We start from the raw sequence: 72,089 nt of genomic DNA, 5'->3' as shown, positions 1-72,089 counted from the left end.
TCTTTCTCAAGAAAGGTTCCGTTCTTAGCAACAAAGATTTTGCCTTCGGATCTGTGATAGAAAGTGTACCCTATAGTTTCCTTAGGGTATCCTATGAAGACGCATTTCTCCGCTTTGGGTTCTAGCTTGTCCGGTTGTAACCATTTTACATAGGCTTCGCAACCCCAAACTTTAAGGAACGACAGCTTAGGTTTCTTATTAAACCATAATTCATACGGTGTCGTTTCAACGGATTTTGATGGTGCTCTATTTAAAGTGAATGCGGCTATCTCTAATGCATAACTCCAAAATGATAACGGCAAATCAGTAAGAGACATCATAGAACGAACCATATCTAAGAGAGTTCGATTACGACGTTCGGACACACCGTTTTGTTGTGGTGTTCCCGGCGGTGTCAATTGTGAAAGTATTCCTCATTTCTTTAAATGCATGCCAAACTCATAACTCAGATATTCACCTCCACGATCAGATCGTAGAAATTTAATCTTCTTGTTACGTTGATTTTCTACTTCACTTTGGAATTCCTTAAACTTCTCGAAAGTTTCGGATTTATGTTTCATGAAATAGATATACCCATATCTACTCAGATCATCTATGAAGGTTAGAACATAACGATAACCACCGCGCGAGGCTACACTCATTGGTCCACACACATCGGTATGTATGATTTCCAATAAGTCTGTAGCCCGCTCCATAATACCAGAGAATGGAGTCTTAGTCATTTTTCCCATTAGACATGCTTCGCATTTATCAAGTGACTCAAAGTCAAGTGATTCAAGTAATCCATCGGTATGGAGTTTCTTCATGCGTTTCACTCCAATATGACCAAGACGACAGTGCCACATATAAGTAGAATTATCATTCAATTTAATTCGCTTAGCATCAATATTATGTATATGTGTATCACTACTATCGAGATCTAACAGAAATAAACCATTCTTTTCATGGTATGAGATTGTTGGCAGGCACCCGAGGATTCGGTTAGCCATGGTTTGTGTAAGGAAGGTTGGAAGGAGTGCCAAATAAATATGCAATAATTCATGCGAGCCGCTCTTAAAAGTCCGGTTGGCGAGGTAGTTAGTGTACCCATTACCATTCGTTGACAACAACAAACACCTCTCAAAATGATTCTACTCCTGATTTCAAAAATGAAAAGCTCTAGCGCATGTTAATCCCTGCTTCCCTCTGCGAAGGGTCAATCTTTTACTTCTATGTTGTGTCTCCATTATTTCTTTGAGCACTTTCTTGAGAGCACAACTGTCATTCTTAGTATAATATGCTTGTCTCAAAATATGATTGATTGTGGTATAACTTTGATGCTTTTATCTTTGACAATCACTACTTCTAGTCTTTCTATGAACTCCAGAGGTGCCCGGGCATTTATGTTTTGCCAATCAAATACAGGCAAGCGAGATACCACTTTATCATACTCTCTTATGAACATTGCAATCTTGCTTATATACATGATTCATGATGCTTATTATTAATTGTTGGTACCTCTCCATGATTGACATAGCTGTTAGATGATCTTATTTGCACGTATCTCATTATGAACTGCTTAAGTATTAGCCATAGCATGAGAATATATACATCATGTGAGCAAATGTGTTTGTGAAAGTTCTTTTATCGCTCAGTTGTTAACTGAATTGCTTGAGGACAAGCAATAAGCTAAGCTTGGGGGGAGTTGATACGTCCAAAACGTATCTACTTTCCCGAACACTTTTGCTATTGTTTTGCCTCTAATTTGTGTATTTTGGATGCAACTAACACGGACTAACGCTGTTTTCAGCAGAACTGTTCTGGTGTCTCGTTTTTGTGCAGAAATCCAACTTTCGGGAAAATCCTCGGAATTTATGCAGAAGGCCCTATTTTCCCAGAATACTGACGGAGCCAGAAGGTCAAGTGAGGTGGAGGCCCGAGGGCCCCACACCATAAGGCGGCGCGGCCTAGGGGGGGCCCGCGTGGCCCTATGGTGTGGCCCCCTCGGCCGGCCTCCGACGCCCTCCTTCGGACTATTTATCGGCCTCGACCTAAAAACGCACGGGGAGAAGTCGAAGTCGCCAGAAACCCTCCAGAACGCCGCCACATCGCGAAACTCCGTCGCGGGAGCCAGAAGTCTCCGTTCTGGCACTCCGCTGGGACGGGGAATTGGAGGAGATCATTGCCGCCATCACCGCCAACGCCTCTACATCAACCAGCCATGTTTCCCCCATCCATGTGTGAGTAATTCCCCCGCTGTAGGCCGAAGGGGATGGTAGGGATTGGATGAGATTGGTCATGTAATAGCATAAGATTGTTAGGGCATAGTGCCTAGTGTCCGTAATTGGTACTTTGATGATATTGTTGCAACTTGTTATGCTTAATGCTTGTCACTAGGGCCCGAGTGCCATGATCTCAGATCTGAACATGTTATTGTTTCATCATGATATTCATTGTTTATTGATCTTACCTGCAAGTTGTATACACATGTCACTGTCCGGAACCGATGGCCCCGAAGTGACAGAAATCGGGACAACCGGAGGGGATGGTAGTGATGTGAGGATCACATGTGTTCACGGAGTGTTAATGCTTTGCTCCGGTACTCTATTAAAAGGAGTACCTTAATATCCAGTAGTTTCCCTTGAGGCCCGGCTGCCACCGGCTGGTAGGACAAAAGATGTTGTGCAAGTTTCTCATTGCGAGCACGCACGACTATATATGGAACACATGCCTATTGATTGCTTTGTACTTGGACACCCTTTTATTATTATCTGCAAATGCCCTCCTATGATTGTTACATGAGTTTCTCTCATCCATGCAACGCCCGTTATCCGTCCCCGTGCCTACAGTATTTTAATCCTGCTGTTTACTAAAATCACTACTGCTGTCTCTGTTACTCTGCTGCTGTTATTTCACTACTGCTACTGCCATAAAACTGTTACTACTGATAAACTCTTGCGAGCAAGTCTGTTTCCAGGTGCAGCTGAATTGACAACTCCGCTGTTAAGGCTTCCAAGTGTTCTTTGTCTCCCCTTGTGTCGAATCAATAAATTGGGTTTTACTTCCCTCGAAGACTGTTGCGATCCCCTATACTTGTGGGTCATCAATTCACACACTGTCACCATTACACCGTGCAGGAGGAATAAAACTACTTTAATAACATCACTAGAGTAGCATGCAGATAAATTGTGATACAAAACACATTGCAATCATAAAGAGATATAAATAAGCACTTCACTATGCCATTCATAACAGTGAATAAGTATTCTGTGAAATATAGCCTAAGAGACCCACACGGTGCACACACTGTCACCTTTACACACGTGGGACAAGGAGTCTCCGGAGATCACGTAAGTAAAATTCACTTGACTAGCATAACGACATCTAGATTACAAGCATCATCATATGAATCTCAATCATGTAAGGCAGCTCATGAGATTATTGTATTGAAGTAAATAGGAGAGAGATTAACCACATAGCTACCGGTACAGCCCCGAGCCTCGATGGAGAACTACTCCCTCCTCATGGGAGACAGCAGCGTTGATGGAGATGGCGGTGGTGTCGATGGAGAAGCCTTCCGGGGGCACTTCCCCGTCCCGGCGGCGTGCCGGAACAGAGACTCCTGTCCCCCAGATCTTGGCTTCGCGATGGCGGCGGCTCTGGAAGGTTTTTGCGGGTTTCGTCGATCGTCATAGGGTTTTCGTGACGGAGGCTTTAAGTAGGCGGAAGGGCAAGGTCGGTGGAGTCCTGGTGGGACCACACCATAGGGCGGCGCGCCCTACCCCCTGGCCGCGCCGGCCACACGTGTGGGCCCACCAGGGCTACCCTCTGGCGGCTCTCGGGTGTTCTGGAAGCTTCGTGGGAAAATAGGCCCCTGGGCGTTGATTTCGTCCAATTCCGAGAATATTTCCTTACTAGGATTTCTGAAACCAAAAACAGCAGAAAACGGGAACTGGCACTTCGGCATCTCGTCAATAGGTTAGTTCCGGAAAACGCATAAATATGACATAAAGTATGCATAAAACATGTAGATATCATCAATAATGTGGCATGGAACATAAGAAATTATCGATACGTCGGAGACGTATCAGCATCCCCAAGCTTAGTTCCTGCTCGTCCCGAGCAGGTAAACGATAACAAAGATAATTTCTGAAGTGACATGCCATCATAACCTTGATCATACTATTGTAAGCATATGTAATGAATGCAGCGATCAAAACAATGTAAATGACATGAGTAAACAATTGAATCATAAAGCAAAGACTTTTCATGAATAGTACTTCAAGACAAGCATCAATAAGTCTTGCATAAGAGTTAACTCATAAAGCAATAAATCAAAGTAAAGGTATTGAAGCAACATAAAGGAAGATGAAGTTTCAGCGGTTGCTTTCAACTTGTAACATGTATATCTCATGGATAGTTGTCAATGCAAAGTAATATAGCAAATGCAATATGCAAGTATGTAGGAATCAATGCACAGTTCACACAAGTGTTTGCTTCTTGAGGTGGAGAGAAATAGGTGAACTGACTCAACAATAAAAGTAAAAGAATGGCCCTTCGCAGAGGGAAGCAGGGATTAAATCATGTGCTAGAGCTTTTCATGTTTTGAAATCATATAGAGCATAAAAGTAAAATTTTGAGAGGTGTTTGTTGTTGTCAACGAATGGTAATGGGTACTCTAACTACCTTATCAACCAGACTTTCAAGAGCGGCTCCCATGAAGGACGTTATCTCTACCAGCAAGGTAGATCATCCCTCTTCTCTTTTGTTTACACATGTATTTTAGTTTCATTATTGATGACACTCCTCCCAACCTTTTGCTTACACAAGCCATGGCTAACCGAATCCTCGGGTGCCTTCCAACATTCACATACCATGAAGGAGTGTCTATTTGCAAAATTAAGTTGCTTACTGATGAATCAGAGCAAAACATGTGAAGAGAATTATTAATGCAAGTTGTAATTAATTGGAGCTGGGAACCCCATTGCCAGCTCTTTTTGCAAAATTATTGGATAAGCGGATGAAGCCACTAGTCCATTGTGAAAGTCTGTCAAAAGTAAATGACAAGATCGAAAGATAAAACACCACATACTTCCTCATGAGCTATAAAACATTAACACAAATTGAGAAGCATTTTGAAGGTTTAAAGGTAGCACATGAAGTATTTACTTGGAATGGCAGAAAATACCATGTAGTAGGTAGGTATGGTGGACACAAATGGCATAGTGGTTGGCTCAAGGATTTTCGATGCATAAGAAGTATTCCCTCTCGATACAAGGTTTAGGCTAGCAAGGTTATTTGAAACAAACACAAGGATGAACCGGTACAGCAAAACTCACATAAAAGACATATTGTAAACATTATAAGACTTTACACCGTCTTCCTTGTTGTTCAAACTCAATACTAGAAATTATCTAGACCTTAGAGAGACCAATTATGCAAACCAAATTTTAGCAAGCTCTATGTATTTCTTCATTAATAGGTGCAAAGTATATGATGCAAGAGCTTAAACATGAGCACAACAATTGCCAAGTATCACATTATCCAAGACATTTTAGCAATTACTACATGTATCATTTTCCGATTCCAACCATATAACAAATTAACGAAGCAGTTTCAACCTTCGCCATGAACATTAAAAGCTAAGAACACATGTGTTCATACGAACCAGCGGAGCGTGTCTCTCTCCCACACAAGCATTTATTCAAATAAAAACAAAAACAAACACAAACAGACGCTCCAAGTAAAGCACATAAGATGTGACCGAATAAAAATATAGTTTCAGGGGAGGAACCTGATAATGTTGTCGATGAAGAAGGGGATGCCTTGGGCATCCCCAAGCTTAGACGCTTGAGTCTTCTTGAAATATGCAGGGATGAACCACCGGGGCATCCCCAAGCTTAGACTTTTCACCCTTCTTGATCGTAGTATATCATCCTCCTCTCTTGACCCTTGAAAACTTCCTTCACACCAAACTTCTCATAAACTTCATTAGAGGGGTTAGTACATAATCAAAAACTCACATGTTCAGAGGTGACACAATCATTCTTAACACTTCTGGACATTGCTCAAAGCTACTGGAAGGTAATGGAACAAAGAAATCCACCCAACACAGCGAAAGAAGCAATGCGAAATAAAAGGCAGAATCTGTCAAAACAGAACAGTCCGTAAAGACGAATTTTTAATAAATACTTCCGTTGCTCAAATCAGAAAACTCAAAACTAATGAAAGTTGCGTACATATCTGAGGAGCACGCACGTAAATTGGCATATTTTTCAGAGTTACCTACAGAGAAAACAGCCCAGATTTGTGACAGATAGAAATCTATTTCTGCGCAGAAATCCAAATCTAGTATCAACCTTCGATTAGAGGCTTCACTTGGCACAACAAATCACAAAACTAATATAAGGAGAGGTTGATACAGTAGTAAACAACTTCCAAGACACAAATATAAAACAAAGTACTGTAGCAAAATAACACATGGGTTATCTCCCAAGAAGTTCTTTCATTATAGCCATTAAGATGGGCTCAGCAGTTTTAATGATGCACTCGCAAGAAATAGTAGTTGAAGCAAAAGAGAGCATCAAGAGGCAAATTCAAAACACATTTAAGTCTAACATGCTTCCTATGCATAGGAATCTTGTAAATAAACAAGTTCATGAAGAGCAAAGTAACAAGCATAGGAAGATAAAACAAGTGTAGCTTCAAAAATTTCAGCACATAGAGAGGTGTTTTAGTAACATGAAAATTTCTACAACCATATTTTCCTCTCTCATAATAATGTCAAGTGGCATCATGAGCAAACTCAATAATATAACTATCAAATGAAACATTCTTATCATGAGTCTCATGCATAAAATTATTACTCTCCACATAAGCATAGTCAATTTTATTAGTAATAGTGGGAGCAAATTCAACAAAGTAGCTATCAAATGTAGGAGGCATATTGTAATCATAGTCAAATTTATCCTCCATAACAGGCGGCAACAAAAGACTAGTATCATTATAATCATCATAAATAGGAGGCAAAGTATCATCAAAGTAAATTTCCTCCTCAATGCTTGGAGGACTAAAAATATCATGCTCATCAAAACCAGCTTCCCCAAGCTTAGAATTTTCCATAGCATTAGCAACAATAGTGTTCAAAGCATTCATATTAATAACATTCCCATTAGCATGCATATAAAGTTCCATGGGTTTTTAATTCTCTCTTCAAACACATCATGTCCTAATTCAAGATAAAGTTCATAAAGATGTCTCATATTTTTGTTGTTTTCCATTATGCCTAACTAGTGTAAACAAGAAACAAAAAGATGCAATTGCAGGATCTAAAGGAAATAGCTTCGAGCACACACACAATGGCGCCAGAAAATGCATTGTTACACGGAACCGGAGTATGAGTGCCTTTTACCTTTCCTCCCCGGCAACGGCGCCAGAAAATAGCTTGATGTCTACGCCCCCTCCTTTTCCTGTAGACAGTGTTGGGCCTCCAAGAGCAGAGGTTTGTAGAACAGCAGCAAGTTTTCCCTTAAGTGGATCACCCAAGGTTTATCGAACTCAGGGAGGAAGAGGTCAAAGATATCCCTCTCATGCAACCCTGCAACCACAAAGCAAGAAGTCTCTTGTGTCCCCAACACACCTAATAGGTGCACTAGTTCGGCGAAGAGATAGTGAAATACAGGTGGTGTAAATAAGCAGTAGCAACGGCACCAGAAAAGTGCTTTGCCCATGACAGTAAACAAGCAGTAGTAACGCAGCAGTAGTAACACAGTAAAACAGTAAACAAGCAGCAATAGCAGTATTTAGGAACAAGGCCTAGGGATCATACTTTCACTAGTGGACACTCTCAACATTGATCACATAACAGAATAGATAAATGCATACTCTACACTCTCTTGTTGGATGATGAACACATTGCGTAGGATTACACGAACCCTCAATGCCGGAGTTAACAAGCTCCACAATTCAATGTTCATATTTAAATAACCTTAGAGTGCACGACAGATCAACACAACTAAACCAAGTACTAACATAGCATGCACACTGTCACCTTCACGCTACGAAAGGAGGCATAGATCACATCAATACTATCATAGCAATAGTTAACTTCATAATCTACGAGAGATCACAATCATAGCCTACGCCAAGTACTACACGGATGCACACACTGTCACCATTACACCGTGCAGGAGGAATAAAACTACTTTAATAACATCACTAGAGTAGCATGCAGATAAATTGTGATACAAAACACATTGCAATCATAAAGAGATATAAATAAGCACTTCACTATGCCATTCATAACAGTGAATAAGTATTCTGTGAAATATAGCCTAAGAGACCCACACGGTGCACACACTGTCACCTTTACACACGTGGGACAAGGAGTCTCCGGAGATCACGTAAGTAAAATTCACTTGACTAGCATAACGACATCTAGATTACAAGCATCATCATATGAATCTCAATCATGTAAGGCAGCTCATGAGATTATTGTATTGAAGTACATAGGAGAGAGATTAACCACATAGCTACCGGTACAGCCACGAGCCTCGATGGAGAACTACTCCCTCCTCATGGGAGACAGCAGCGTTGATGGAGATGGCGGTGGTGTCGATGGAGAAGCCTTCCGGGGGCACTTCCCCGTCCCGGCGGCGTGCCGGAACAGAGACTCCTGTCCCCCAGATCTTGGCTTCGCGATGGCGGCGGCTCTGGAAGGTTTTTGCGGGTTTCGTCGATCGTCAGAGGGTTTTCGCGACGGAGGCTTTAAGTAGGCGGAAGGGCAAGGTCGGTGGAGTCCTGGTGGGACCACACCATAGGGCGGCGCGCCCTACCCCCTGGCCGCGCCGGCCACACGTGTGGTCCCACCAGGGCTACCCTCTGGAGGCTCTCGGGTGTTCTGGAAGCTTCGTGGGAAAATAGGCCCCTGGGCGTTGATTTCGTCCAATTCCGAGAATATTTCCTTACTAGGATTTCTGAAACCAAAAACAGCAGAAAACAGGAACTGGCACTTCGGCATCTCGTCAATAGGTTAGTTCCGGAAAACGCATAAATATGACATAAAGTATGCATAAAACATGTAGATATCATCAATAATGTGGCATGGAACATAAGAAATTATCGATACGTCGGAGACGTATCAGGGGGTGCGACCACAATGGCTTTGGTGTGGCCGGCCCCCTCCCCTTGCTCCTCATTATATTGGTGGAACACCCAAGAGTTGGTCTACAAGTCTTCGAATAAGACCCCAAACCAAAACCTTCCATATGACATGAAACCTACCCAAGCTAGGATTCCCACTTGAGGTGGGATTCCCACCTTTCCTTGGGAGGGGGTGGCCGGCCACCTTGGTGGAGTCCACCTGGGACTCCACCCCTCTAGGGTTGGCCGGCCATGGGTGGTGGAGTCCCTTCGGGACTCCGCCTTCCAAAGTGATTTCTTCCGGACTTTTCTAGAACCTTCTAGAACCTTCCATAAATGCACCGGATCATTTCCAAACTTGGAATATGACTTCCTATATATGAATCTTATTCTCCGGACCATTCCGGGACTCCTCGTGATGTCCAGGATCCCATCCGAGACTTCGAACAATACTTCGAACTCCATTCCATATTCAAGTTCTACTATTACAACATCAAACCTTAAGTGTGTCACCCTACGGTTCGCGAACTATGTGGACATGGTTGAGAACTCTCTCCTACCAATAACCAATAGCGGGATCTGGAGATCCATAATGGCTCCCACATATTCAACGATGACTTTAGTGATCGAATGAACCATTCACATACGATACCAATTCCCTTTGTCACGCGATATTTTACTTTTCCGAGGTTTGATCATCGGTATCACTCTATACCTTGTTCAACCTCGTCTCCTGACAAGTACTCTTTACTCGTACCGTGGTATGTGGTCTCTTATGAACTTATTCATATGCTTGCAAGACATTAGACGACATTCCACCGAGAGGGCCCAGAGTATATCTATCCGTCATCGGGATGGACAAATCCCACTGTTGATCCATATGCCTCAACTCATACTTTCCAGATACTTAATCCCACCTTTATAACCACCCGTTTACGCAGTGGCGTTTGATGTAATCAAAGTACCTTTCAGGTATAAGTGATTTACATGATCTCATGGTCGAAAGGACTAGGTAACTATGTATCAAAAGCTTATAGCAAATAACTTAATGACGTGATCTTATGCTACGCTTAATTGGGTGTGTCCATTACATCATTCATATAATGATATAACCTTGTTATTAATAACATCCAATGTTTATGATTATGAAACTAATCATCTATTAATCAACAAGCTAGTCAAGAGGCTTACTAGGGACTCATTGTTTGTTTACATAACACACATGTATCAATGTTTCGGTTAATACAGTTATAGCATGGTATATAAACATTTTTCATAAACATAAAGATACGGATGAATCCCGGTGATCACATGGGTACGTGAGCACGCGTTAGCTGTTCGACACGTGTCTAACGCCATTAGAAAAACGTTAAGGGGGAGAATCGCATGTACTCCCTTCCCTTCGTCCTGAAAAGAGTTGTGCGGGCTGTATTCATTTTACAAATTGCAAACTAACCCACATAGAATTAATCTAATACAAATCACGCTAGATTCAAGATCTAAAATTCTGGCCACGCCGGCCGCAATCTCTGCCAGCCGCGATCCCATTGAGAGGATGGGATTTACCGAGCGGCGATCCAATTCAGCGATTTCTCTCCCTCACTACAATTTCGCTCATGTCAGACCTGCTTGATAGCATCGATGTGCTGGTTCGATTCGTCGCAGCAGCTCGATTCCGCTCATCACGACTGGCTTCTCGCTTGATCCGCTGCAGTGTTCTCGTATATGAGCCAGGGGAATTAGCCAAAAAGGGGGAAGCAGAGGCTGATTGCTCGGCGGCGGCGGTGATGGCCCCGCGCGACGCCTTCGCGGCGTGCTCGTCGGCGATGCTTCCCCGCAGCATCATCATCCCCGTGCTACGGAGGAACGCCTCACCGTCGCGCTGGTCATCGGCAACCTGGCAGAGCCTTCCCTGGGCTGGTGAAGGACACCACCTCCCTCGCGCTCGTCGGACGCGCGCTTGCGGAGCACTCCCCTCGCTCGCTGGAGGCGCCCTTGCGGGCTATCTGCCGCGTGCTCGGTAGTGGCGGCCTCCCTCAAGGCGGGCCCAACGGCGGCCGCCTCCTCCCTCGACGCGTGGCTCGCCGGAGGCGAGGCTGCCCCAACGGCGGCCACCTCCTCCCTCGACGCGTGGCTCGCCGGAGGCGCCCTTGCGGGCTATCTGTCCCGTGCTCGGTAGCGGCGGCCTCCCTCGAGGCGGGCCCAACGGCGGCCGCCTCCTCCCTCGACGCGTGGCCCGCGCGGCCACCTCGTCCCCCGTCGCCTGAACGACGGCGGCAGCCTCCTCCCTCGACGTGTGGCCGGCGACGACCTCCTCCTTGAACCTCCCGGCGCGGAGCTTTCTGTGTTGGTTTTGGAAGGGATTGAATGGTTGAGACTTGACATCGAAGGGATAAGATGCGCGTGGCTATTAATTCGGCTGTGACTGCTCGGCCAGCTGAAAAGAGATTCCACGCCGTGAGGTCGCTGTTAACGTCTCTGCGGGACAGTACGTATCTAAAAGCAAATCCAATGGTAGCGAGAGGGTGCGTACGTACCCCCCTAAACACCGAATCCACTCTCCATAAAGATATATAATAACCACTTTTATTATTGCCTCTTGGGCATATATCCAACAATATGATCAAGAAGGGTGAAAAGCCTAAGCTTGGGGATGCCCCCGTGGTTCATCCCTGCATATTTCAAGAAGAATCAAGCATCTAAACTTGGGGATGCCCAAGGCATCCCCTTCTTCATCGACAACTTATCAGGTCACCTCTAGTGAAACTATATTTTTATTCCGTCACATCTTATGTGCTTTACTTGGAGCGTCTGTATGTTTTTATTTTTTTGTGTTTGAATAAATTCGGATCCTAACAATCCTTATATGGGAGAAATACACGCTCCGCTGTTTCATATGAACACTGGTGTTCTTAGCTTTACTTTAATGTTCATGGCGAAGGTTGAAAACCGCTTCATTTATTGCTATTTGGTTGGAAACAGAAAATGTTTTATGTGGTAATTGGTATATTGTCTTGAATAATTTGATACTTGGCAATTGTTTTGAATTCTCAAATAGATCATGTTTAAGCTCGTGCATCATGTAGTTTGAACCTATTAGTGGAGAATTACTGTAGAGCTTGTTCAAATTTGGTTTGCATGATTGGTCTCTCTAAAGTCTAGATATTTTCTGGTAAAAGTGTTTGAACAACAAGGAAAACAATGTAGAGTCTTATAATGCTTGCAATATGTTCTTATATAAGTTTTGCCGTACCGGTTCATACTTGTGTTTGATTCAAACAACCTTGCTAGCCAAAGCCTTGTACTGAGAGGGAATGCTTCTCGTGCATCCAAAACCTTGAGCCAAAACTTATGCCATTTGTGTCCACCATAACTACCTACTATGTGGTATTTTTCTGCCATTCCAAGTAAATTGCTTGCGTGCTACCTTTAAAACTTCAATCCTTGTCTTTTCAATATATAGCTCATGGGAAAATAGCTTAAAAACTATTGTGGTAAAGAATATGTCTTATGTATCTTATTTCTTATAAGTTGCTTGTTGAGCGGTAACCATGTTTCTGGGGACGCCATCAACTATTACACTTTTGTTGAATATCATGTGAGTTGCTATGCATGTTCGTCTTGTCTGAAGTAAGGGTGATTTGCCATGAGTTGAATGGTTTGAGTATGCATATTGTTAGAGTAGAACATTGGGCTGCCAACCAAAGCCATGTATCATGGTGGAAGTTTCAGTTTGGACATTAATCCTCAATTTCTTATGAGAATATTATCTGTTGTTGAATGCTTAAGCATTAAAGAGGAGTCCATTATCTGTTTTCTATGTTGTCCCGGTATGGATGTCCTCAAGTTGAGATCTATCAAAAATGAGAAATCAAATGCGATCTATCTCCTTGGACCTTTGTACAGGTGACATAGAGGTACCCCTTTGTGACACTTGGTTGAAACATATGTAATGCAATGATAATCCATGGAAATTCGAGCTAATTAGGACAAGGTGCGAGCACTATTGGTATTCGATGCATGAGGCTTGCAACTTATAAGATGTCTTATGCATAACACATATGAATTATTACTACCGTTGAAAAAAAAATTCCATGTTTTCAAAATAAAAAGCTCTAGCACATGAGTAATCCCTGCTTCCCTCTGCGAAGGGCCTTTCTTTTACTTTATGTTGAGTCAGTTTACCTACTTCTTTCTATCTTAGAAGCAAACACTTGTGTCAACTGTGTGCATTGATTCCTACATACTTGCTTATTTGCACTCATCATATTACTTTGTGTTGACAATTATCCATGAGATATACATGTTCAAGTTGAAAGCAATTGCTGAAACTTATATCTTCCTTTGGGTTGCATCAAACCTTCTATTAAGAATTTTTTGCTTTATGAGTTAACTCTTATGCAAGACTTATTGATGCTTGTCTTGAAAGTACTATTCATGAAAAGTCTTTGCTATATGATTCAGTTGTTTAGTCATTATCTTTACCATTGCGTTGAATCACTTCATTCATCTCATATGCTTTACAATAGTATTGATCAAGATTATGATAGTAGCATGTCACTTCAGAAATTATCCTTGTTATCGTTTACCTACTCGAGGGCGAGTAGGAACTAAGCTTGGGGATGCTTGATACGTCTCAAATGTATCTATAATTTCTTATGTTCCATGCTAGTTTTATGACAATACTCACATGTTTTATATACACATTATATCATTTTGATGCATTTTCCGGCACTAACCTATTAACAAGATGCCGGAGAGCCAGTTCCTGTTTTCTGCTGTTTTTGGTTTCAGAAATCCTACACAGGAAATATTATCGGAATTGGACGAAACAAAAGCCCAGGGTCTTATTTTCCACGGAGCTTTCCAGAAGACCGAAGGAGAGACGGAGTGGGGCCACGAGGTGGCCACCCCACCTGGCGGCGCGGCCAAGGGGGGCACCCCGCCCTATGGGGTGGGCCCCTCGTGCCTCCCCTGACTCTGCCCTTTCGCCTATTTATTCTCTCCGTCGCGAAAACCCTAATACCGAGAGCCACGATACGAGAAAAGTTCCAGAGACGCCGTCGCCGCCAATCCCATCTCGGGGGATTCTGGAGATCACCTCCGGCACCCTGCCGGAGAGGGGAATCATCACCGGAGGGCTCTACACCACCATGCCCGCCTCCGGATTGATGCGTGAGTAGTTCATCCTTGGACTATGGGTCCATAGCAGTAGCTAGATGGTTGTCTTCTCCTCTTGTGCTATCATGTTTAGATCTTGTGAGCTGCCTATCATGATCAAGAACATCTTATTGTAATGCTACATGTTGTGTTTGTTGGGATCCGATGAATATGAAATACTATGTCAAGTTGATTATTGATCTATCATATATGTGTTGTTTATGATCTTTCATGCTCTCCGTTGCTAGTAGAGGCTCTGGCCAAGTTGATACTTGTAACTTCAAGAGGGAGTATTTATGCTCGATAGTGGGTTCATGTCTCCATTGAATCTGGGACAGTGACAAAAAGTTCTAAGGTTATGGATGTGCTGTTGCCACTAGGGATAAAACATCAATGCTTTGTCTAAGGATATTTGTATTGTTTACATTACGCATAGTACTTAATGCAATTGTCTGTTGTTTGCAACTTAATACTAGAAGGGGTGCGGATGCTAACCCGAAGGTCGACTTTTTAGGCATAGATGCATGCTGGATAGCGGTCTATGTTATTTGTCGTAATACCCTAAGTAAAACTCATAGTAGTCATCATGATATGTATGTGCATTGTTATGCCCTCTTTATTTGTTAATTGCCCAACTATAATTTGTTTACCCAGCATGCTATTTATCTTATTGGAGAGACACCACTAGTTAAATGTGGACCCCGGTCCATTCTTTTACATCTGAAATACAATCTACTGCAATCATTGTTCTCTAATGCTCTTTATAAACAAACATCATTCTCCACACCATACGTTTAATCCTTTGTTTACAGTAAGCCGGTGAGATTGACAACCTCACTGTTAATTTGGGGCAAAGTATTTTGATTGTGTTGTGCAGGTTCCACGTTGGCGCCGGAATCACTGGTGTTGCGCCGCACTACACTCCTCCACCAACAACCTTCGCGTGGCCTTCATCTCCTACTGGTTCGATAAACCTTGGTTTCTTACTAAGGGAAAACTTGCTGCTATATTCATCATACCTTCCTCTTGGGGTTTCCAACTGACGAGTGCTTTACCGTCACAGGGAAGCTACCTTCTAGTGCCGTTGCAATCCCTGTAGCACGCCACAAGCATCTTGCAAAATCCCAAATGCTATCTCTACATCTTTCCTAGCCACCGCTTGTGCATTGTGGAATTGGGTTTGCTTCTTACCTCTTGGTTGAATAATCGGCTTCACAAATGGTTGCCACCTTGGATATATGCCGTCGGCGAGGAAGTAGCCATAGTTGTACTTGTGGCCATTTGCTTCAAACTCCACCAATGGACCTTCCCGCATTGCAAGTCTTGTCATTAGTGGTGACCGTTGAAGAACATTGATGTCATTGCAAGACCCGGGCATTCCAAAAAAAGCATGCCATATCCAAGTCTCTTGGTCGGCCACCGCTTCAATGACTATGGTGGCATCCTTCTTGTACCCTTTGAATTGTCCATGCCATGCCGCCGGACAATTCTTCCAACTCCAATGCATACAATCAATGGAACCAAGAATACCGGGAAACCCTCGGTTGGCGTTGATCTCCAAAAGCCTTCCCGTGTCTTGAGCATTGGGGGCTCTCAAGTATGTGGAGCCAAAGATATTGATAATTGCAATGACAAAGAGCTTCACACACAAGATAGAAGTGCTCTCTCTCATGGCCAAATGATCATCAATAAGATCCGCTGGTATACCATATGCCAACATACGCAAGGCGGCAGTCACCTTTTGATATGTGCTATGACCAAGTTGTCTGGCGGCATTCCTCCTTTTCTCAAAGAAGCGATCATACTTGGTCACCTCCGTTGCGATGTGCTTGAACAAGTTGAGACTCATCCGGAAACGCCGCCGAAAATAGCTTTCGGGGAATATCGGATTCTCATTGAAATACGACCGCATCAACTTCTCATGCCCTTTAATCCTTTCTCTCCACAACTTCTGTCTACCGAACAACGATCCACCAAATTTTGGCTTCTTAACGGCGCGGTATGCTAATAGTAGAGATATGTTTTCCTCTTCCTCATGGTCATACTCGTCATCCGATGAATCGTATGATGAACTCTACAAACATACATATGAAATTACTTAACTACAACTAACTATTGTAGCTAATTGGCGAGTAAAAATCATATGCTAATAGAGGCCGGCCGGCGGAGGTGCATACCTTGCGAGCAAATCGGCGAGCACCATGGTCGCGCCATGTTGTTAGCAAGCTCGAAGACGACGACGACATGGCGACGGTGTCGCGGAGGAGAACGCGACGGCGCCGGGAAGGAGGAGGCGGAGGAGGAGCGCCGACTACTGCCCGTCGCTGGCGGCGGCGCGGGCGTCACAGCGCGGCAGAGCGGTCGCCGCTGCCGGGAGGGGGCGCGGGCGAGGTAAAGACCTACATCGACTGAAGCAAATACAACACTTTTTTTCTGCCTCGAAAAATCATTGCCGGCACTTTTGGTACAATTACCGGCACTTTTTTGTGCCTGCAATCTGGCTACGTGATGTAGTGAACAGGTGCGGCAAACGGAGCCGACTGCGCGCTCATACGGTGACGCTGCGGCTGGTAAATGTATACACATATGTGGGTACACCGGTACTGGGTTTGGATTTAGGCTTAAAAGCCCAATTTAAGTTTAAGGGGAGGAGGTTGTACCGGAGCAAACCTGAACATACAAATCATAGTGTCTCGTGAAAAGAAAAACAGAGACACTGACGAGGCCCTTCAGTTCACAAAGCACGGACAGAAATGATGGAACGATCAAATGAAAAGATACAAACAGATCAATTAAAATCACACTTTTACGGCGTCCTCCTAATTTATTGGCGCAGCACGTACGAACGTAGACATGGCCGATCCCTCCGACTGTATGCATCAAGGACGCCTAGTTCATAGGCGGGAACTTGGACCTGATGGCCTCCACCATGCCTCCATCGATCTGGAACGCCCTGGCCAGCACGTCGGTGGGCACCGGCGGCGACGCCCCGAAAAGCGACACGGCGAGAGACTGAGTGCCGGGAAGCTGGCTGTTGAACGCCGAGATCGCAGCGGCCGGCGCGCCGCCGTTGTTCTTTTGGTAGTGGACGAGGCCGCGGGGGAAGACGAAGACCTCGCCCTTGCAGACGGTGCGAGCGAAGAGCTTGCTGGCGGTTGTGACGAAGGCCACGTCGAGGCAGCCATCGAGCACAAAGATGATCTCGGTGGCGCGAGGGTGGGTGTGCGGCGGGTTCACGCCCCACGGCGCGTAGTCAACGCGGGACATGGACACACCCTGCGTGTTGAGCCCCGGGAGCTTCTCCACCTTCGCCGCCGTCACAGCGGAACCAACCGGGTTGCCGGTGTTGCCCGGGAGGGATAGTACGTCGGAGAAGAAGTCGTTCGATGTGACCTTCGGTTCCCAAAGCGGTTTTTCTGACGGTGCCGTGGCCTACCGGTCACGTTTGAACCGTCCGCTTTTTGTTCGTGATTCGCGCTGGTCCAGGATAGCTTCTATTTCTTATTCTGTATTGCGGCGTTCCGGGTATGCGGCCATGCGAATACGTATAAAGACAAGTACCTGGCCGGCTCCGCAATAAATAGACCTGTACATGCCCGGCTCCCAAAATAAAGAGACATGTACCTGGCGGTGGCCCATATGATTTAAAATATACTGATACCCGTATATGTGATGGAACAAGTGCGGGTTTGATATCTGCTACTAGTATTTCGTATTTATGCTCGTCTCTATTATTTGAGCACTATAATTAAAGTTGATGTATGAATTCGTTCATAGGCAAATCCCTTTTTTACTTGGACTACCATTTTCATATGCAGACCCCTTTTCACGTAGTGTTCAAGCTGCACACTATCGCTGGACAAAGTTCATTTCTGATCGCATGGAAAATGTAGCTGTGATCAAAGAAAGATAATCAAAAGCAGTATTACAATCTGTTGGTAAGGGTAATCTAATTCGGGGCCAGCTTGATGCTGAATTCGTGGCACCATCTACTCAGGTAAGCTGAATGTTATGAAGTATCTTGGCCTTCTTTGCTTTAAACTGCACTTCAGTTAAAGTTTCCTACAGTTTAGCCTCAAGCTGGGCTATCTTCGCTCTACTCATATCCACTTGTTCTTCCACGTATTGGATAAACCTGGTATTCTCTGGAACATATGCTGCAGCTTGTTCCAAACGGATCTTGTCGGCTCTCGCAGGTCCTCCCAGATCCAGGTGATATAAGAAATCTGTCCCTACACCCTTGATAAGTATAGATTGGTTAGACGCAACATAGTAATTCAAGCGAAAATATTGAAAATATTATTTGTGGAATTAAAGAAATAATAATAGTATTTTAAAAAACTAGTGTGATTCAAGCAGCACATAGCTCCACTACCTGAGACAAAATTTTCGCTTGCTCCTTCTTTAGAATAGAAATCCCTATGAGAAGTGAATGGGAGCCAGTTGTTCCAGTCTTGTAACTGCAATTAGGTACAAAATTTAGTTCACATAATGTACTTCCTCCATGGAACAACAAATAAAGCAGCAACCACTTCTGGCAAAAATAGTTAACAGAACAGTGTGATGTTAATCAGCTACATTGTCCATCAAAACTAATTCACACAATTTGTATCGAACAATCTGGAATATAAACTAGAAACTGTTGTGTTTAATAAACAAACAAAGAAATTAATTGTGTTTGGTGAAGAAAAAACCATTGTTTCATACAGCAACAATCCTTGCAACTCAACAACCAAGGACTGCCTATGCAAAGGGCTGCAGTTCTAAATTAAGAAATGCAAGAAAAAAATTCTTAAGGTTATACCAAGTTCCTAACCAAATATAATCAGGAGCGCTCTACCAAAAAAGTACCCCAGAATCAAATGAGTAGTTAGCTACAGTATCAATGGCATTTTCTGTACACCTTAATACGGGCATTCGAGTTCAAGGCACCATGACAAGAAGCAGACAATATACAAAAACTGAAAATCAAAATCACTAATATAATTCCTCGTTACGAACGATCTTAAATGTACCTAGCATAGGGTCAAATAACAAAGCATTGATAACACAAAAGATATGAAAAAAATTCCACGGTTGAATTCATTGACAAAAAAACACAAGAACCTGGTTAAATAGTTCTAAGTAGCAAGTATAGCATTAACTTTACCGTTGGGTAGCGGTGATTTGAATGAAAGCAAGCATGTGATGCATAACAGATTAACACAGCGCACACTGACAGTAAACAAAAGAAGTAATATATCCATCCTTAGTAGATGGAAAAATGACCCACATAAGAAATGACCTATAGTAACGCCAACAATGAGCGCTGCCATTGGCTCTGTACAGAGGTATCCTGTAATCCAGTAGCTTGGACAGCAGCCATAGTGCAAATTGCGAAAATGTATTCTGTTTCGGTCAGGATTTTTTTCCTGTATTAGTTTGTTTATGGTCCCGGTCACCATTGTTAGGTTCCCATCAGAAAAAAGAACAGGAACATCTCAAACAGCGCAATAAGTTCAGAGATCTGTGTCCATATTCTGTCTCATATAGAGACCTGGCCAATTTAAGGATCGGCTTACAAAGAGTTGTGTACACACAATTGAGAATTTAAGCTTATATATGATGCTAGACGGAAGTACAGGCGTTCAGATCTCCCTCTTAGGCCAGGCCATGCCTTTTGTACCAGACCAGGAGTGAACAAATTAGTAGCGTAGACAGAAAATTTCCCTCTATTTCCTCACAATGCTCCGTGCTAGAGGCTTGAGCTGAGCAGAGCACTATTCTTTAACCCTGTTCAAACACTAAATAAGCAAAAACTTACCAGATTGAAGCCTAGATCTGAATCGGAAACGATGGATGACCTAGGCGGCCTACCCAACGCCGCCATGAAGCTCCATCACCCCATCGTACTACTCGCCGCCCCAGACCACGCCGACGACTCGTTCAGCACAGCAGGGCAAGCTGTTGCACCCTCGCCGCCGTCAAGCTCCGGCACCCCGTCGTACCACTCACCTCTCGAAGCAAAGGGCGGAGACAGGGAAAAAGGAGGATGGCCGGTCGCCGGTGGCCCGTGGAGTAAATTCGTTTCTGGGCCCGCGTTGGACCCACTACCAATACCCCATGAATACCACTTTAGATCCTATGAATACGGTGACAGGGGTATCGGGAGCGCACCAATCGCGATGGTTTCGAATGGTCGATCCTTGACCGGTAGGCCACGGTGCCGCTAGATTGGCATCTTCGGTTCCCCGGCCTCTTGAACCCGTTCAGACGGAGTGCTGCACGGGATCATTCTCACTCAGTTCATGCATGATGCATATATATACATATCAGCATCACACTTACGGACGAGTATGCATCAATGCATGGAAGATCATCACACTTACGGCCTTCGAGGGACTTGTAGTCGGCGACACATAAGTCCTGGAGCATGTCGGGGTCGCCGGCGAGCAACGGCGCGGCAAGGGCCAGGAGGGCAGCGCAAGCTGCGAGGAGGACAGCGGGGAGCTTGGCCATGGTTTCTAGTTAATCAGGTTCGGAGCTAGCTAGTTTGCTGCGTGAGGAAGCTGTAGGTAGCTAATTAGGTGTCAGGAACTTTCGGTTTGATATGAAAAGGGGAGTTTGGGAGGCGGTATTTATAGATGTAGCGGGAATGCTTGGTTTAGTTAGTTGATACGTGATCGACGATCGGTTGGTCATCATCTGTCCTGTTAACTAGTTACGTGTAAGAAGAAAATCTGTCATCAGTTTGATCGATTGGGTTGGTACAGCTAGCTAAAGCGAGTTGGGCGATGCATATATATTACCTGAGAGGTGCGACAGTGAGCAGTGTGTGACTTCTTTTTTGGGCCAAACATGTTGCTTGTCATGTTAAGCATCGGTCCAAATCATGATCCTATCATCCATGCAATCTAACACGCATATATACAAGTGTACATATACGTACGATGTGAGTAAGTTAATGACACAAAATCTGATTGTTCAACTGTCATGTGGATTTCCCTTTATTAGTTAACAGTATAAAACCTAACCACCTACGGCCTCTCACAGCGTTTTGGCGCGCATTACCGTCGGATCTTGCTATTCAACGCTTCAGATCGCATGACATTGGCCGAAACGTCACTGGAAGCAATTCCCGTCCTCGATTTCCGTCAAGTAGGCCAGCCCACCATTACAGGGCCGCTACTCCTCAGGTTGAGTTGGGTGTTTTGTGATAAGTTGGGCCGTGAGTACATCTGATGGGCCGATACCACTATCATAACGATGCTGACCTCGCTCCTGTTGTTGACCCTCCAGCTTTCCGCATCCGCCCTCGCACTGTGTGCCTCGCCGTCTTTGTCTTGTCCGCCTGCCTCCCGTGTGGAGTGCGCCTCGTGTGGAGCGCGCTTGCCGTCGATGAAGTGGTGTTGCAGAATCCGGCAAGACGAGCGCCGGGGAGGCCCGCTTGTTGCCGAGGTCGCTGACCGCGCACACAATTTGCGGACACCGATTCATTACGACCCCACGTCTCCATGAAACCCTAGCGATGGTGAGCGGTCGGCCAGCCATCCTTGGTATCAATGGTCGACGATAGGGACGGGAAGATGAGATGCCTCACCTCCTCTATGATGTCGCTCATCCCTTGTCCTCCTCAACGCCGGCAAGAGCAACAACGGCATGACCTTACCCGGTACCTTCATCGTCCCTACCACTCAGACTGTTGACCCTGATCCCTACTCTGCTCACGTGCCACTACCTCCTCAAGACCTTCTGGGCGCCACTTTGCCTCCTCTGGACGCTGTGATGACAAACATAGGTTCAAACCCTGTAACACCTCTCCTATATCAGCAACCAATATTTTTATGCAAGGTGGTATCAATCATAACTTGCACCAGATGCTTGATGTTTTCACTCTACTCCTTCAGTTTGGTCATTTATGTATTGCTAGGAGCAGCAACTACCCGTTGTTTATCTGCTGCAACATAGAATCAGGTATTCCGAATTTATGATCTTGGATTATTACATGGTTGTAGTTGTTTAGTTTCAGTTTCTTACATATGCAGGGTTCCTTTCCTGCTAAATATACATTCTGTATGGACATAGATGAACTTGGCTGATTTCATACTTATCTGTATGTATTCTATAAGTACCCGTTATCCCTTTTCCCCGTGACATTCATTCTTTCAGTAATTGAGAACATTGTTGCATTAGCACACAAATATGTATTCAAGGAAGGGTAGTTAACACTTAATACCATAAAGTGAAAACTTTGTCTGTTCACTTAAGATGACCATTTATTTTTCTTAATCATTTACAGGTTATATGCACTTATATCAATTGATTTGAAGCAGACTACCTCCAGGTTTAGCTACCATGCTTAAGGATTCATGATACTATGTTCTTCCGCTGCTCAGATATGTTGGTCGGTGATTTCTCTTCTAAGAGATGATATGAATTTGATAATAGATTCAATAATTCAACAGTTAAATGATGATAATTGTTAGGTTCAACCCAGATTTTTGTTAATTACTATCATATGGAAGGATCTAATATTTGTCATTTTTGTAAAGATCCTCCAAATCGAGAAAAAAGAATTGGTAAATGTCAGCTGCTTCTAGGGTATGGCGGGTGTTCTCCTTTTGAACAAGCTAGCTAATGTGCAGCAGATCGGAAATTAATATATATATATATTGTTACTTAATATCAACATGATCCTCTGGCCTTTTCTAATGTACACCTTGTATTCAACATATGCATCCCATAAAACTGGAATGATACAAACAAATAGTTTATTTTCTCAAGCATGCTACTATTTTATTTTAGAATTTGTAGGTTCAGGAATGCTGAGATGTGTCAATTTATAGCCTATACCGTAATAACATGATATATATATAACAAGGCACCCCCTTTCTCTTATAGAAGATTTTGAGGTAATGATTTATGATGAAGATGAAGCCTACTTGTTTTCTTACCAGTACAAGAAAAATGCAATATTTCAGGAGCAAAGCAGGTTTTACACACGACCATTCTTCTGTAGCCAATTCATGTGGTCCTAGCAGAAATTATCTAGATTACTGGCAGCAAATTGGAATACATACTAATTGTTCATTCGCTGAAATTTCATACGGCATTTGCAGGGAATTGAAGGAAAAGTTCACTCTCATGTGCATCTGATTTGCAACCCCGTTTTGCAACAAGCGTTGTATCAAACAATAACGAAAAATGTGCAAATTCAACATAAATCAGAAGGCTCATGAGAGAATATATGAAGAAGTAGCTCGTAATTTATTCTCCTAAAGGTGAGTTCTTATGCATATTCTGTATAATCATTGCTGTTTGTACCAGCATTCTGTGCACTTCCCCCAACCATATGTTTTCTCCAAGTAATCGCCAACACTGAAAGATGTGAATTTAGGATTTATTTTCATTTGAATAATTGAAAACGAAAGCTGGGATTTGTCCAAAACATTTGCTTTCTTCTTTCCAGTTCTCCGGAAGATATCAACATTTTTTTGTGATAAAATAAAATTGTATGGTAAGCTTGGTGAATGGTCGTTTGGTATTCAATTATTTCTATGATATATAATTGTCAACATGGATGTTTGGGTGTTCCAAAGTAGATCGGGCATTTCAATCGCAGTAAATTAGGTATCCGTATCATGCCCAAGTTTATTGTTACTATATGGATTTTTTATGTAGAAAGTTTCAGCAATCTATTATATACTAAAAGCACAATACAGAGGTTTAAAATAGGGACACCACATTACGCCACATCTTGTGAATTATTCAGATAGTTAGATCTAAAATTTACGGTTAAGATTAAAAGATATTACGTAATATATGCACCTCAAAAAATGATTACGGCTGACACGTACAAGGAAGTCAATAGGTTGAGTCCAATGAACCAGGTGGCCCCTAAAACTTAGCAAATCTAGACACGGCATGCTTAAAAAAAAGTGAAGCACGTATTTTCACCAATGGATCACGTGCTAGACATGGACTACTTATGCATGCTATAATGTCCTTTGTTGCCTCCCATATATTACACAGGCACGCGTATATATATTTGGATTACTCTCATATGTACGGTTAATACATGTGTAGTTTCCCCATGAAAAGGATTATTGCGTATCCTATATATGTATACAAGCGCGTTCGTCTATATATGTATGCGTAGCTTATATATGTATATGTAGCTTATTATATTATTTAGTTCCTCTGTTCATAAAAAATGTTAAATATTTATATAAATTTATATCTAAATTTAGATAAAACTGTGACATCATTTTATGGAGTGAGGTAGTTCTAAAAACAATATACGAGGGTTTGATAATCCAGATTTAAAAATATAAATAAAAACACATAAGCTCTCAGAAAACAAACTATAAATTTTCATTCAAATATTTCTAATTACTTTGCAAAATATAAAATATGTACACAAATTTTGAAAAAGGCTTTACGAGATATTTATTGCAAGAGAAAGTTGTAACATTGAGTGAATCATAATAAAGTCCATGTTAAACACTACTTAAAATGGGGCGTGTAAAAGTGTTCTATTCAAATTTAACTAGCTCTGAAGGGTAATGTACGAAGCAAAAATGTAAGAACTTTAATCATTGATTAACCTTTCAATACAAAGAAAATTCACTACCTTATCGATGTAGTACGTGGTACGGATCAAAAATAGCACACGGTACACAAACACGCATGCCCAGGCCCAACTATAACTGTTGTATAAGCGTGCATGAACGAATCTATAAAAAATTACCCAAATAAAAAGAATTGCTAAGTAAATTGAAAATTATGAGATAAATAACAAGTTCTCAAAAAATAAACTATAAATTTACTTTCAGATATTTCTAATTACAGCGGAAAATATGAAAAGATATACACAATTTTAGAGAAAAATAAATTATAACTTCCCATTGAAGTCGGCACATCTACAAATCAAAAACTTTGTAAATAATAGCAATAATGTATAATTCATTTCTTTACCAATTTCGGTGTTAATACATTCATCAATCACCAGCATTAGTTTTCTACGTAATAACTTTACAATTAATGAAAAATATATATTAAAATATAAATACATATTACAAAAACTCGCAAAACTAGAAAGCATCATTTGACCGATCTAATGGGACATCTTTATAGCTGACTAATACGTAGGTCATCCTAAATAAATAAGTATCACATCCATAGGTACACATCATGTTAAATGTTAGCCTATATTAACCATAATGCATGCAAAGGAAAATAATATGAAGCACAATGATATTGGTGAGGTAACATCAGTTTTACCTCTAGATATATATAGTATCCCATACAAATGAGACATATAACCATTAGTGTGATATTACGAGTATTGAAATGGCACTGCAATGATTCAATATAGAGTAAAGACGATTAAAGATTATAGATGTTACATGCGTATGTGATACTCCCTCCGTCCCAAAATGTAAGCTGTCTAAGGTTTAGCCAAAAGTCAACATGTTCTAAGTTTTACCAAGTTTATACGAAAACTATGAATCTATTGATATTGATTTGGTACTGTGAAATGTTTATATTTTTACGTATAAATTTGGTCAAACGTAAAATATGGTGACTTTTGACTGAAGCTTAGACGCCTTACATTTTGGGACAGAGGGAGTATTTTATTTGAATAGTATATTTGGTAGCTACGAAACCATACAATACCATACCACACTGTTACTAATATTGATATACATGACTATAAATATTTTTAAAGCATATACTTGCGAATTTAAGAGTAAGGATGGTGCCCTCGCATTTACGAGGGCCACATTGCTAGTTTCCATAATAATATTCTGGGTGTGAGCTGAGGTTTATTTAATTCAACATTCACAAGGATTGTATGGTATTTTGTTGGAAAACCAGGAAGCAAAGCTATGCCTGCACTTCGAGTAGTTGGTATCAAAATTGGCAATCCCCTCAGGGGGCCAATCTGTTTTATAATGTCCCGCCTTCTACCGGGGTGGACTGTTCTGTTTACTTCACATTATGTGATGCATGTGATCAAACCCATTATATTTCACTATTCCCTCTTCTTGGACTATTATTTTTTTATTGTACTAGATATGTAAATTATATTGTGTAATCTTATATAATTTATAATTAAGTAGATTATCCCCACTACCACACTATCCACATGCAGCTATACCACACTGTAGAGCTGCAGTCTGCAGTCATATTGACCATTGAGCACAATTTTCTTCCACCATAGTTAGGCATTCTTCATTACTTTTCGATCTTTTCATGTGGCAAACAGTTTGGACAAAGCGCGCAGCTGTGTATCTGTTGATGCTTCCCCTATTGCTCCGTGCTATATTATTGTTGATGCCATCACTGATCGATCCACCCCTATTTGGTACATACTTCTTATGGCTGTTGATTATGGTTTGGCTTCAATCAATACATGTGCAACCCAATATGCATATCCACTTGATCTGAGTTAACAAAGGCTTGCACAGATGTATACTAGACGCAGTGCACTGGATAAAAATCTCATTTCGGATGTTATTTCTTCTCAGGTTTCTCAGATCTTGCTGTCATTACCATACAAAGCAACAAGGTATGCGGCTGTGAAAAAATCCACAAGGTATACCATGTTCTCTCTCTACAGTGTACGTGCAGTAGCCCCCTATCTATTTATGAAATTTCTGATTTTAGTTGTGCCATGAGTATTATAAAACTCAGTTTTCTATGTGTGTACTAGCTAATGAATGTGTTCTTTTTCTATAGCCTTTGTCCTGCTAAACATACCGAGATGTGATCCTCAAAAGGAAAGATATAGAGCTGCAGTGAACATGCTATGCCATCATTTTAACCGCTATGATTTTAGATATAAGGGTGTAAAATTCCACATGTTTGGGTGCTTATGAGATATAAACAACTACCATTGCTAGCTTCACTAATGTGTGCAATTGTTCCCTAAATTAGTTCTGAAATCTGTCATGCATTCATATATTTTTTGTTCTTTATCTTAAGAACTATCTTTCTTTTCCCTTTTTATGGCTTAATTTGGCCCGGACTTAAAACTTGTTTTTTTGCCTTTTGCATGATTTGGATGCTTTACTTTTTATGGACATTGGAAAATGCTTCTTATATCAGTAAAATATCTCAGGTGAATTTGACAACAAATATTCACATGTCAAAAAGTATACTAGAAAGCATCTTATCCAGAGTAAAATACAAGATTGTTCTCTTATTGAAGTCACATTTATAGTCAATTCTCAAAGCAACTTTATTACTTACCAAAATCAAAGTAATCCTCTTCAAAGCTCAGTGTAATCGCCTTTAAAGCAGTTAGAGGAAATGTTGTAGTTTGGTGACATTTGACTTGAGCAAATGCATATATTAGACTATTAGAGACACATGTGTTACTCAATATTCATGTTCGTCATCTTATTATTGTTTATAAGATCAAATTGTGTTGACCTCTCAACCGCAACGTGTGGCGTGCTCTATATCGTCTTATATCTATTAAGAGCGCGTCAATTGCATCCCGCGTCAGACGTCAAGCCATGCTCTACGTGACTTCATTGGGATACCTCTGCACCTTCGCACCAAAGGTGAATGACTAATGTTTTGATCAGTGTTTGCTTGCATGTGCTAGATGCTTTCCCGCAAAAAATAGGTAGCTAGGTGCATGCTTCAGACATGGAAAATTACTGAAGTGACAATTTGCTTTGGACTTTTTCCTTATTCATGGTGCATACGGATGGCTCTTGAGCAGGGACAGCGATCCAACAAGGATGAGCTTCTACTTACGGAATAAGGTGAAACTAGAATTCACAATGTTTTTGAAATTTAGCAAGTTTCTTATTATGCATTACGGCCACATGCTTGAAGAAATTTGACAAGCGCCCGAAGATATTTAAGAATGTAAGAACCTTACTCATTTTTTAAATCTTAATAGTACTTTGACCAGGCTGTTTCTTCATTTTGAATATCTAAACGCTTCCTGATTTAGATATGGTCGAGAATGGGCAACTGAACTTTATGAATTTTACACATTGGAATGCAAATATGCAAGCGTGAGCAACGACTCGACGGGGGCATGTGTTCAAAGGCTGGCACCATTAGCGATAAACACATTGACATTCATAAGCAAGATTCTCCTTTGTGTGTGTGTGTGTGTGTGTGTGTGTTTTGCTTTTGTATGAACAATGGATAACTATCTTTTTTTCCTGTATACAGATATTTCATTTGACCCTTTTCCTAATATCATAAATTGTGTCTTCCAGCAACTTCAAAGATGAATAAGAGCTCTCCTATTGTTTTTCTGCATGTGAAACAATACAGTGAATTGTTTTCAAAAGACTGTAATGTATGATCACATGAAACCATTATCTAATTATTTCATACATTTTCTTTTTGGTTGTTGAAAAATATGGTAAGTTTTTAAAAATAATATGGTAAGTTTATAAACATAACTTCCATTGTTTTGTGAGTCGGTATATTTTCACAATTCTTCTTATATTTACCATAAAAATTGGACGGGCGCAGCAACGCGCGCCATCATGGTCTAGTATATTATATGACTTGCATGCTAGCATGTGGTCGCTTGCACATGTATTTTTTCGTACAGACATTTCGCATAGGCGCAAACTGCATAAGGACAATGCTAGCCGTGTTTTCTTAGCCGGAATGAATGCGAGAAGGCAGACATTTTATTTCGACGGTATTTTACTCATTTTTTAAAGTTCTGTTCATGTCTGATAGCTTCGAGTAACTGTTATTTATTGTATTCTTTTAGGTCTGCAACATTTTCAATGCATTTTCACCATGTCATCCATCTGTTTGTTGGTTTGTGTTTCCCTATATCCCAAAGACTGGGAAAGTTTTTGTGAGTGAAACACAAGGATGACTGAGATTAAACGATACTTGTTCGGGATTCTTGTTAATATGTAGTTGAACCAGGGCTGATTGGTGGAGATTTTAACCTAGTTAGATTTGTTGAAGACAAGAATAATGGTAATATAGATTTCAAATGGGCTAATAAGTTTAATGCCTGGATAGAGATGTGGGCCCTTATGGAGATAGGTGTCTCTGGTAGAAGTTATACTTGGGGGAATAATCAAGAGAATCCTGTTATGTGCAAACTTGACAGGATCTTCTGTTCCACTTCTTTTGATAGTTGCTTCCCTCTAGCTAGTGCTAAAGTTTTATCTAGATCAGGTAGTGATCATACCCCTCTTGTCTGGGATTCTGGTGAGAGCAGAATTCCAAAAAAAGGAAGTTTTAAACTTGAGAAATGGTGGTTAGCTATTCCTGAGTTTGCTGTTTTGGTAAATAGAGCTTGGAACCTAGAGGTTGATAATTACAATGTAGTTGATGTCTGGCAACAAAAACTTAGGCTGTTTAGGAGATTAGCTAAAGGGTGGAGCAGTAATTATGAGGCTGCGGCTAGAAAACAGAAAAAAGAACTTATGAAAGAGTATGATGTGCTTGACATTAAATCTGAAACCTGTGTCCTTTCTCAGTCTAAGAGGGAGAGATGGGATTTCATTCTTAGAGAGTTGAATTCTTTTTGGATCCTTGAGGAGACTAAGGCTAGGCAGAGATCTAGAGATAGGAATATTTTAGAGGGTGATAGAAATACAGCATATTTCCATGCTGTAGCCAATCAGAGAAGGAGGAAGAAATACATTCATGTCTTAGATGGCCCTGATGGCCCTGTAACTGAGTCTAAGGATACTCTCAAAGTAGCTACAGACTTTTATAGAGATCTTTTTAAAAAAGAAAGTAGACCAAACATCAGACTCCAAGACAATTTTTTCTCTGAGGATGAAAAAATATCTGTGGAGGAGAATATAATGTTAGGAAGTGCCTTTACTGAAGAAGAGGTCAAAACTGCAGTTTTTGGTTCTTATGCAGATGGGGCACCTGGGCCTGATGGTGTTCCCTTTATGTTTTATCAGAAGTTTTGGGATGTGATCAAACTTGACTTGATCAATATGTTTAATGCTTGGTTTGAGGATAACTTAGACTGAATTTTGCCATGATCACTCTTGTACCTAAAGAAAATGAGGCTAAATCCATGAAGAAGTTTAGACCTATTAGCCTCCTGAATTGCTCCTTTAAGATCTTTACTAAAGTCCTGACTAATAGACTGGCTAAAATCATTGATATACTTATCTCTTATCATCAATCAGCCTTCATTAGAGGAAGGTTTATTTTAGAAAGTGTTGTCACTGCACATGAAGTTATTCATGAAGTGCACAAGAACAAAGATAAAGGTTTAGTTTTAAAACTTGACTATGAAAAGGCATATGACAAAGTTAACCTAGATTTCTTGTATGAGATTTTGGTTCTCAGAGGCTTTAACCCCACCTTCATCAGGTTTATTAAACAAATTACCCAAGGGGGATCTGTTGGGGTTAAGGTAAATGACATTGAGGGAGATTTTTTCCTGATGGGCAAAGGTTTAAGACAGGGGGACCCCATTGCCCCTCTCTTATTCAATTGCATTGTAGATGTTTTCTCTAGGATGTTAGTTAAAGGGACAGAAGGTGGTTTGATTAGTGGGCTCTGCCCCAATTTCTTACCTGGAGGGATTGTTAGTCTCCAATATGCTGATGATACTCTTTTGTTCCTTAAAAATGACCAGAGAGTTGCTTTAAACTTAAGATGGATTCTTACTTGTTTTGAGCAAATTTCTGGGATGAGAGTTAATTTTCACAAAAGTGAACTTATTCCTATTAATATGGATACTAGTGAAACCCAACCTTTCTTAGATATTTTCCAATGTGTCATGGGAGATTTCCCTGTTAAATATTTAGGTATACCTTTGCATTATGATAGATTGAGAAGAGAGGATCTGCAACCCCTCATTGAGAACATTCTTAAAAGGATCACTCGATGGAGGGGGAAACTTCTATCCTCTGCAGCCAAGAGAATTCTCATTCAGTCCTGTTTAGCTAGCATCCCCATTTATCTTCTTTCCTTCTTTAAATTCCCAAAGTGGGCTCTGCATCTGATTGATTCACAGATGGCCAACTTTATGTGGAATGATGAAGAGGGCAATCATAAAATTCACTTAGCTAATTGGCCTTCCATTTGCATGAAAAAGGAGTTTGGTGGTTTAGGTATTCCAAATCTCCAAGACCTAAATATTTGTTTGATTGGTTCTTGGATTAAAAGATATATTCAGAGTGAGGGGACTCTGTGGAGAAGAGTACTAGATGCTAAGTATAATACTAGAAATCCTAACATTCTATCATGCCATGATATTTAGCCTTCTACTTTCTGGAAAGGTGTTATGTGGGCTACTAAAGCAGTGAAGTTTGGTTATAAATGGCATGTAGGGAATGGTAAATCTATAAAATTCTGGGAAGACATTTGGTTTGGCAATTCCCCTTTGGCTACTCAATTTTGGGATCTTTATTTTGTTTCTAACCAGCAGAACAAAACCATTTCTGATATCGGGATGGCCAGGAGATTAGAGGTACTTTTAGGAGAACCTTCACTGATGACATGATGGTTCAGTGGCTTGAGCTCCTAGAGATTGCTAAGACTATAACTTTTTCCCAAGAGGAAGATCAGCTGATCTGGCAATACACCTCTTCTGGGATTTATTCATCTAGCTCTCTATATGCTATCATTAACTTTAGAGGGGTTACTCCAGTTTATCTACCTGCTGTTTGGAAACTGAAAATTCCTCCTAGGATTCAAATTTTCTTATGGTTGTTTTCTCAGAACAAGATCATGACTAGAGATAATTTGAGGGCTAGAGGTATTCCTAAACCCATGAACTGTGAGATGTGTTCTGAATTTGAATCAGTTCACCATCTTATGTTTGAACGTATAGTGGCTAGATCTGTTTGGAACCTGTTTGAAGAGGTTTTTGAAGTGCATGTTAACAACTTTGAATCAATTGCTTCAAAATGGCTTTGTAACGAAAAGTTCATGCATTTTAATGTAGCTTCTTCAGCTGTTCTGTGGGGTATATGGCTTAATAGAAATAGTCTTGTGTTTAACAAAACCACTTGGATTAATGTGAAACAGGTGTGGCGCAGGGTTCTCTTCCTCCTTCGGGAATGGTTGAAACCTTTCAAAGAACTAGAATCTGGAGGAAGCGGTCGATTCATGGACCTGCTGCCAGCCAGTTTAAGAGCTCCTCTTTGCCTCCCAGTGGGGTGAGATGTCCCTCCTTCGACTGGGTCTCTTCCTGGAACTCAAGTTTTGATGGCAGGGCAACGCTGGCCTACCTCCTGGACAATCCTGGTGACTCCCACAAGATTCATGTGGTCACCTGATCGGCTCGGCTGCTGAGAAAAGTGGTGTAGTCTCAAAAAGAGGGTGCCAGAGGAGAAACGCTGAGGCAAGCTTGGAGAACTGTGCTAGTATGCTCTATCTATCTGTCTGGCTTGTAATGGGATTAGCTATTACGCTTTGTGTTAGGATGTGCACTCTGCTTTTAAACTGTTCCTGGGCTTGCTGGTATTTCGGAGTTTGGTTGGGATGGCAGCCAATCTCCCCAGCATAAAAGCCCTGTTTCTCTTTTCGTCTGTGTGGTAGTTTTAGTTTCTGTAAAAGACTTGGCTTCCTTTTCAATGAAAATGGAGCTGGGGGGAGACCCCTGTTGATCTAAAAAAATATGTAGTTGAACTTTTTTTTTAGTTCAATTGCAATTTATTTTGTGGGCACAGAAGTTGACTCGAACTTCTGAAATTTTCAGCCACATGTGATCTATATACTAGCTGTTGTTGTGCTCCTCTTTCAATAATATGGATTTTAGTTTTATTCATTTTGTTCACATCTTGATATTCAACAAAACCTTAATTCATTTTTAGAAGAAATATAACCTTCCTCTCAAAAATGAATCAAGCTTCGTATCATATATGGTTTATGGGTTGATTATCGATTGTTTATGGAAGTCATAATTTTTGCACATGAGGGAATGCACAATATTATATATGCTCCCATTGTTTTAGCATACTAGTTGATTGTTTGAACTCATTGCTGACTTTCCTGCAACTTTTGTAGGAACTGGCCCACATACCAAATATGTTCTCAAATCTCATACGTCTGAAACTAAAATTTAATCTCATTGTTTCTATTCAAGTGAGAGTTGGACATACTTATACCACTCTTCTACCACTCACTAGAGCGTGAGAATAGTAGTGACTGGTTGTCTAGAAATAAAATGAATAGTAGTGACTCATGCGCAGATGGTGATGAGATCGATTAAATTTTTCACTCCCCACAGCTTTTAGGAACATTGAGGAGCTCCCAAACATTTCAGGGATTGTTTCTAGTATTAATTCAGGAATTTTTCACTTCTCATGACTTAAATATCAGATGAAACCAGTGGTGAAGATGACCGCTAATTAGATTAAAAGTGAATTTGTGAAACATATTACACAATGCCTTTTTCATGAAGTTCTTATTGAAATACCACATCTAGGACCCATTGAACAAGGTTTTACCCTATTTTAGCATTTTGCATGATTTGTTACATAAGACCGACATAATAGGAGAATGTGGTGCGGCAAAATATGTAAACCTATTAGGGTATCACCCACAATAATGTACATCCTTCTCTTGTCCATTTATTTCACTCCTCATCGATGTCATGACATTTTTGATCCTCAGTCATCACCTCGGACCTTGCCTAATGGGCATGCATTACAAAAGAGTGTTCATACTTTCCATAGAGGGGTAATTGATGTCGCATTTTTTTCCCGATGGGGTGTAATTGGTGTAAAATGTATAACCAGGGATAAGCAGTAAAATTTACACTTAGATAAATGGTTTGGGAGGTAATTCTATTAATTTTCATATTGATAAGTTATGATGATGATTCATCTAGCACTAGTACTAGTAGAGAATAATCTAGGGGACAATTGATTTGTAGCGCGCCAACTTATTACCACACGACAATCGTGTGAGGAAGTGGAGTGCTATCAATAAATGTGCACTGAGTGACATGCAACCAAGTGTGCCACGCGACTCTATTGTGGGTCCTTCATGTATGGCCAGGCAAAATATTACTGTGGCACATCACTTTTTGCCACGCCATTGGTAGATAACTACTGGGCAGTGTGGACTACGTACCCGCCACTAATAATGACACGACCAGTGGTGTGTATGTGTGAATCACCGCCACGACTAACTGACACATGGCGTCATGTGTCATGCATCGGGTGTCCCGCGCCGTGGCCTTGGAAATTATCCGGAGCCTCCAAGGAACCGCACACATATAAAGATGCTGACCAGCATGCCTGTGAGCCAGCCCTCGTAGTGTTCCAGCGTGCTAGCTTGTCGACCTAATTTAACACCCACCTCACCGTCTACCTAGGCAGGCTCTACCACTTCCCCATGGGCGATAATGTGCCTTCCCAATGCAGCAACGGTGTGGCTTCCCGCGTCGATGGTAATGCCATGGCCAGTTGGCATGCCGCAACCACTATATGTCCCCCCTAACGACGAAGTGGCGGCCATCACTTTCCTATGCCAGTCTCTCCCCTCCCGCCGCTCCACTCACCCAAAGCACGACGATGATAGCGAAGAAAGAGGAGGCCGGCCGCAGTGGTTCTGGCTCTTGGCCGCAAACCCTGAAGAAGAAGCAAGCGGGGATGAGTTTTCCTAGTACGGGCTTCCAATCCCTTCGGATACCCACCTTCCGGGGGGTGGCACATGAGTGAGGGTGGATTTGTCATTCATCCTCTCCCCATGGATTGCCACCTAGAGCTCCTCATACTCCAATGTTGTGGTGCTCTCTTTGCCAAAGAGAGAGCCAACCCCTCACCACCGAGAGCGAGATCTGGCCCGAGTTCCTCACGATATAGTGTACAACACACGTCAACCTTAACAAGGGCATGTACATGTCGGGGAAGAAAAACAAGAAGGGGTCGTGGAGGTGTTGAAGGAACTATGACTACAACGAGGTGCTGAAGCACTTTTGTGCAGGCATGATGCCACCCATACTGATGCCGGCAACACCAACTACGGGAAGGTTAGCATCCTCGTCAGCGTGCTCCTATACTTATTCCTCGTGGTGCTCGGGGGGGGCACCTCTCCTCATCCTCAAGCCTGATGGGGGTTCATCGTCACCATCGTCATGTAGAGGGGCTACTACGACATCCTAGCTTTCGACACCAGGAGTGCTCTTTCATTGGGTCAGCTTTATTTCCACCGCCCAGGTCTGAGAAGAAGCCGAAGAAGGATGAGGTGGAGAAAGTCTATGTCCCTCCCGCCTATCTGATCCGCGGCCCGAATCGCCTCGTCCAATAAGGTGCAACCGAACTCCCCAAACTCGCCTATCAATGTTGACGAAGAGTCCACCGTCATCGGCTTCACCAACCTCGATGACAATGACATCAATGACTTGGATTTCCTACGCGTTAAGTTGATCTTGTGGCCTTCCTTCAATGTAGATCTAGTTCTGGGAATCTTTATGAATTCTTTTTTTTTACAAGATCTTTATGAATTCTTGGTGTAGCATGGCAGTGGCAGGTTAGATCGGTTGGAGATATTGGATGCATGCCTTCCCGTGGTGGTCATCAAAGCCATCATGGGCTAAAAAAAGTGTTGCAGATCCGTGTTTCATCATAATACCTGGCCATGTTTCCGACCGGAAACCAAAATTCTGGCAGGGATCGGCGCTGCACACGGTGGTAACCAGATTTTCCAACCAAAATCCTGGCAGGGATCGACGCTGTACACGATGGCAAAGTTGTCATCATTGATGTTCACTCAAGAATCCGGAATGCCACCGAAATAAGATGACATATTCTTATGTTCGATGCAACATACATACCACATTAAGAAAGATAGATAGATGACAGGCCGGCGGGGATACTGTAATATTTGGTAGTTACTAATTAAGTTGCTATCACGAAATTTCAAGCAATCAGGGAAATTCATTCACTAGTATTGATGGAAGAATGCATAGAAATCACCAGACGTTTCCTGAACGAAAACCAGCGATTAACATTGAAACTGACGAGGCGCCCTTCACGACACAAAAGAAAGAAAGCAACGACACATACAAAGATGTACAACGTCAAAGCGAAAGTGCACTCTCACATGAACTAAGACGAACTTTTACGATACAGCGTCCTCGTCATTATTAGCGCAGCACGAAGGAACATAGACAGGGCCGATCCATCCAACTGCATGCATCATGCACGCCTAGTACTTGAGCGTGAACTTGGACTTGATGGTCTCCGCGACGCCGCCGTCGATCTGGAGCGCCCTCGCCAGCACGTCAGTGGGCATCGGCGGCGACGAGCCAAACATTGCCACCGCAAGAGACTGTGTGCCCGGAAGCTGGCTGTTGAACGCCGATATGGCGACGGCTGGCGCCCCACCGTTGTTCCGCTGGAAGTGGACGAGGCCGCGTGGGAAGACAAAGAGCTCGCCCTTGCAGACGGTGCGGGCGTAGAGGTTGCCGCCGGTGGTGACGAAGGCGACGTCGAGGGAGCCCTCGAGCACGAAGATGATCTCGGTGGCGCGCGGGTGGGTGTGCGGCGGGTTCACGCCCCACGGCGCGTAGTCGACGCGGGACATGGACATGCCCAGGGTGTTGAGCCCGGGAACCTTCTCCACGTTCGCCGCCGTCACGGCAGAACCGACCGGGTTGCCGGTGTTGCCCGGGAGGGATAGCACGTTGGAGAAGAAGTCGTCGGCCGTCACGTTCTCCGGCCTCTTGCAGGGGAACCCGTTAACCCGCAGTGCTGCAGGGGTACATTAATACTCTGTTCATTCATGATCTATATAGTACATGTAAGCATTGGCATGCGATTATACGTGGAACTGTGGAAGATCACACTTACGGCCTTTGAGGGAACCGTAGTCGGCGACGCAGAAGTCCTGGAGCATGTCGGGGTCGCCGGCGAGCAATGGCACGGCGAGGGCCAGGATGATGGCGCCGGCGGCAAGGAGAACGGCGGAGAGATGCTTTGGCGCCATGGTCAAGTTAGTCTTTAGGGTAACTAGAACGTGATGGTTGGTTAGCTGTGTGGGAGTGGAAGACAAGTCAGCAGACTAAATGCCGATGAGATGAGGAGAACAAGCATGTAGCCCATGTACTTATAGTGCCCTGTAGCGTAACTGAGCCGCGATCGATGGGTTGATCAACTTGGACATGTGACAAAGTTAATTGGACGTACCATTTTTAGGACGATGCGTGCATGCTCTAATGTCTGAACATGTTTTTTTTTTTTTGAGAGTCTAATGTCTGAACATGTAGCTTCGATTAGGGTATATAGGCTGGCGATTGTCAAGTTGTCAATTAATCATTATTACTACACCGTAGTTGAGATGGGTTTAAGTTTCTTTTAGCCAGTAGCGCGAAGGTGCGCGCGATGGGCGGTGGCCTCCTGGAGGGCCAGCGCGACGTATGAATGCATACACGTACAAACAAACAAAACCTCTATTTTGGCTCCTATATGCATAACCGGAAATTCAATTCGGCTCCTGGGTGTATATACTCCCTCTATCAAAAAATTATATTTCGGAATGTCGAAAAATTTTGACAAAAAATTCTACATGTACATCTTCACAATATACGTACGTTCGTCAAGTTTCGAGAGGAACCAATATGTTTTGTGGTCTGTGTAAAAAAGAGAAAATTTATCTCCTGAAAAGCCTTATTTTCAGCATTGAATTTTGTCTTTTTTACACACGTCACACGACAAGTCGGATTTTTATGAAACAACTTTGTGAGCGCGTAGCACGTGAAGATGTACGTTCGAATTTTTCGTTTCAATTTTTTGGAATTTCAAAATATAAGTAACATGCATTTCAAAATAAAGGGAGCATATGCTCCCATGTGCTATGCATAACCTATTATAAAAAAGGATGAATAAAAAACAAATTTTAAAATGTCAAAAGGTTTCGAAAGAAAATTTGGACGTATACACCCGGACCTTCTGCGTTCCTACACAAATTTTCAGGAAAAAGACAAAAGAAAGTCCCTTAAATAGTAATATTGTAACATGGAATTTTGGGGGAACGGTGTTTTGGAACATGGGTGCATATGCTCCCTATATTTCGAAATGCATTTTACATACATTTTAAATTTTTAAAAAAATTAAAACTAAAAGTTCGAACGTACATCTTCACGTGCTACGTGCTCACAAAGTAGTTTCATAAAAAATCGACTTATCATGTGACGTGTCTAAAAAAGACAAAATTCAGTGCTAAAAATAATGCTTTTCACAAGATAAACTTTCTCTTTTTTATATAGACCACACAAAATATTGGTTTTTCGTGAAACTTGACGAACGCACGTATATTATGGAGATGTACATGTAGAATTCTTTATCCAAATTTTTCGACATTTTAAAATATGATTTTTTGGTAGAGGGAGCATATGCACCCGGGAGCCGAATTGAATTTCCGGGGAAGTTTGTCCTTTTACATGTGATGTAAAAGGTATTCTTTACATGGGATGTAAAAGGTATTCTTTTTCACAAAAATTGGGTGTGACTATTTCTCAGTCGACTGAGAACAATCAGTTAGATGATGTCATCAAATCTTAGTTGCAACTGATGACTAATACGAATCACTAACCAAATTTAATGAACCGGATAAATTTTCTTAGTTGCATCCTCACTAGCAACTGAAAAAAACTCTGTGGCAACTTAACTTACAACTCATATGCACGAATAACGATGCAATCAAGCGGTGTATGACTTAACTAAGCACGAGCTTAATTCTCAGCTAGCTAAAACTAGCAAATCCCCTACAAATAATGATATGCACTCATGAGCTATCCGCAAAACCTCCTAGCTACTATGAACTTTGAAGTGTATAAACTTCAGTAAACTGAATGCAGATGACGATGAGTAAGGGAAGGACAACGAAGTTATTTGGACGTATAATTTTTTTGGACGATGCATGCGTTGCTCTAAACTTTTTTTTTGCGAAACCTCTAAACTTATAGTCCATCTGTTCTAAAATAACCTGCAGAATATTTCTATATATGGATATACCTACACACAGTAGAAATATGTCTAAGTAAAATTATATCTAGATAAAATTAAACAGCTTATTTTGGAAAGATGGTAGTCCGGCAATGTCAAGATAGAACGTACGATACGTCTTGCCGAGAGGCAGCCACAGCTAGCACTGTCCTGATTAAATTAGCTAGCCATATCCACTTGCATCAGGTACGGAGTCCCTTAATTGTTCGCGATTATGTCACTGCTACAGCGGTGAGCTAGCTAATGGCGGCGTAGGAATTAAGCCTAAGCCTAATAAATCATCTAGGTAAACTTAAGCTAAACTTGAGCGATCTCGATCGAGGGGCGCGCCGTACCTAGCTAGTTAGGGCAACTACAACGCAGACGCTTATCTTCAGGCGCTAGGAAACTTTTTCCAGCCGATCAGCAGTTCCACCATATGATCCCGGGCAGCGGACGCTTAATTGAAGCAGTCGACGCAAAATTGAGCCTGGCGCTTCCTTAGATTTAGGATTTTGGCGTGAAAATCGGATGGAGTTAGCTAGAGAAACAAACGTACGTGATTGGAGGCTGCGTTGGAGCTGTCGACTCCTCAAGAGACGCTAGGATCAATTTCCTTTTCCCCCTCAGCTCAAGCGCCTAAACAGGCGTCTCCCATTGAACTTGCCCTTATCGATGGACTGTTTTCTGATCTATCGTAAAGTATAAACGCGAGTCGTGAGGTGCATACATGGATATCCAAGGGGTTTTCCCTTAGTACGTAGTACACTTTTAATCATTGTTTGAGTTGATTAGTACGTAGTACACTAGTAGCCAAGGCGTAGAAGGATTGACTAGAGAACGTTTTATTCTCCACATCACGGTCCGTACTGACAATGTCGTAGCAACCTGCAACTATAAATCGTGTGTCTTGAAAAATCTTGGGTTAACAAAAACAAGGACATTACTGTGAATTAAAAAAATTAAGTATAATTAATGCTCGTTAATTAATCTAACCAGCACAGTGGCCCTCGCAAATACGAGGATATGTTTTTATTATGTCAAAACGATCAGTGTAAATAAATTATGATTTCATAGATATCACATATTATCTGATAAGAAATAATACAGATGTGCAACTACCACAAAAGTGTGGTAAATAATATTCCCTCCATATCAGTTTATTTGTCTGACGCTTAGTCAAATTGTCAATTTGACCAAATTAATATAATGTATATATCATAAAAAAAATAGCACTAGAAACTTTAGATGTTCTATTTTCTAGCGGTATATTTTTATTTTATATAATTTATATTATATAGGTCAAATTAGAGATCTAGGTACACACGTAGGACTAATAAACCTATATGGAGGGAGTACATCGCATACATGTGTAACACACTTAATTATCTTTGATTTTTGGGTGAATATTATTATTCCATTTCTATTAAAAAATCATATTTGTTGTTTGTTATACATGGTAGATGGCTTCATTAATTAGCTTGTACACTCATTGTACCTTTGAAAGTATGATGTTTCAGTAACTAACTATATTGTTGCATCCTCCTCTCTCCTTATTAACTTACTACCACATAAACAAATTTGCTGAGTTGGCATGAAGTTACTCCTAAAGTTACTTGCACTATGAGTAGTAAATAATATCATACATGCACACCAGCCAATCTAGTTCCTAGATAGGGATGAAACAGAGTGCAAAAATTATAAGCAGGGCAATGAGGCCTTTCACAATACATCGTTCTTAGCACGTTATCATAGATAACTATGCATGTTAAGAAACAACTACCACAATGAATTGTTTCTTAGTGTAATATCTAAATGTAATGACTTTAGGCTCATGCATGCATGTGATTAGCTTAGAAATATATTTTTCCTATGGCTCCATGTGTTGTATCTTAGCTAAGATACAACAACAATCTCTTTCATCATTAATTAGGGTGTCACATCATCACTTTGCCTATGATATCGCGCTAAGAGACAAGCATTGGAGAACACATGGGGGAACGCATATATGTTTGAGGAAATCGATCCATTGGGACATGTAGAATTAATGAAGTGGAGCTCGTAATCCTACCCTAGGCGAGAACATTGTGGTGTTTACCTAGGGCTCTTCATCTAAAAGGGATAAATTCGTGGGTAATTAAAGGAATCAAAATATGTGAAAACTGATCTAGGTAAGAAAAAAAACCTGTATACCCCATGGTTTCTCATATGATAGATTTTCTAGCACCAACAAGCACATGAATGCATAAATTATGACAATTTTGGTTAGTCTTGTGGGTTAGGGCGAGCGGTGTGCAAACACTTCTACATTCAGGGTATAAGTTCTTTATTTTATATAGATCCCATATCAGAAAATAAAAATAAACAAAGAATAAAGGAAAAGTTTATGTTTTGTCCATTACGGTCGAGGTAATTTCAATAAAGTTGATCGAGGTAATTTCAATAAAGTTCGTACTACCATTGCCTTGCAAACATTAAAAGACATAATTAACCATGGTAGAATCATGAAACTAGAAATGCCAATGCATGATTAACGTACAAACCTATTGTAGACACCTCACATGCATGCTCTAGAATTTTCAGACCCAACATTGAAAGAAAAAAACTTCCCGAGCTATTTATCAAAAAATGTGTTTTAGAACTCTCTCCATAATATTTGACAAAACTACAGTGGGGGAGGACACATAAATATACATTGTAATACACCTATGGGTGATAAAATTAATCCATAGAAACAAATGATTTATTTTTTTAGGATTTAGAGAGATACAATTTAATGAAAAGTTTTAAATGACAAGGTCTGAAAAGGAAACAATTAATGCAATTTTCATCGCTGATGATTGTTCAAAATTACTACGAGTTTATTTCCAATGAGAAACTAAGAGTTTATAACAAATAACTGTATATCGTGAAACTATTTTATATGGTTATTTTTAAGTTTTATAAATGTAGTCTAGTTCAAATTTTGTAATAAGTGAATGAGTTATAAACAAGTAAAAATGTTTAGTATAAATAAATGACAAACATTTATTTTTACTAGCATAATGTCCTGCGCCGGTGCGCGGGCTACATGACTTTTATGTGAGAAATATGTAAAGTAACTATAAAATAAGTAAGATGAATTCGCTCTAGGCTCCTTAGTAAGTTATTTAAAGAATAACTTTGTGATGTATCAACTATAAATTATGCATTAATAAAAGAGCATTCTTCCAAGATCTTGGATATTACCCTTAGTAACGCATGAGACATCTCCAAGTTTATTTTGTAAGTTCTTAAGCTGAGAGCCACGTATATAAGCCTATATTTTTGCTATGCAATGCTGATGGATCTATCTAGACATAAGGTGGAACCCAAAAGAGGGGGAAAAGTCAACTTCCCTCAATCTTCATCAAAGTCGCTCGTGCTTCTATCCTTTCCTTTTCCCATAAATCCCCCCCCCCCTTCCTCGAATTCTCTCCCTAAATATTTCCCCTCAATGTCAAGGATGTGGAGCTCCTCGCCAACAAGCAAGAGTTGCTTCACACCATTCTCTTTAAAGCCTACTCTGAGGCAACCAATTTGACAGAGTCCAGACGAGGAAGACCTGCGGTGCCTCATTCAATGATGTGTATGCTCTTGATGACTTCTTCCACCATGATGAGCGTTGTCAGAGCTAAAATCCGCAACCATCTGAACACTGGCTTTCCTGAAGAGGGGTGCCTCAATTTTCTCTTCGGATCCAATCTCATCCATGAGCATCTTTCTGCAGGGACTTCGTTCATGAGGGTGGGTGGGAATGACTCCTCAACAACACACGGTACAATGGCGGCAGCCTTGTGATCCTCCTCAAACACATGTTCATCCTTATTCCCATCACATGTCCCCGGTACAAATCCTACATGTGTTTTACCCAAGTAATGTCTTCAGCCATTGCTGGAACCAGAAATTGATCTAATGCAAACATAACACAAGATAACTAAAAGAAAGCTATCATAGGTCTGGAAAACATAAATTACTCAAACATATTGGTTAACATTACAGAGTAAGAGACCATTACAACCCAACGTGGGATCCATTGTTGTGTAGCCGATGACAGTGGTTAGCACCAGCAATGGAGACGGTGTCGGCCATACGGCCATCATAGGTGGAGATCGTAGTGTCTTCTCCTTATATGGCGATTGATTGGATCTTGACATCTTAGAGATGATGGATATGAATACTTGTCTTACACAATGGAGGGGTGGTTGTTGCATGCCTAACTGATAAGTTGCAGAGGGGTAGACTTCTCCTAATGGAGAACATATATAGCTCATGTCAATGCCTCCTCCATTGATGATCCTACGGTCCTCATCTCTTTCATTCTCCCGCATGGAAGCTCTTCCTTGGTGGAAGGCGAGTGGTATCATTATAGATCTTAGAGCATCTCCAGCCATGTTCCCGGAAAGGCCCCCAGGGCCTCTTTTTTCATCCGGACGGACGAAAATGACCCAGTCACGCTCCCAGCTTCTCGTTTTCGTCCGGATTTATGTCTAAATCCGTCCGGACTCCCCAGGCCATCCTCGGTTCCCGGGGTGCTGCCGGGGACTCCGGATGGAGCAAATTCCGCGCTCTGGCCCGCGTGTCAGTGAAGATTCCGTGCTCTGGCCTGCGCAAATTCCCCGGAACGGCTGGAAAATCGTTGCTTCCCATGCCAAAATAGATCCAATCCGGACCAATTTCCATCCGGATTGTGGCCCGGGGGCCTCTAACGGCTGGAGGTGCTCTTAGTGCCTTCACTCCCATTTTTTTGACGAACCTCCCGACGGCTCTATCTAAGATGTATGGCCCTTAACAAGTGGTCATTTTTTCACTATGGGACTCATGAATTGTGATGGTGTTTTGAACCCAAATTAACAAGTGGTCATTATTGTACGTTTCTAACCAATACCATTGATGACCTAACCCTTAGGGATGGCCGATTTAGTGATCCAACTCACATGAAACGAGCCGACGTCATATGTATTTGAAGTATTTCCTCTGTTCCATAATGCCAAAACATACTACAATATGGCACAGAAGACAGAATATATATATATATATAGAGAGAGAGAGATATATATATATATATATATATATATATATATACATATATATATATATATATATATATATATATATGTATATATATATGACTATGCTATTTCGGTCGTTTCTCTCCATGGCAGCTGGGGTAGAATTTATAATTTGCCACATATTAGTCATCTCATGTATTATTTATACCATTTGACAGTATATCAAACAAACTTTCTAATTGACATATCAATGTATTATCAATATAATTGTAGTTGACATGTTGCCAACTGTTTTTTCAATGAATATACTGTCTAATCGCATAGTTAATTTAAAATAATTTATATAATCTATATTTAAATTCCGCAGCAACGTGCGGGGTATCATCTAGTTTCCTTTGTTGTTAGATCCGTAATCTAGAAATTCCCCCGGGTGACTCATTCCCCCGATGCAGCGTAATTTGGCACAGCGGCACTGTACGCGGATAAGTGTGTTGTGGGGTTTTCTTATCTTTGCCAGGCCGGTCATGAGTTTTCCAACTAGCCATGAATCGTCCCATTCGTTCAGGTGGTGTGGCCATTCATTCTTGGTCCCGGCCCCTTGCTCACTGATTTAATGTTTATCTCTAGTGCAACGTGTTCAAGCAGTCTATGAGTACAAGAGTGTACCTCTCTAGCTAGTGATTTTTAGCTCTGTATGTTCATATTGTATCTTAGTTTTTTTAAAAAGTTTTACATGCGTAATTGTGTCAGAGTCACGCATGGTGTGATATCTCAGTTGTAGTTGTGTTGTAATTGTGTTGCATATAAGTTGCAATTGAGATTTGAAGTTGCATATAGGTTGCAACTATTTTTTTCAGTTGCATATATGTTGTAATGGGGTTCTTTTCAGTTGCATATGAGTTGCAACTGAGAATGTTTAAGTTCCACATGAGTTGCAACTGAATTTTTTTTTGTAGTTACATATGGGTTATAACTGAGATTTCCCTAATTGCACATGCCTTGCAACTGAGATTTTCCAATTGCACATGAGTTGTAACTGAAAAAAAAAATCATTGCAATTGAGATTTTCTCTAGTTGCACATGAATTCCAACTGGGATTTTTCAGTTACACATGGGCTGCAACTAAGATTGTTCCACTTACAATTCTCTAGTTACACATGATTAATTTGCAACTTTTTTCTAAATTAACATGTACAGCCGAGGATGAAAGATATAAAAATATGCCTTTTTCATACACAATATTACACTCTTACTTTATTTTGTTTTATAAATACATGGAAACATAACAGACCTCACGTGATTTATTTCACAAGAAAAAAACAAATGAACATGTTGGGTAAACAATATGATTTACGGTTGAATTACATATGACTTATGTGCCTGTTGATTTTATTGTCATGGACATGGGGAGCAATAGCTCTAGTCCTATAATTATTGGAAGACCCTTTTTAAGAACTCCAGGTGGAATCATTAACTCAAAAGAAGGGAATGTGAAGTTTCAATTCATACACAAGAAGTGTATGAAAAACTTTACAAGGAAGAAGATAGCACCAAGATTCAAGTTACCACATGATTTCCATATCACTTAAAGCAAGTAAGTAAGCCTAACTTTATGGCTCTAAAAAGCGCTTTATGGGAGGCAACCCGAGATGTTTTTATTTTTTGTTTTTCCTTTTCCATTATTGTTGTTTCAAGAAAAAAAAATATTATCTCTGATTTTTAGTTATGCTAGAATGCTTTAGTTGTGAATTGAATTGCCACTATCGTGTTATCCAAATCTAGTGTGGCAGGTGACTGCCCTTCTGGGAAAATGTGTAGGTCTTCTTTTGTTTTGGGGTAGGATTTTTTCATTTCTGTAGGGATTAGCAGGGGTTACATACAGGCTTCTGATGCGGGAAATTTGTTGTCTGATGAGATTTAGTACAGTTGCTGCCTTCTGCACCTTAGATTGCAACTATGATCTGAATTGTCAGAATTTCCTCATTGGTACTTCTATACTTTTTTGTTCATTGTGTTCGCTAATCTCTTGAACGGCTGGAATGCACATATTTTCACTCTGAAGCTGTGATGGAAACTTGCAAGAGCCATATATAGTTTCATGATGCATTTGGATGCCTAAGCCATAGCAGATAGCTGTTCATTTCTTGCTTGGTGTCTATTATCATAATGTATACGATATATTCTAAAGGTGTTTTGGTTAGTTATATAAAATACTCACTAGCTTACTTATTACTTTCAGTTGCCTCACATTTCCAAATATCAAGCGTGGTCAAAATGTGGGGAATCTCTTGTGCTTTCCATTGTAGTTCACCTGGCTAAACGTTGTGGCATTCGTTTTCTATGCGACAAACAAGGAGAACTGGTTGTTGGTCGGCATAAATGGCGTCACAGCGCTGGCCAAGACCTATTACTGTGTCCGGTACTACCTCTACTCAACTGGCTGGAGGAGGACCGTGGCATGGGTGATGGGGATCGTGCAGGTTGCATTTCTCATCACCCTGCTCATACTCCAGTTCACGGTCTTCAAGGACGGGAAAAACTCCAACGTTAGGGACAATGTCTATGGCGTCATTGGAGCTATTACAGCCTTTCTCATGTACACCTCCACCTTCAACCAAGTTGTGAGTACTGGTTAAACTGCTAAGCATTTATCTGATGTAATGCTTTTATTCTTAACTCACTTGCAATGCAGGTGTCTGCGTTCACTACATATGATGTGGCAGGTCTTGAGCTCGCATGGGGATTCCTTGCAAATGCGGCGATATGGACATTGTACTCAAGGCTGAGCCCTATGGACCTTTTCCTCCTTGTAAGTAGTCTCATATTCTCAGATATGTATGTCCAGCTCATTATTATCACCTTAGAATATTCAACTGCTGCTATATTTTAGTTTGAGGTGGAAAACTGAATCTTTACTTTTGCCGCTGAACTGGGACCATAACAATTATCAGTATGGTTGTGATATATATGTATTATTATTTTTTATCTATTTCGTACCATCAAAGTATTTTTTTTTTTTGCCCATCAATTCTTGAATTCCTTTGCTAGCTTGCTTGAATGGTTCAGATGTATGGCCCTCTTTTTTATCCAGCTTTGCTTATGTAAATGTGTTGTTGTGACAGATCGCAAATGCAATAGGGGTGGCCTCCACAATCTTCCAGTGTGGAGTTTGGCTCACGTTCCGCAACCGCCAGCCCCAAAGCCCCGCCGCCACGAGACCGTCAGCATCAGCATCAATGCTCTGAGGGAATAGACAAGAGACCACAGTTTTCGTGCCTAATTTATTTACTCATTTCGGAAACAATGTGCATTTGAAGAGATCAAACGTGAGTCATTTGTTTATGGATAGGCAGAGAGACCTCTTTAAAAATTGGTAGGAGTTCCGCATACCAGGCACTTGGAAGTGTTTCTGTATTATTATGCACTGCGAGCTATGAGAAGTTTATGAGAAGTTTTCTGTATTATTATGCACTGAGAGCTATGATGCCAGAATGCACTTTTGCGGTGCAATCTACTATTGATTATTATTTTAACCAAGGAAATCTGGTTACATGAAGCATGTTTGCGGTGCAATCTACTATTGACTATTATTTTAACCAAGGAAATCTGGTTACATGAAGCATGCACACGGTCTCTGCACTGAATACAGATACAAGTGACAGCAAAACAATGCTCTGTGATACTGAGCATGTGACATTAAAACATTCTTCAGAAAAACGCCCTCTCTGATCTGCTGACGAGGCTAATTTTTGTTTGCACATGTACAAATGTTGTTCTGAGCCAAACGATCGCCTAAACTTATATTTGTTTTAAGTTTTCAGATATCTGAAATGATCACACGAGTAAGAAAATATGTTTGAGGAGAACTTTTCCAATTGCAGCATATAGACAATAGTTTCACAACAGAACATAGTTTTTGAGATAGATATACAGAGGTTGTATCACTCCATCCCAGCTAGCCCAGGAAACAGCAGAGCTTACACAGTACCAAAAATTCTGAACATTGCATACAAAAAAGAAGAAAAACTCAGAAACCATCCGTAACCACAAATAAACCCAGATATTGCCCATCCTCGAAAATGAGAAGAGTTGGAGATGACAGACAAAAAAGAAGACACAACTTTTATCCAACCTTGCTGCATTCCTAAGATCATAATCTAGAGAGGCTCAGCAACATTGGCTGGGGGCCTCCTCGGTGGCAATGCTGTACATGGAACTTCTGGATGTCATACAGCGTCCTCTCGATGCTGCGGGCAACAAATCTGATGGCAACTCCCTATCTCCAAAATCTGCCGATGTGATGGAGGTGTTTCTCAGGCTGAGTCGGTAGGTCGTAGTTGATGCCGTGTGAGACTTGCTGGACACCGATACCACAAGCCATCAGGTCAGTGGCGATGAGCACACGAGAAGACCCGGATCTGAACTCCCTGATGTCTCTGGTGTTCTAGCCCATGTGTCCATGTGTAGCAGAATCTGTGGTCCCTTCCCCTTATCTTGTTGTCCACATTGGGTTGGTGTTCGCAAAGAAACACTCTGGGTAATAGCCAAGGTATGTACTGATGGTCATAGAAGGTAAAACAGCTTCAACTCTTCCTTCTCCACATTGACCATAGAATTGCTTGATACACTGAAGGGTAAGCTCGTCTTCCTTAACAAGAATCCTCACGGGCTTGCGGGTTATCTCACGGGCATCAGGAGGCATGGTAGCAGAGAACACCGCAACCTGAATTGTTTGTGGAAGAAGCTGGAAAATATCATATATCTGCACAAAGTAAAGACTTAAGTAAGTTCAACTTATGCAAAAAACAATCCAAATGGTTAACAATTGGTGTAGGAACATCAAGAGATTGTCAGTGAAGATGGATGTCAACAACACTCTAACTGATAAAGTAAGATAACTTATGATACTATAGCAGAGATGCAAGTTGCGACAATTGCTAAGATCAGTTGCAAGGTGCAAGTTACTTTTTAGCATTAGCAGGAGATCACAGATTGCATCATGAGAAAACAATCTCTAATTGAGAAACAGGGTAGGAAAAATTTTAGGAGCCCCCACATGAAACCTATTGGCCAAAGCCATGCAGAAACCAGAAAGTAGATATTAGAACTGATGAGTAAATGATAGAACACTTTAGACAAAAAAAAGGTCTTCCAAACAGACCAAAATAAAAGTGAAGTAACTACAAACACAACTCCATGCATGTGGTACTACTACATCATTGCTTTAACATCCAAGAGTACCACAATTACAAGAATGCAAATTTATGCGGGGAAAAACAAAACTCACCGCAAGACGGTGAATGGAACAGTGAATGTTCCTCCCCACCAGGACCCTTCACTGCAAAGCACGCCGTGTGCACATTCCTCCCCACCAGGATCCTCCTCTTACCCTTCTCTCCGCCTCCAGCGGCAGCACCTATGCACCACCCAAATCAGGAAGCACACTGAACACACTATGATTAAGAAACAGCACAGTGAACACACTTGTATTAAGTAGTTCAACGACATGCAGCACGAGGTTGGTGCCATTTCAGACAGCGTGTGGTGGGGCGGAAATGTTTTCTTGTGAACCGACATAACATCACTATACAATCGCATCCTAGTCAACCATGCGAACATTGTACTTCAGATACACCCTCGCTCTGTTCCCCTGCCACCATTTTGCTGCCTGTGTCTCACTGAATCTCTTCCGGCTGCATCCACAAAAGCGAGTATTGGAATGCTGAACCAACTCAACACGAATGGATGACAAAGATGAAAAGGTCCAAGTCTAGCTATACAAGTTTCCTTTTAAATAGAATTCAAAGGCATTTACCTGAACCGAACCCGCTTGAGGTCTCTGGCCCCTCCAGGCAAAGCAGTGAGAGTAATAAAAACGCCTGGTTCATCTTGCTCTACCCATTCAGCCTCATTTTGGGATTCTGGACCCTGTGGTATACTCCCATTATTGGTCATTTCTGGATGGCTTGCCTTGTTCCTAACAGAACTTGGTCCATTAGAAGCAAACAATCCATTACTACCATCTGAAATTTGTTCTTGTTCTCCGGAACTTACTGGGCTGCCGAAACTTTCAGCAACCATGGCATGTATATCACTTGGCACAGAAATTCCAGAAAGAGGTGATAACTTCCCGTTTTTGGCTGCTCCTCCAGGTAACCTCTCTGCCATCTCCTTCAACTATTATGGAAGAGAATGTGGCAACACTTAGACAGCAGCCATAAACATGTGGCATGAGTGACAATAGCTCTTTCTTTTTGTTTACCAATGCAGGCTAATAAAGACTTGGATAATGTGATATTTTGACTTTTAACTGGTTCTAAATTACTAGATTTTCCACTATATCAAAACCATTCAATTCAGGTTTTGTCTTGGCTGAGCATACACAACATCAGATATGAGCTACATATGGATCACAGTTGCACATATTTCCCTCATCCATAAGATTCATCATATAATACATAATAGTAGAGGAATCGATTCAGCATGCACATAAAATTCTCGTGAATGAGATAAATAATAATGTTAAATTGATTATATGGCCTTGTACGCATATAATTTTTTTTGCATACAAACAGAATAAGCAATCTTACTTGTGCAGTCAGTGACTTGATTACTTCCTTCGCTGCCTTGCACTTTGCGGTTTCCTCCCCTGCAATGGCAACAGCTTCCTTCAATTGCTTGGTAGTTCTCTCCAACTCAACTTCGAGATGTTGAGACTTCCTAGTAAGATTGTCCACCTGCCAGTGAAGAGCTTTACTATATCAGCAAAGAAATCATCACTTCGAAGAAAGCTACTTGCATGGTCGTACTTGATGAGATAACATGCAGTGTACGTAAGTGGTGCTTAGAACTGCCTCCATATTTAAGTAGATCAGTAGCTAGTAAGCACTGAGTTATCTGGTATGGTTGAAGGAGTAATATCTATCATATTACTGTTACAGAACTGCTCCATGTTAACACCAGAAATCGACAGATCTCTGTAACAAGCTAATATAATACTTCCGATCATTTGGGTTGGACAACAACGGAGAGAAATGCAGAAAAATGTGTACCTGGGACCTCAAATTTAGAACTTCTTGAGTCCGGCTATCATTTGTTGGCTTGGCGCCACTGTGGATACCTCCAGAAGTTAGACCCCCCAAAGTAGGTGTTGGTGTTGTAGAACGTGGAGGACTCGACCTTCTTGAAACAGGTGATGTAGCCCTAGAAATGATTCTGGATCCAGGAACAGATGCTGAGAGAAACTTTTTTGAAGACCCAAATACAGGATTGAAGGATCTTGAAATGTTGAGTCCACTCCAGTGTGAACCGCTGTTTGGAATGGGGGAAACACGGGTGCTATTAAAATCAAACTTCTTGTTTTTCTTTGAATATCTACTATCCATGTCCTTATACGATTCCATTGAAGACATTCTTGATAGTTTAGCGTTTGACCTTGTTTCCAGCTCATCCTCAACCGTGTTGTTAAATCCCTGTACAACAACAGCTCCCTGCTTAGCTGAAGAGTACATGTCTGTTTCGAGTGGCTTGGTCAGTTTGCTGTAGCAGCTATCACAAACACGATAAGGTTTGCTAGGATTTGGTGCCAATGAAGCCCTCAGAGATTTTTTACTGCTGCAGGAATGGCAAAATATCAGAGCACAATTGTAGCAATTATGACGTTTTCTCCTCAAGTTAAAAGGCTGACGGCATCCTGAGCACATTGACTGATCAACTCCAGATACCCATTTATGAATGCATACTGCTGCAGTGAAATTAGTTCCACAAACAACACTCCTGACTTGCTTATCTTTTAGTGCTTCAACCAATGTAGGAGTATTCTTATCATCAGTATTCCCGTGACCTAACCGACCATTTGCACCTTTACCCCATGTGTAGACCTCAGTCCTAGAGGTCAAAACAGCCACATGATAAGCACCACAAGAGATCTCCTCAACAAAGTTTTTGTGGAGCTTCCCTTCAACACGTACAGGAAGCATACCATCTGCTTGTGGATTTCCAAGTTGGCCAAAACCAGCACTCCCCATTGTATACACATGTCCTGATGTTGTAAGAGCCACTGTCAAGAAATGACCACAAGCAACCTGGCAAAAATTGGGCTCCACCAAAGAAGCAACACATGTTGGGACAAGCCTCGACTCCTTGTCACCATGTCCTAAATGGCCTTTATCACCATCGCCCCACGTAAATATCTTTCCAGATGAACAATTGCTAGAACTTGAATTCCCAACCATTACTTCTACAACTGCAGCAGTGTGCCAAACACCACAAGCAGCCCGCACCGTCCGAAGCCCTTTGAGAGATTCCACTTCCTTGGGGACAGAGAGACTCTCCCGGTCTCCATGGCCGAGAACTCCAAAAGAGCCATCTCCAAATGTGAACAGCTGCCCAGCGGAAGTTACTATGGCTGTATGCCAAGGGCCACAAGAAATTGATGATACATGTATACCCTCCAATGGCCCATGCAGCTTTTTTGGTACCCAGTGACTGACGTCATTGCCATGGCCCAAAAGCCCATATTTGAAGGTGCCATCCCCCCATGTATACAAATCTCCAGATAGTGTAACAGCACAAGTGTGGTATTCACCGCAGGATACCTGCTCAATGTTCATATGAGTTAGAGCATCAATGAGCTTTGGATGTGCGACATCACAATCAACACCATGACCAAGCCGCCCACCAGATTCCTCGCCCCAGGAGTAGATCTCGCCTTGTTTACTGACAAGTGCAGCATGCCTTCCTCCACAAGATATGTTCTGCACATCAAGTCGCACAGCAAACTCTAATGATTTAGGTACAAGACAATCCATCTTTGCACCTGAGGAGCTTCCAGTCCTCGAGCTACCACCACCAAGAATTCCTTCCCCAATTCCTTTTCCCCATATTAAAACATCACCTAAAGCATCACCATCGTCATAGCCAGAACCGTGACTTGATGAGCTAACAACACTTGAATAACTGACCCGGAAAGCATCCATTGGGATGCCTCTCGAGTGCCCATTTGTGTTATCTGATTGTCCAGATGACATAGAGTGGACCGATCCTGCATTACAATCTGATGGGAAGAAGCCCTTGGGAGGAGCTGCATATAACGCAGCATCTGAAAAGGCCTTCTCCAAGCCATTCTTTGGTGGACTCCCATATGGACTACGAAGGCGGTAGTTTTCATTGAAATCCTGTTGTAAAACATCTATCAGAACTCATCTTCATAAAGTATTACCAACATGATGAAAATGATCATTTCGTACAATAAAAAAAGATCATTCGAATTCCCCTATTCAGGACAGTAGTTAGACACATGCGACTCTAGAAAAATCTGCGTCAATTAATTTGGAACGGAGGGAGTACCTTATTGACATAGTCATTTCTGTTGAAAAGAGAGCTCAATGGAGAGCTCGGTCGCGTGTAAGTCCTTGGACTAGTTGCAGCAGAGGAAACGCTATCACTTCTCGAGTCAGTTCTCCATTTTCTTTGATGACTACGTGAAATCAAAGTTTTCAGCCCAGCAAACCACACTTCCGCCTCATCTTTGTCCTTACATATCTGGCACCATTGTGTAAATCATATTACCATGTATAGACTGACACTTATGTAAACAGAGAAGCAAAAGAAAACAAAAATTAGAAAGAGAATAGAGAGACATGAACATGGAATGTGTACTGCAAACTTACAATGTCCAGTGACCTGTCATGCGAAATAAGAGAAAATGACTGACATTCCTTCTCAGGCCGTGGATACCTTTGAAATATTGCCTAGATTTCACAAAAATTGAAAGAATGAAGGTCCAGTTAGTAAAATTACATGGCAACTACAACACAAGGGGATAACTATGAGTTATGACCAAAATTGAGTATCTCATCACAAAAATGAAACAATGCCATGATAAAGCAGTTTATGCAGATGCTAAATAACTTTCCCCAGCAGAATGATCAACTTAGAAAGTTTTATATTCATGGGAAAATTATATATTGAACCAAATAATAAAAAATGAAGCATTAATCAGACTTATTCAAATGCAACATCAAGTATTGTCCAACCTCAAAAGTTTGATAAAGCTGAAACCTAACTCATCAAAGCTGAAACCTAACTCTCATCAAAGCTGAAACCTAACTTGTCTAGTGGCAGAACATCCGGAGAAGCTATTCAACTGTGCAAATCAGTTTACCACATAACACGCACAACATGATGCAAGCTTTTGTCCCCACTCCCCAGTTGTGATTGCATCCATATGCCAGAAGTTCGCTAAAAGGTTTGCTTTTTTTTCGGAATAAAAGTGCATCATAAAGAGTTCGCAAGAAAACACCAACAGCGAGCCAGGAGAATTTTCAAATGCCTCTTGATCAAAAAATTGTCATGAAATGTACAAATGCTGATAGGATCAACTTGTAGAAATTTCATTGTTAGGAAAAAAAAACTTACAGTTCGTTGGCCAGGCATTATCCTGGACACATGGCTCAACTTTAGATGTTTCTCCTCTTTCGCTGAAAACCATATCAATGCGGACTCGTCCTGTGGAAACCAAGAACACTCCATACAAGTGAGACAAACGTGAAGGACTTCAGAGATACAAAGCTAGGGAGTGGAAATAATCTCACATTGGATAACCTAAATGGACAAAATTTTGGCTTCCCTCTACGCCCATATTTCAACAAGTAGGCTCCTTTCTTGAGAACGGTTATAGCCTGACAAAAACCAATTGAACCAGAAAACCAGTGGTATCAGTCCTCCTCTAGCATTTCAATATTAAACAAAAATAATATAGTGATCAAGAACATCCAAGTTTCAGATGCCAAATGGGAAAGTAAAATAGCATGCCATAACCATGAAAAAGTTTCGAAGTCATGCAAGCGTTCTTCAAAACAAATATGGCATTCACAAGTAATTTAACGGGATTCTTAGTTCAAATCTCATGAGCTGTGAGAAGCAACAAAAGGGTACATGTGCCCTCTTGAACGTGCAACCCTGAGAAGCTGATATCAGGAGTATATGACTTTGAGGGCAGATCTTCACTTACCGGAGAGAAGTTAACTGAACGAACAGAACGCACAAGGCATAACACAAGAAACTGTTGAGCAAGCAGAACACCCCAACGACTGATGTCTGAGATAACAGGAACGACTGGTTGCTAGTTCTTCAGATTGGCAGATTTCACTAACCAACAGGGAAAAAGGTCCGATAAACGATGTCTGAGATAACAGAAACAACTGGCTGCTATTTCTTCAGACTGACACTTTTTCACTAAGCAACAAAGAACAGCCCCTCTCTTTTTGTTGATTTCAATTTCCATTTGAATGCCGTTTGGTCGGACGGAGATGTATCTAAAAATCTAGAGGAGTTGGAAATTGCAGGACGGAAACAGTATATACATCCAAAAGAAGACTTGCACCTAAGTCCAGCATCTGAATAGGCAGTAATAACTAGTGCATAACCACACAAACTGGCCGTCGTCAGTCAGTCACCACCGACAGATTCCCCGGCCTAACACGATCGTCCACTGAAGCTGAAGCCGCGAACCCCCTCGATGCCCGCCTAACTGCCCCCAAAAAAGAAGTGTAGGAAATGAGGGTAGAGCACCTAGGATCGACCTCGCAAGCTAAACACCAGCAGATTCTAGCAAGCAAACGCTGCTGAGACAAACTCGCCACTCCAAGCTCCACTCCGACGCACAGAAAACAGAAAACAGGAATTTAACAGCCAGAAATTCCGCCGCCATTCCGTTGAACTCGACGCGTCACGGAAGAAGGCACCCGCACGGACCTCGACGCGTCGCGGGGACCCCGAGGGAAAACATGTTGGGCGAACGCGCCCTCGAGAGACGGGAGCAGAACAGGTGTCGGCCGAATTGAGCCGGAGGGGACGCACCTGCTCGACGTCGCGCTCGACGCGCGGGCCGGCCCGGACGCCGCCGAGAAGCGAGGACGTGTCCGACATCGGCGCCAGCCGTATCAGCACCGCCCCATCGCGGCAGCTCGGGTCGGTCGGTGGTGAGGCGGGCGCCAATGGGGGCTCGCCGGCGACCTAGGGAGGGGTAGAGAGAGCTCGTTGGCGTCGGCGGGAGGAGTGCTCGGCAGCGGAGCTGCGGAGGGGAGAGAGATCGCGACTGGGCGGAGGTGGAGGGAGGAGAGGAACAGGGGAGAGAGAGAGAGAGAGAGATGAAAGAATTTAAGCTTTTCTGGGTTTTTTTCTTTGGGCTCGCTCGGGGTACAGCTTTTTTTTTGGCTGTGCTTGGGGTTGGATATCGTAGTGGAGTGGGGATTTGGTTGAAGCTTGCGATCTGACTCTGACTCTGACTAGGGCTGGCCTCGCTCGTGCTGTGGATCTATCCTGTCGCTCCAATCATGGCTTCTTCTTTTTTTAACATCGCTGATGATGCTGCGGCAATTGATGGACGATTGGACGGGGGGCGGTGGTGAACACCAAAGCCAAACCATATTTGAACAAATTTCGAATCTGACCAAATTTTGAATTTGCCGATGCTGTCACGGAAGTCAATCTGTACTTATCGCCGATTGGCGCAGGCTTGTAGCATTGCTTGGGAGCCGATGTTTTTGGGCCGCGGCCCGTTATAAATAGAGGTGGTGTATTGGTTTTGTTTTTGTCGGTTTTACTAATATTCTACAAGGTTATAGCTGGAATTTGTTCGGTTTTTGGAGTGTCGGTGCGGTTTTCAGCCGGTTTCTTAAAATTGCTCACTTTTCAAAAATGGTTCGAGACACTGACGAGAAGGTCGGGAGGTTAGCCTGAGTTGGTAGCTACCTTCCAGTCTCTTCATTCGAGGGTTTGCGGGTCATAGTCTCCCATGTAAGGATGTACCCTCCTGGGTGCAAGTGTCCATGGCTCTTGTTATGTTATTCTAGCTCTAGTACACTATAGCCTTGCTCCGAATGGTGGTGCCGCTTATTTCGTTTTGCTACTTAAGATGTTCTGCGACAATGCTCTGTCGCTCCTTGGTTGCTAATTGTATAAGTATGATGTAAGATTTTGTTTTGTTTAATGGAACTGGGGTGTGACCCTTTCCTTTAAAAATTGCAACACTTCAAACATATGCCTATGTATAATTTTTTAAGAATTTGGGATAAATTTTAATATTTTTGTAAACTAAAGCATTGTTGTTTTGCGAGACACCAACGTAGATACTCACAAATACATATATACACTCACCCCTATGAATGCATGCACACCCTAACTCTATGAGCATCTTCGAGAGATTGGATCTAAGAAACTGATCCGGGTGGTCTTGAGATTGACGAAATCACCCTACCAAAATGATGCCTCTTACAGAAAAAATATTCGGCATTTTATGAGACATCAAGATGTCAAACCTAGGATTTAAACTCTAGTGAACCACTGTTTTAACTAATTCATGGCGATCCCATTTTCGAGCTAATAGTGATTTCAGATCGAGTATAATGTTCGTCGAAGGTGCGCTTTCGTACGGTTCGAGATCCACCTCTCGTTGATTGTGTTGAATCGGCTTAAAAAGCTACCTCTGTTTTGTTTCAAAATACAAATCTTTTTAACTAATTTAACTTTTTTAAGGCTTATATTTTGGAGCGGAGCTAATATTATATTGAGACGAATGAGTATTTGGCATATGTCTGTTTCGGCTGATACAGCAAGCATATACTTAAGGTACTCCATGCTCTTTACATATATTAACATGATGTAGATGTCGTTAGATATCAGCTAAAATGATGTGACTAGCTAGAAAGCTCTGCCTACGCTCAACTAACCCATGCTCTTTACATATACCGGCTCTGGCTTTCTCAGCGTACGTGCGGTGCGTACGTGTGCGCGTTGTACGTATATGCAAGTCGATCACCATCGCGATTCGATCGGATATTTTTAAAGTTGAGCAATTTGCAAAGTTAGAGTTCTGCCTACTCATTCTTTTCCGACCGACCGACGGACCGGGTTGGTCGAAAACATCACACATGCATGCATGCATGAAGTCACGATGAGTTGATCACCTCCGGCGAAAGAGACATGCACCGTCCAAACTCCAACAGATGGAGATAGCTGCAACTAATTTCGTGAACCCTCTCGGTGGAACAGACCCTGGCCGACAGGTCACCAGCACCGTAGGAGCTAACGTGCACGAATTTGTTCGTTGGGTGATCGATCACGAGCGTGACAAGCATGATCTATCTGTAGCATAGTGGCCAGTGGGGAGCTAGGCAGCTAGCTAGGCGGAGAAGGAAGAGGAAATTAATGGAAGATTTGTGGGGATGCATCACCGTATGTTCGCCGTTGCTAGGACGTATGCTTAATTGGTCGGCTTGGTGGTACTAGTAAGGTTAACAACAACTACTAAGTGGCCACACTCAACCTCGCACTGTTTGAGTGCATCCCCCCGATGTCATGTTGACACGCCACTAATCGCCCACTGTAGACTGTACCTGTACGCACACACCAAAAGGATAACATTGGTGCAGGACCGACTGGGCGCATGCATGGAACCCGGCCAGCACTAGGCCACCAGTAATCCACCAACAGTGTCGAGCTGAAACCGACCTCCCAATCATGCCCACAATCTACCGCCGCGTCGTTGTGCATTGCTAAAGCGCGCCAAAGGTAAAGCCAACGAAAAGTTAATTTGCCCTACCATATATTTGTGTCCATGCCCGTCGATGTGACAATTCATGTAGTACTACCGAAAGTGCGCGTCGAGTTCTTTCGCTCAAATCAAAGCGCATCATCGTGTGAAATTAGAAAAGACATATTTTAAGCTGTAAACATCTAAGAGCTCATTTGATCCATAGGATTTGCATAGAATAGTGTAGAATTTTGATCCTATGAAAAAAATTGTATACTAGTTATTTGATTCATAGGAATATATCTCATAGAAACTAATCATATTGAAATCTTGCAGTGCAAATCCTATGAAAAAAACATTAGGATATACCTTATGGAAAATTCATTTGGTACAACCAATTTCTCTTCACATAAGATTCAACTAGGCCTGATGGTAGTCTAACTATACAATCCCACTTTTCATCTCTTTCCTCAAGCTGTCCCCACCACCATACTCGATCCCCAAAATGCACCGTGGGCGTTGGTACCACCGCCTAGCCACGTCGCCGATAGACCAGGTGAATTTCTCTTTCCTGTGTTGTGGGATCTCATGTCTCGTCTACCGAAATCAATCATCGGTGCACCACCTTTCCCTACCTCCCACGCCAGCGCCGCCCTTCAGCTATCTCTAGTTGTGCACCTCCCGACCTGCCTCCTGTGTTTTTGCCGCCACTCCACTACCTCTTGTTCCTGTGTGCGAGCAGCACCGGTGGAGCGGTGCCCTGTTCCCCGCGTTCGAGCAACGCGGGGTGCGGCGACCATGATGGTCCCCACGTGTACCTACTTTTTTAATCTGTGGGAGAGTGTCATGTAGGAATAGATAGATGAATATGACATATGGGCCCATTTAGTCAGTGAGACAATGGGTATTCTTTGTCAGGATCATTTTGTTTCAGTCTGCCAAAAAGCTTTTGGGTTTGATTTAAACCTAGATTAAATTAAATAGTTTAAGCTGCAAACGATAACAGCAATTTGAAGTTGAGGGTTCAATTCGCCGAATCGCTAAGAGTTCCAGGATTTGGAGTTGAGGAATTTCCCCTCATTAATTCTGGATGATCGATGGGGCGTTCCAAGCTCAGATGTACACTCGATTTTGTGCGTGCGTACCGCGGCGAACCCTGTGGTGCTCCTTGTCCTAGGCCGCCATTCCAGCAGCAACCGTGCAAAGTCGAAAAGCTCCAACGCTGCACGTAACACGGAGCTTTCGATAGGAAGTGGAAAAAGTAGGCACTGTTTCGTCGCTTTTGCAGGTGCGGCTTTTCTGCTTGTGCAATCGTTGTCACTGCACATTGGCTCCTGCAGCAAGATCGAGTAAGATGATCGGTGTGTGGGTGTATGGCGATGGGAGAGGGCGTAACGGCGGCGGCGTCGGTCTGGCGCGCATAACAACTCGACTGAAACCGACCGGCATCGTTGCATGCTGCGTACGTGCTGCGCTCTGCAGAAACATAACAACGATGAAGCTACCAAAAGCTTCGATCGATCACGATTGATCTCTCGTTCGGGGTTGCAGCTTGCAGGTCTGGTCTCATGTCCACTGAGACATCTAACGGGAAGCCATGTTGCTGGTTAGGTCGCTGATCGATCGGCCAGAGCTAGCCACCTAGGCGCATTAAGTGAGATTTAGATCAGTGGCATGCAGTCACTGCTAGCACGATGCATGCATTAGATCGATCGAGGAAGTACCCTGTCTGTCCCGCTAGCCGAACTCATGAATAATGTACAGTTCAGCGGGCCGCAGATGCACATGCGTGCTACTCTTCCTGCTTGTGCTAGTTTGGGGCCGACTTTCGGCTATACGCGTGCTGCTGCCCTGCCCTGCTTCCTCACATCCACATTAGCCCCGCGCGCGTGGATACTGTGCTGCATTCGTTATTGTTTGGCCCCCGCATCGATCGTGTTGCATGCACCAACCTGTCGGCGTTTCTGGCCAACGCCATGCGTGCTTCATCGTGGCGAAAAGAAAAGGAAAAAATTGTGTCATCCTGACGTGATCATGGTTCATATGAAAAGGGAAGAGGGAGAAGAAAAATAATGAAGGATATCGTTTCTCTTGCTGTGAAAATAATGAAGGGCCTTTTTACTTCATACGATTACGATTGTTATATCGAACAGACACGAGAATAAGGTAGAAATACTTATGCAATACATAGGACACAAAAACACAACAATGTGGTAGCCATGTGATCCGGTTCACAAAAACAGGAAAATAATTTGTACATGACTCGTAATAAGCAAGGTCAAATCAAGATTTAACCACATCTAAATTAAGTTATTTTTTCCGCTTGGAAACTAAGATCAAATAGCAATTCGCTATGTTGCCCCTTTGCTCCGTTCATTGATCAAATATATACTCCCCTTTTTAATGTTTTTTTTCATTTGCCCTCTTTTTTTTTGTACCAAACAGATTAATGTGGCCACCAAAAGAAATTTCCTACTCATCTGCTTCTCATGTGCTTTCTTATTAAGATGGTAAATGATTGAGATTTTTTAATCTACAACCCGATTGCGGAAGAAGAACACACATTCACCTCTCCTACTATGGTATGTCTTCCAGATATGGACAAATTGATGTGTGAAAGGATTGTGCATCCCTTCCACACCGCCCCCTCCTCTCCCTCGCTCGCCCACACACCTCTGTTGGTCTTATTTGCCTTGCTACAACACCCTTCTTTCCGTGGAACGGGAATGTGGTGATCCGTTGCTTGCGCACAGTTGACGTGGGCGTAGTACCTTCCTTGTGACGGTAAAGCACTCGTCTGTTGGAAACCCCAAGAGGAAGGTATGATGTGTACAGCAGCAAGTTTTTCCTCAGTAAGAAACCAAGGTTTATCGAACCAGTAGGAGCCAAGAAGCACGTTGAAGGTTGATGGCGGCAAGATGTGGTGCGGCGCAACACCAGGGATTTCGGTGCCAACGTGGAACCTGCACAACACAACCAAAGTACTTTGTCCCAACGAAACAGTGAGGTTGTCAATCTCACCGGCTTGCTGTAACAAAGGATTAGATGTATAGTGTGGATGATGATTGTTTGCAGAGAACAGTAGAACAAGTATTGCAGTAGATTGTATTCGATTAAAAGAATGGACCGGGGTCCACAGTTCACTAGAGGTGTCTCTCCCATAAGATAAATAGCATGTTGGGTGACCAAATTACAGTTGGGCAATTGACAAATAGAGAGGGCATGACAATGCACATACATGACATGATGAGTATTGTGAGATTTAATTGGGCATTACGACAAAGTACATAGACCGCTATCCAGCATGCATCTATGCCTAAAAAGTCCACCTTCAGGTTATCATCCGAACCCCTTCCAGTATTAAGTTGCAAACAACAGACAATTGCATTAAGTATGGTGCGTAATGTAATCAATAACTACATCATCGGGCATAGCATCAATGTTTTATCCCTAGTGGCAACAGCACATCCACAACCTTAGAGGTTGCTGTCACTCCCCCAGATTCAATGGAGGCATGAACCCACTATCGAGCATAAATACTCCCTCTTGGAGTTACTAGCAAAAACTTGGCCAGAGCCTCTACTAACAACGGAGAGCATGCAAGATCATAAACAACACATAGGTAATAGATTGATAATCAACATAACATAGTATTCTCTATTCATCGGATCCCAACAAACACAACATATAGCATTACAGATAGATGATCTTGATCATGTTAGGCAGCTCACAAGATCCGACAATGAAGCACATAAGGAGAAGACGACCATCTAGCTACCGCTATGGACCCATAGTCCAGGGGTGAACTACTCACTCATCACTCCGGAGGCGACCATGGCGGTGAAGAGTCCTCCGGGAGATGATTCCCCTCTCCGGCAGGGTGCCGGAGGCGATCTCCTGAATCCCCCGAGATGGGATTGGCGACGGCGGCGTCTCTGGAAGGTTTTCCGTATCGTGGCTCTCGGTACTGGGGGTTTCGTGACGAAGACTTTAAGTAGGCGGAAGGGCAGAGTCGGAGGAGTCACGGGGGCCCCACACGCCAGGGCCGCGCGGGCCCCCTGTAGGCCGCGCCGCCCTAGTGTGGCGGCGCCCCGTGGCCCCACTTCGTCTCCCCCTAGGTCTTCTGGAAGCTTCGTGTGAAAATAGGCCCCTGGGCGTTGATTTCGTCCAATTCCGAGAATATTTCCTTACTAGGATTTCTGAAACCAAAAACAGCAGTAAAACAAAGAATCGCTCTTCGGCATCTCGTTAATAGGTTAGTGCCGGAAAATGCATAAATATGACATATAATGTGTATAAAACATGTGAGTATCATCATAAAAGTAGCATGGAACATAAGAAATTATAGATACGTTTGAGACGTATCAAGCATCCCCAAGCTTAGTTCCTGCTCGTCCCGAGCTGGTAAACGATAACAAAGATAATTTCTTAAGTGACAATGCTACCAACATAATCTTGATCATTACTATTGTAAAGCATATGTAATGAATGCCGCGATCAAAACAATGTAAATGACATGAGTAAACAATTGAATCATAAAGTAAAGACTTTTCATGAATAGTACTTCAAGACAAGCATCAATAAGTCTTGCATAAGAGTTAACTCATAAAGCAATAATTCAAAGTAAAGGTATTGAAGCAACACAAAGGAAGATGAAGTTTCAGAGGTTGCTTTCAACTTGTAACATGTATATCTCATGGATAGTTGTCAATGTAAAGTAATATAACAAGTGCAATATGCAAGTATGTAGGAATCAATGCACAGTTCACACAAGTGTTTGCTTCTTGAGGTGGAGAGAGATAGGTGAACTGACTCAACATAAAAATAAAAGAAAGGTCCTTCAAAGAGGAAAGCATCGATTGCTATATTTGTGCTAGAGCTTTGGGTTTTGAAAACATAAAGAGAGCATAAAAGTAAAGTTTTGAGAGGTGTTTGTTGTTGTCAACGAATGGTAGTGGGTACTCTAACCCCCTTGCCAGACAAACCTTCAAAGAGCGGCTCCCATTTTATTTTATTTTTGTGTGGCACTCCTTCCAACCTTTGTTTCACAAACCATGGCTAACCGAATCCTCGGGTGCCTGCCAACAATCTCATACCATGAAGGAGTGCCTTTTTATTTTAGTTTTATTTAGATGACACTCCTCCCCACCTTTGCTTTCTCAAGCCATGGCTAACCGAATCCTTCGGGTGCCGTCCAACAATCACATACCATATATGGAGGAGTGTCTATTTTTGTTAATTAATTTGGGACTGGGAATCCCATTGCCAGCTCTTTTTGCAAAATTATTGGATAAGCGGATGAAGCCACTAGTCCATTGGTGAAACTTGCCCAACAAGATTGAAAGATAAACACCACATACTTCCTCATGAGCTATAAAACATTGACACAAATCAGAGGTGATGAATTTTGAATTGTTTAAAGGTAGCACTCAAGCAATTTACTTTGGAATGGCGGAGAAATACCATGTAGTAGGTAGGTATGGTGGACACAAATGGCATAGTGGTTGGCTCAAGGATTTTGGATGCATGAGAAGTATTCCCTCTCGATACAAGGCTTAGGCTAGAAAGGTTATTTGAAACAAACACAAGGATGAAGCGGTGCAGCAAAACTCACATAAAAGACATATTGTAAACATTATAAGACTCTACACCATCTTCCTTGTTGTTCAAACTCAATACTATAAATTATCTAGACCTTAGAGAGACCAATTATGCAAACCAAATTTTAGCAAGCTCTATGTATTTCTTCATTAATAGGTGCAAAGTATATTGTGCAAGAGCTTAAACATGAGCACAACAATTGCCAAGTATCACATTATCCAAGACATTTTAGCAATTACTACATGTATCATTTTCCAATTCCAACCATATAACAATTTAACGAAGAAGAAACTTTCGCCATGAATACTATGAGTAAAGCCTAAGGACATACTTGTCCATATGCAACAGCGGAGCGTGTCTCTCTCCCACACAATGAATGCTAGGATCCATTTTATTCAAACAAAACAAAAACAAAAACAAACCGACGCTCCAAGCAAAGTACATAAGATGTGATGGAATAAAAATATAGTTTCACTAGAGGAACCTGATAATGTTGTCGATGAAGAAGGGGATGCCTTGGGCATCCCCAAGCTTAGACGCTTGAGTCTTCTTGATATATGCAGGGGTGAACCACCGGGGCATCACCAAGCTTAGAGCTTTCACTCTCCTTGATCATGTTATATCATCTCCCTCTCTTGATCCTTGAAAACTTCCTCCACACCAAACTCGAAACAAACTCATTAGAGGGTTAGTGCACAATCAAAATTAACATATTCAGAGGTGACACAATCATTCTTTATACTTCTGGAAATTGCACAAAGCTACTGAAAGTCAATGGAATCGAAAAATCCATCAAGCATGGCAAAACAGGCAATGCGAAATAAAAGGCAGAATCTGTCAAAACAAAACAGTTCGTAAAGACGTATTTTATTGAGGCACCAGACTTGCTCAGATGAGAAAACTTAAAACTAATGAAAGTTGCGTACATATCTGAGGATCACTCACGTAAATTGGCATAATTTTCTGAGTTACCTACAGATAATTAGGCCCAGATTCGTGACAGCAAAGAAATCTGTTTCTGCGCAGTAATCCAAATCTAGTATCATCCTTCTATTAGAGACTTTACTTGGCACAACAATGCAATAAAACTAAGATAAGGAGAGGTTTCTACAGTAGTAACAACTTCCAAGACTCAAATATAAAGCAAAAGTACTGTAGTAAAAACATGGGTTGTCTCCCATAAGCGCTTTTCTTTAACGCCTTTCAGCTAGACGCAGAAAGTGTGTATCAAGTGTTATCAGGAGATGAAGCATTAACATTAGAGTTTGGAGTTTTCTCAACAATGCATTGTATCTTATCTATGTAAGTTTGAGAGACTCCCTTTTCATTACCCTTAGGCTTGCTACTCTCATCAAACAAATTTTCAGGAACAATCCAATCAAAATTCTTTTCTAGTGCTTCATGCATTCCTAGGAGTTTAATAGGTATCGGTACTTTAATCTCCCCACCATTATTAACATTATTAGTGTACTTTATTCTATCCATATCCATCTTTTCAAGGATACTGGCAAAGTTGGTATAAGAACCAAGCATATTATATTTAGTAAAAACTTTTCTACCTTCTCTTGCTATACCTCCAAATTCTTTGAGAAGGATTTCTAAAACAAAATCTTTCTTTTCTCCTTCTTCCATATCTCCTAGTGTAAGAAACATATGTTGTATTATAGGATTGAGATTAACAAATTTAGCTTCTATCATGTGTACTAAAGAAGCAGCAGCAATTTCATAAGTAGGAGCAAGTTCTACCAAGTGTCTATCTTCAAAATCTTCAACCATACTAAAATGAGTGAAAAATTCTTCTATATTATCTCTCCCAATAATAGACCCTTGTCCTACCGGTATGTCTTTCAAAGTGAACTTAGGAGGAAATATAATGAAATAAGTAAAGTAAATGCAAGTAACTAATTTTTTTTTGTGTTTTTAATATGGCAAACAAGATAACAAATAAAGTAAAACTAGCAACTAATTTTTTTTGTGTTTTGATTTAGTGCAGCAAACAAAGTAGTAAATAAAATAAAGCAAGACAAAAACAAAGTAAAGAGATTGGGATGTGGAGACTCCCCTTGCAGCGTGTCTTGATCTCCCCGGCAATGGCGCCAGAAAAAGAGCTGTTGCCGCGGGAGTTGGCAATCTCTGTGGTGTAATTTTCCCGTTCGTTCCCCGGCAACGGCGCCAGAAAAAGAGCTCCTTGCGCACAGTTGACGTGGGCGTAGTAGCTTCCTTGTGACGGTAAAGCACTCGTCTGTTGGGAACCCCAAGAGGAAGGTATGATGTGTACAGCAGCAAGTTTTCCCTCGGTAAGAAACCAAGGTTTATCGAACCAGTAGGAGCCAAGAAGCACGTTGAAGGTTGATGGCGGCGAGATGTGGTGCGGCGCAACACCAGGGATTTCGGCGCCAACGTGGAACCTGCACAACACAACCAAAGTACTTTGTCCCAACGAAACAGTGAGGTTGTCAATCTCACCGGCTTGCTGTAACAAAGGATTAGATGTATAGTGTGGATGATGATTGTTTGCAGAGAACAGTAGAACAAGTATTGCAGTAGATTGTATTTGATTAAAAGAATGGACCGGGGTCCACAGTTCACTAGAGGTGTCTCTCCCATAAGATAAATAGCATGTTGGGTGAACAAATTACAGTTGGGCAATTGACAAATAGAGAGGGCATGACAATGCACATACATGACATGATGAGTATTGTGAGATTTAATTGGGCATTACGACAAAGTACATAGACCGCTATCCAGCATGCATCTATGCCTAAAAAGTCCACCTTCAGGTTATCATCCGAACCCCTTCCAGTATTAAGTTGCAAACAACAGACAATTGCATTAAGTATGGTGCGTAATGTAATCAATAACTACATCCTCGGACATAGCATCAATGTTTTATCCCTAGTGGCAACAGCACATCCACAACCTTAGAGGTTGCTGTCACTCTCCCAGATTCAATGGAGGCATGAACCCACTATCGAGCATAAATACTCCCTCTTGGAGTTACTAGCAAAAACTTGGCCAGAGCCTCTACTAACAACGGAGAGCATGCAAGATCATAAACAACACATAGGTAATAGATTGATAATCAACATAACATAGTATTCTCTATTCATCGGATCCCAACAAACACAACATATAGCATTACAGATAGATGATCTTGATCATGTTAGGCAGCTCACAAGATCCGACAATGAAGCACATAAGGAGAAGACGACCATCTAGCTACTGCTATGGACCCATAGTCCAGGGGTGAACTACTCACTCATCACTCCGGAGGCGACCATGGCGGTGAAGAGTCCTCCGGGAGATGATTCCCCTCTCCGGCAGGGTGCCGGAGGCGATCTCCTGAATCCCCCGAGATGGGATTGGCGGCGGCGGCGTCTCTGGAAGGTTTTCCATATCGTGGCTCTCGGTACTGGGGGTTTCGCGACGAAGACTTTAAGTATGCGGAAGGGAAGAGTCGGAGGAGTCACGGGGGCCCCACACGCCAGGGCCGCGCGGGCCCCCTGTAGGCCGCGCCGCCCTAGTGTGGCGGCGCCCCGTGGCCCCACTTCGTCTCCCCCTAGGTCTTCTGGAAGCTTCGTGTGAAAATAGGCCCCTGAGCGTTGATTTCGTCCAATTCCGAGAATATTTCCTTACTAGGATTTCTGAAACCAAAAACAGCAGAAAACAGCAACTGGCTCTTCGGCATCTCGTTAATAGGTTAGTGCCGGAAAATGCATAAATATGACATATAATGTGTATAAAACATGTGAGTATCATCATAAAAGTAGCATGGAACATAAGAAATTATAGATACGTTTGAGACGTATCATCCGTCAAGACGATAATTAACTCAAGATATGGAGGTCGTCATCTTGCCGTGCTTGCCTGAGCTCCCGACGGAGCAATTAGAAATTCGGAAGCGAAATGTCTATCATAATTTGCCGTTGAATCAATAGTTAACTCCATCGTATTAGTTGTATGTGTATATGTGTTGAATGGGTTAAACCATTCATTTTTCATTATTATTAGCGCGTAGTGATTGTTTGGTTTCTAAATATTTTGTATTAATGTGAGTTCCATATGTGAAAATGATGTATTTTCTCTAGTTTATAAAAAGGAATTGAATGAAAGGGATCTCTCCCAGATTTCTGTTAAGAAAAACCATATTACAGTCTCACCTCCGAAACGCCTCCATAACCAATGTTTAGCAAACACAGGAAGAATACAAAGTTGAAACAAAAACAAAAACTGCTGACATAACCATTTTCCCTATATAATCAATCTACTTCGACATGCTGACAGCGCAACCGCAGACTAAGAAAAGCTTGTAAAAAATATGGTAGATACATTTGCCAACGGATCGATTTATACTATTAAAATTTATGTAATTATACTTACCCAATAATAAACTAGAATCTCTACTAAGATATTTGTTATGTACGTTTTTGATCTAGATCATGATATATAAGGATATTAAATACATGGCCACACATACATAGACATAAATAATTATGCATATACCATATAATGTATATAACTGAAAAAAATAGTTCATGGTGAACTTCTATCACAATACACATTTTAAATGCAGCATAAGCAAACTTTTTATTGATATATGTTGCCACCATAAAACAAACAACACTATAACTCATGTTATGAAACATTTTTATGTGGTTAACTATGTCATCTAAGTAATAAAAAGCATATTCATTAAGACTATAATATGATACACACAATAATAAGAAGTGTAAAATATTAGTATAAAATATATTACTTTCACCATTTTGAACAATAACGCATTGTCATTGATGTATTGCGGCCGGTCAAGGTGGCCTCTAGCGCCTGCATGGCATCGCCTCTGTCCTAGGCCAATCCAGTACAATTCCGTCATCATTGCCTCCAATACAGCTCTATCCGCCCTCGCCTCCGGCGCGCTACCTCTTCCTTAGCATGCCCTCGCGGTGGGTGGGAACAGTGGTGGGAGTATTGCAGCATCGGATGGCTACGACGGCGGTGATCCATGGAGGGTGGGACGGGGGAGCAGAACTGCTGAAGAGGTTGGTTTTCCCATGCCTGGTTTACATAGAAACCGGTGGAGCCAACCGATGTACGTGATGCACCGGAAGAAATCGATTAGGCCAACTATTATGTTGGCAGGTAGGAGTGAAACTAACATGTCACATGCCACGATGGAGCAACCACAAAGCCTCAATTATAGTGAGGTTAGAGCTATTCTAAGATGTGTATGTGACCATCGCGATTCGACTGGACATTTTGAGTTGACCAATGTCAAGTTATAATTTAGGGCGCTCATTCCTTTCCAACCATCAATCGATGCACGATTGATCTCTTTGTCGGTTTCAGGTGACGACTGAGGGACATACATATTGGCAGGACACATGGATGCATGAAGTCAGGATGAGTTTATAACCCCCATGAAAGAGACATGCACCGGCATCAAACTCGAACAAAGATATATAGTTGAAACCTTAGCGAGACTCCGGTCGACCGTTCACCACCGACCACCGTACTTCTTTTGCCCTTGTTTATAGGGCATGATCACATCCCTAGATCGTTAATTTGACAAGCGTAATACAAATTATACAACACCAAAATTAAATCACTAGAAAGTAGAAACTGAACTTTTGCAGAGACCCAATATATCACTACATGTTATAGTACGTAAGTCGTTAACATAACACTTATAAAAGTACCAATTCATAAATATCACATCCATCAGAGTGGTACAACATAAACATTGCGGGTCCAAATATCAAACACTTATTAATACAAGGTAGAAGTGTACAAACTCTTCGATATCCTCATCGGTCTAGTGCGGATCTAATGGATCGTGAAAACAACCAGTTTATCTCCATCTAAACCGTGGTACCTTGTCTCCATGTGAAACAGTTTTCTTCCTACACCACACCCCCCCCCCCCCCACACACACACAGAGTGTTAATCATGGCCAAGATGTGCAAATCTCCTTGTTTCTTGGTTTTGTGAAGAAATGGAAGAATTAAGGAGAAATTCAAGGAAAATTAATGATAAGTTACCAGCTGCAGATGTCACCCAAGTCAACCAAGCTTTGGAGATGATTCCCAGAAGACTTAACAAGCACAAGTACGACCATGCCCACCCGTATGGCCTGACCCGTATCACCGTGTGCAGTGAGGGTAGAGGTTGATCTCTCCCTTCACCGACTTTGGCCCGTCTCTATCATCTGCCATGGCAAAGGTAAATGATAGTCTTCTACTCTATTGTTTAGCCTAGTGGTAGATCCATTTACGTACAACTCTATAGGGTCAATTTAGTCGTTCCTAATGGTAGATCGATTTGATTAGGATGACCAGATCTAGCTTCTGCATCACGCCGCAACACTCATCGATATCATCCAGACTGAATCCATTTGCTGCACAAGAGAGCTGTCAGGCGTGTTGCCTTTCCACGTCTCACCTACGGTCCAATGTTACCGCAAGATCATGAGAGGATGTCAAACCTGAACTACATCTATAATTGCAACCGTGTAGAGGCTACCCAAATGCTTTAGATGAGAAGATCCCTTTCTACGCACTTGTCAAAACATTTAGGGAGAGAGAACCGCTTCAAGATAGCATCCGCGCCTCTATGGAAGAGCAAGTAGCCATGTTTCTTCATATTGTGGGACATAGCCAGCGATCAAAGCAACTTTTTCTTTCAACTTCCAGCATGTGGTGTTTGGATTTAGAGAGCTCATAAGAGAAATGGTCAAGCCACCATCGAAGAGCACACCTCCCAAGGTCAAGAACAAGTGCAAATGGTGGCCATATTTTAGGGCGAGTGATATGGCCGGTAACATGACTGTCTCTTAGTTTCTTCACATGATTGTATTTTGGCCATCAATGGTACTCGTGCGATAGCTAGGGTGCCCAAAGAACATTCTTCATCATTCTGGGGAGGAAGCATTACACTAGTACGGATATGCTAGGCGTTGTGGATTTCAATATGTAGTGCACGTATGTGCTAACTGGTTGGGAGGGTTCTTCTCATGATGCAAACATCCTAACTACTAACTTGTCAAGGCCTGATGGGTCCAAAATCCCCGATGTTAAGTTCTACCGAGAGGTTGATGAATATACATGCCGATCTAGGATTCTACCACCTTTCTGGAAAACATGGTACCATCTCAATGAGTTGAGTTCTAAGAAAGACTCAATCTCAGACACTCAAGGCTTATAGTCACCATCGAGAGGGCATTTTCTTATTTAAATAATAGGTTCAAGGTCCTTGACCAAAAACCCTTCCACACTTATGAGCCCTAAGTCAAGCTGGTACTTACTTGCTGCATAATTTACAACTAGATCTTAGCTTGGGACGAAGATGACTAGTTCCTAAAAACTATTGTGGCTGATGAAGTTGAGACCGATCATGGGGTGGAGCAACCTTTGATCACCGTTGCATTGTAATGTTAAAGCCTCACTAGTTGAATGCCAATGCGTTGCCATGAAAAGCCTTAGATTTCTTTGCTCTTCCCATGAAATCTGTGCATGCTAAGATCCATGTGTATTGCTACGAAATAAAGTAGTTCCGAGCTTCGACGCCCATCACTCAATCATATAACAATTAATTACACTTCAATGAAAGAGCAATTTTTTCCAAGTCATAACAATATACTACTTAATTAAAAAACAATTAAAAACATCAATACTCGCTCTGGTCCTAAATACTTGTCGCAAATTTTTCTAGATTTGAATCTAGAAAAAATTGTGACAAGTATTTAGG

The 72,089-nt window shown here is 42.0% G+C and overlaps 4 protein-coding genes, 1 long non-coding RNA gene and 1 pseudogene across 7 annotated transcripts; 1 reads left to right on the top strand and 5 right to left on the bottom strand.

Moving 5' to 3' along the window:
• Positions 1-17,013: 17,013 nt before the first annotated feature.
• On the bottom strand, positions 17,014-20,850 carry LOC127345783 (germin-like protein 1-3). The gene is made up of 2 exons (XM_051372307.1): positions 20,637-20,850; positions 17,014-17,678 (listed from the first exon to the last, which is right to left on the bottom strand). The coding sequence occupies exons 1-2, from the start codon at positions 20,776-20,778 to the stop codon at positions 17,170-17,172; spliced, it is 651 nt and encodes a 216-aa protein (XP_051228267.1). The 5' UTR covers positions 20,779-20,850; the 3' UTR covers positions 17,014-17,169.
• LOC127345782 (uncharacterized) lies at positions 18,137-20,367 on the bottom strand. The gene is made up of 3 exons (XR_011756323.1): positions 20,084-20,367; positions 18,656-18,740; positions 18,137-18,519 (listed from the first exon to the last, which is right to left on the bottom strand). It is a non-coding gene; the product is annotated as an uncharacterized lncRNA (long non-coding RNA).
• Positions 20,851-36,176: 15,326 nt separating the features above from the next.
• Positions 36,177-37,257, bottom strand: LOC127345781 (germin-like protein 1-3). Its single transcript, XM_051372304.1, has 2 exons — positions 37,047-37,257; positions 36,177-36,947 (listed from the first exon to the last, which is right to left on the bottom strand). Exons 1-2 carry the CDS (start codon positions 37,180-37,182, stop codon positions 36,403-36,405), a joined length of 681 nt encoding a protein of 226 aa, XP_051228264.1. The 5' UTR covers positions 37,183-37,257; the 3' UTR covers positions 36,177-36,402.
• A 9,417-nt stretch (positions 37,258-46,674) lies between these two features.
• LOC127340418 (bidirectional sugar transporter SWEET17-like) lies at positions 46,675-47,454 on the top strand. The gene is made up of 3 exons (XM_051366172.1): positions 46,675-46,830; positions 46,902-47,018; positions 47,332-47,454. The coding sequence occupies exons 1-3, from the start codon at positions 46,675-46,677 to the stop codon at positions 47,452-47,454; spliced, it is 396 nt and encodes a 131-aa protein (XP_051222132.1).
• A 650-nt stretch (positions 47,455-48,104) lies between these two features.
• LOC127340417 (eukaryotic initiation factor 4A-6-like) lies at positions 48,105-49,807 on the bottom strand (annotated as a pseudogene).
• LOC127345780 (PH, RCC1 and FYVE domains-containing protein 1) lies at positions 48,105-56,337 on the bottom strand. Of its 3 annotated transcripts, none has more exons than XM_051372301.2 (10): positions 56,072-56,330; positions 54,805-54,891; positions 54,629-54,718; positions 53,881-53,961; positions 53,558-53,752; positions 51,262-53,385; positions 50,800-50,946; positions 50,025-50,386; positions 49,497-49,902; positions 48,105-48,971 (listed from the first exon to the last, which is right to left on the bottom strand). In XM_051372301.2, exons 1-9 carry the CDS (start codon positions 56,138-56,140, stop codon positions 49,809-49,811), a joined length of 3,249 nt encoding a protein of 1,082 aa, XP_051228261.1. In that variant the 5' UTR covers positions 56,141-56,330; the 3' UTR covers positions 48,105-48,971; positions 49,497-49,808. The 3 variants fall into 3 exon arrangements, with proteins under 3 accessions (XP_051228261.1, XP_051228262.1, XP_071684788.1); XM_051372302.2 differs by having other exon boundaries at positions 48,105-48,697; XM_071828687.1 differs by lacking the exons at positions 48,105-48,971; positions 49,497-49,902 and having other exon boundaries at positions 50,030-50,186; positions 50,264-50,386; positions 56,072-56,337.
• Positions 56,338-72,089: the final 15,752 nt, after the last annotated feature.

The sequence above is a fragment of the Lolium perenne genome, chromosome 3 (assembly GCF_019359855.2).
Source record: "Lolium perenne isolate Kyuss_39 chromosome 3, Kyuss_2.0, whole genome shotgun sequence".
NCBI classification, from domain to species: domain Eukaryota; kingdom Viridiplantae; phylum Streptophyta; class Magnoliopsida; order Poales; family Poaceae; genus Lolium; species Lolium perenne.
Note: the sequence above shows the minus strand (reverse complement) of the source record. Positions and strands in the feature narration are given on the sequence as shown.

Excerpts from the sequence above, each read along its gene's own strand:
- LOC127345781 (XM_051372304.1), bottom strand. The coding sequence starts at position 37,182 with ATGGCGCCAAAGCATCTCTCCGCCGTTCTCCTTGCCGCCGGCGCCATC. Across the intron at positions 36,948-37,046 it reads CTACGGTTCCCTCAAAGGCC|CACTGCGGGTTAACGGGTTC; the intron begins GTAAGTGTGATC and ends GTACCCCTGCAG.
- LOC127345780 (XM_051372301.2), bottom strand. The coding sequence starts at position 56,140 with ATGTCGGACACGTCCTCGCTTCTCGGCGGCGTCCGGGCCGGCCCGCGC. Across the intron at positions 54,719-54,804 it reads GTCCATTTAGGTTATCCAAT|GACGAGTCCGCATTGATATG; the intron begins GTGAGATTATTT and ends TGGTTTCCACAG. Across the intron at positions 50,947-51,261 it reads TTCTAAATTTGAGGTCCCAG|GTGGACAATCTTACTAGGAA; the intron begins GTACACATTTTT and ends CTTCACTGGCAG.
- LOC127345783 (XM_051372307.1), bottom strand. The coding sequence starts at position 20,778 with ATGGCCAAGCTCCCCGCTGTCCTCCTCGCAGCTTGCGCTGCCCTCCTG. Across the intron at positions 17,679-20,636 it reads CGAAGGCCGTAAGTGTGATG|CGAAGGTCACATCGAACGAC; the intron begins ATCTTCCATGCA and ends CGCTTTGGGAAC.
- LOC127340418 (XM_051366172.1), top strand. The coding sequence starts at position 46,675 with ATGGGGATCGTGCAGGTTGCATTTCTCATCACCCTGCTCATACTCCAG. Across the intron at positions 46,831-46,901 it reads CCTCCACCTTCAACCAAGTT|GTGTCTGCGTTCACTACATA; the intron begins GTGAGTACTGGT and ends CTTGCAATGCAG. Across the intron at positions 47,019-47,331 it reads CTATGGACCTTTTCCTCCTT|ATCGCAAATGCAATAGGGGT; the intron begins GTAAGTAGTCTC and ends TTGTTGTGACAG.